We start from the raw sequence: 72,089 nt of genomic DNA, 5'->3' as shown, positions 1-72,089 counted from the left end.
AGTAGCAGTGGCACCACCATGCCCAGGGTCAGATGTGGTGCTAGTCACTGATGGTGACTGGTGCCTGCAGGGCCCATCTCCTCACAGGACCACCCAGAAACACATGTCCATGGCCTGCCACATCATGGTGTGTACAGCATCCTCCCTTTTGTAGTGCTGGATGTACTGCTGGTACAGAAACATGAGTGTGCATGGCCACATGGACTCTCAGCGGATGTTGTGCTGACCTACGTCCACATGTCTGACTCCCTACTCCCACCAGATATTCCAGCACAGAAAATGTGCGGTCAAGGACTGACAATGTCTCACCCCACTGTATGTCCCTTACATCAATGAAACGATCCATGGCATCACCAATGTGATGGAAGGAGTCATAGATGTCAGACTGTGAGCATCCATCTGATGTTGCATTTGGAATGTGCCTTTGCCTCCATGACAAATAAAAACATGCATTGAGTGACTCATGATGTGACACCTGTGACAGGTGGTGGATGGACAGCAATCCTCCTTTGAGCACCCCTGTCAATCTGCCTGTGTGGGACCACACCAGCTCTCTGGCTATAGCTAGTGTCTACACTCACTGATGCCATTTTTGCCACACTCTCCTGTTTGATACCATCACACTCTGACTGCCCGATATCTGTGGCCACAGGGGGACTGAGTATGTGTGGGCATACTGAATGTGCACGGGGACAATGGGGAGAGGAAATGGAATGTCAACCCATGGGACATATTCAGCCCCTAACAACCCCACCTGTGCCTCAATATGGCCATTATCATCATCAGAGTCTGATGAGATACTGACAGCAGGTTGTGAGGGGGACACACTCCAACCCTCATGATCACCTGTGAGGAGGAAGACAAAATAAGTACATTACTACCTACACTATTATGTATTGTGATTCACACACAGACATACAGGTGAGGAGCCACAACTGCATTACACATACCACATTGTATTTCTGATCCCATGCACAACACACAAGCAGACGGCAACATCCACAGACATGACAGGTCCTTTATAACATGCACTGCAGCTATGTCTGGTTAATGTTGTCACTACTATACACCTGTGAGATAAGCAATATGTCAGTGTATGGGATAGACTTACACCTAAAACACAGTGCACCTGTCTTCAGCATACTGTTACTGCCTGTATAGCAAACTGCATACACCTTCTCAAAAATAAGTGCAAATGTGTTACTGCTCTTGCAAATACACAACTGTGATTACCATCAATACACTTCAGTTAACCCCTCCTAAACTGAACATACAAGTATTGCACTCTGGCTAAGCATATCAGTTGTGTCTACAGCAAAATGGCAGCCGTTAACATTCTTAGGGTATATATGATCCATAAAACAACAGTATCACACTCACCAGGTACAGAACCTTAGACTCCCACCACACCTAATGTATCTATGGAAGTGTGAGGGAGAGGTATTGTCAGCAATGCCAAATGTGGCATTGTTACAGGATAATATGTGCGTATATCAACATGTACAGTAGATAAGTGATGCTGCCTACATTGCTGACATTCTGTTCTGCGTATGTGTGCACAACTGTGTGTTAAATCCAAACCCCCCCATGCAGATAGACCTGACACCCATGTACTGCTATGCAGAGGCTGCCACAATGACTGATACAGTATTACAGTGATGAACACAGGAGGCTTAACTGGATTCTCCCCTGCTATGTATGCTGTGGCACCCACCTGCATGATGTATGGGGTGATGGATACTTGGGAGCTGGTGGTTCATAGTTTCATAGGTTCATAGGTTGGTACTAGGCTATCAGCCCTAGGGCCTATACAAGCCTAGCCATAACAATTCCCTGGCTATTCGCAGGTTGATCCCGGGTTAGTCAGGAATTCCTCTGTGGCCAAGAGTGGTTGTTCTGCAGCAGGCCTTCCACTGGTGGCAGCATGGTCCCTGGCCACAGCAGCAGCCCTTTGTCATGCAGCATTGACCATACCTGTTGACTGGTGCTGGACCTGCTCATAGGTTCTGTCCTGTAGCCTTACTTGGTTGACTGCTGTGATGAGATCAGCCCACAGTGTTACACATTGTTCATGATGCTGGCAACTCCTAGACAGCAAAATGTTGTGATGCAGTCTGAGACCATCCAGGATGGTATTATTTTCAGCAGCTGAAAACAGCTGGTGCCTCCATCTATACATCCTTTCTGAAAGACAAGAAGAGGGGAAACACATCACAGGACCAGATACATTGCTATCCACTATGTACAGACCCTGCACATCCACATTGGCCTGCACTGCTCCACTGTTACCTCCCACTTCATACCCCACACTCTATCAACACACTATGTATGTGGCTAGCAGCAACATAGTAACAATAATGGTTATGTCCCTGTGTGCCATGACAGAGCATGCTATATGTCTTCACACCCATCAATGCCATCTACTGTGGTGTGTCCCCTATGGGTAACATCCCAGTACCATACCATGCAGCCACTGTCAGAAAAATAAGTGTGTGTTATTACAAGTATATGGGGACAGTCCAGCAACATCAGTGTGCCACAATGAAAGACAGCAATGCAAATGTGCTGCAGGGTATCTTCTCTGTAGGCGTCCTACTTCTCCAATACACAGATGTTTATGGAATGTGTATGTGTGCCTGATATATGTGGTCCTTTTGCCACAAATATGTGGATGTCTGGCAAAGGGTTGGACAATAATTGATGGTTGTTCTCAGAAAGTAGAGAATCTGGCTGTCACACTCTAGAACCCTCAGAAAACAGTTATGCTATAGTAATATCTGTTACTGTATTTATACCCTTACTTTGTATGACCAATATGTACACCCTGTCACTGAGGTTGGGCCTGTGTCCCCCCACTAATAATGGCTATGACTTGAATTCTTGCTGTAGGGGTTTACCAGTTATGCTAGCCATAGCTCTCAAGTGATGAGGTACAAATGCTGACAAAACAGTGACCAAGCCAGAGTACATCAGGGACAGTCAAGGACACCTTTACAACGCCTGAACTATTCCTGTGTGACATTCACAGACTGAGAGGAGCTGAATGATAGTTCATCATGTCATATGACAGCTGTGTCCACCCTTACTTACTGTCAATATGTCTAACACATAATCCAGTAGCATTTGTACAGGAGCCAACCATTGTAGGAGGGAATGACAGGGCCACAGCTGTGATTTAAGTCACAACAGGCACAGTTGAGAGGCATGCTTGTAGCTGTTGGACAGCACAGTATCACCAACATGTCATTCCCAGAGATGTACTACAAGCCTACCGTTGTCACCCCTATTCCCCATAACTGCATATTCCCATTTGTGTCCCATTATATGGGGACTTGTATTACATACCTGGTAGAGTGATGTCATCCTTTTGTGAACAAATCCTCAAAATAATGCTTCCTTAATTGCAGTCTGTGTTGGTAAAGCAAGTTACAGACCTGTTTTCCACAGGCAGCTGGTTGCCTTTTGTAGGTAATGCTCATTAACAGGTAATTGCCTGTGCACCAATCTGTGACTCAGACTTGCTAATTGCATCTGGAACAGCTGGGTTGCATTTTCATTAGCCAATGACATGGCACAACAGTGCAATATTTAAGGCCTTCATGTAGGCTTCGGCCCCTTTCTTAGTCTGTGAGATGGACATTAGTGAGGTGTGGAGACTACAGCATCACAGAGAGTAGGTTTAAATACTGTCCACTGTTGAGATTTATGAGGTATGTCCACAGTTTTGCATGCTATGTTTGGCCATTGTCAAATGACTTTGTGATTATCTGACAGTTAAACATTGTGGGTTGAGGTCAGTAAGGGGGAAGAGACATGTGAGTGTCAGATGTCAAACTCATCAGAATATGCATGATGCTCCAGTACCTGCTGATCTATCAGCTCTGTATGTTTGTAGGGGCAGACTGTGACACATGTCCCTGTCACTTGACCTTTGCCCCCACCCCTTTATACATGGGTGTTGTGTGGATCCCTTGTTCTAGGGGGTTATGAGGTATGATAGGTCTGTAGCAGGGGGTTAACATACAGCTGCATATGTTGCAGGCTGCAGCTGCTGCTTTTTAAATAGGGCTCATAGTGGAGAGTGTGGATACAGCGGAGGACAGCAAGATGCATGTGTCACTGAGGGAGCAGTGTCAGCTCTGTCATTACAGCAGAGGCAGGGTGAAGGTACCCATAACAGTCCAGTCGAGGCATGTGCTTAGGGTACATCTGTTATGTAACAGTACCAATCAGAGAGTAGTAGGCGACACACAGGTAGGCTATATGAATATGTGCAGTGTGTCCCTACCTACATACCTTTGACTTGCTAACATGGGTAGCAGTTATTTCAGTAGCAGCAACCTGTTTTGGTTAAAACTGCATGACTCAGTCATTATTTGCTGTATTCACAAGAATGTAATTGAAGTGCAACACATTGGATTCAAACCCAGGATTTTAGGTGGCAAAATGTACTGTACGCATGGCATTTAACAGACTGTACTACTGAGTCATGGCTGCAGTAAGTGTATTAGCAAGATATATGTGCATGCATACAGTCTGTGACACAGGAATTGCATTACCATGTGTTTTCTGATGGATATGAGGTGTGACACTCAGATGGCTGTCATGATTTTCTAACCTCAGTCTTTAATGACTTGCTAGAACTTTAGCAGACAGATATATTTTTGTGAAAAACCCTGCCAAAACTAGGGGACACAACTGTGGACATCCTGCAACAATCTGTACAGTTGACAGCTATACTTGCTATCCCAGACATCACATACATCCATTATTATTTATTTGGCTGTGTACTGGTATAGTGCCTGCATCACATTGCCAAGTACACTGCCAATTTCCCCATTATATGTACTTGCAGTGTGTCAGTCGCAATCAGAATATGTTGGTGAAAACACCTGCATTACCTCAGAGCTGAGTGGCCTAGTGGAATAATGCACTGTGCTGTAGTTGACGGGAACCCGGGTTTGAGATGTGACAGGGTTGATTATTTTGCAGATGTGCCTAACACTGTGAGAAACACATAAGATGATTAAGGCACTTTTAAGCAGGTTTAAGCAGGTTTGTGTGTCGCACTGCTCAGCTCTGTACAAACCCATGCTAAAAAGAAAAATAGAAAAGAAAATGGGGGTGATAGGAAAGTGGTGAAACAGGGGCAAGCAGGGGGAAAATATACTGAAAGCAATGGCAGTTGGTGACTTCAAATTAAAGGGGGACTACAGGAGACAGCTAAATGGGTGGGGCCAATGGGAACGGGTGTGGTCAACTAGAAAGGGGTGGGTCTATGCTCAAAACCACAACAACTGGAACTTTAATTAAATACGCTGCCCTGGGTGCCAAATCATCATGATAAGAGTCCAATCAAGACAAAATGAAGTGTAGAAAAAAAATATTTCAATGCATTGTCTACATGACAGCTTACTTAATATCTAGATGGAAACGCAAAGGTTGCAAGGCATGAAAAAATAAATTACTTTTTAAATACATTACTGGAATGCCAGTCAAAATCAATAAAAAAAACAAGCAGCATGCAACTCAAACCACTTCTCCTTGCACTGCAGTTCTAATTATAATTTATATTCGGCTTTATAAAATTACCAAGTAACATGCTGAAAATAGCAATCTCTGTGATACCCCCACTTGTAAAAATGTTTCTTATCCAAAAAAGACCTGCTGCCTGACAACAACTATCTACTTGTTTCATGGGGAAGACATGATCAAAGTAAAAAATGAACAGCAAACAAGAAACAAGCTCAAGATAAATTGCTTAAAGGATTACTGCACAAGTTATGGACCACACATGATAGATTCATAGGTTCATAGGTAGGTACTAGGCTATCAGCCCAAGGGCCTAAGCCTAGCCAACAAGGCTCCCTGGCTTATGCCACCCAAAAAAGTTAATTTCCTGTGCCCCTGATGAACAGAGCCACAGAATCGATCCCCGGGGTGTATTTCCTGTTTCCCATCCACTCATCAAGATTTTTCTTGAAGAGAGCTAATGAGGAACTTTGCTTGACATAGATGGGTAGCTTGTTTCAGAGTATAGGAAGTCTCTGGGACAGGAATCTATCCCTCCAGCATGTCCTGTTTATTGTGATGACAAGGTTTAGGTCCATAGAGCATGTAGCTCGGAGGAATTCGAATTTCTTTAGGTGTAGCATGTCCAACAGCTCTGGGTTTAACATAGCTTTATATGTTAGGCAGAGATCTCCTCAGAGTAGGCGATATGCTACAGAGTAAAGCTGGAGTTTTTTGAGACGGTCAGTGTAGGGCATCTTTTTGAGGCCAGTAATCCTCTTTCTGAGGTACTTCTGTGGCCTTCCCAGCTGCTGCAGATGTCTTGTGAGGTACATCCCAAAAGGGGCGTTGCACTCTATAATGGGTCTAATGAGTGCCAAGTAGAGGGGAACAATGACCTCTTTTTTTCTGGATGAGAACCCTTTTGTGATGAGGTGTGCCACATAGAAGGATTTCCTGACTACTGTGGTGATGTGATTACCAAAGGAGAGACTACTGTCCACTTGGGTCTCAAGGTCTCTTATCACACATTTGGCATTAAGTAGACTGCTGTTTATGTGGTAGTTCATGGGTACAGAGTTTTTGCCAAAGGGGATGACAATGCACTTTTTGGCATTGAGCTTGAGGCCATGCCTCTGACACCAGGCATCTGTCTCATTGAGGCCCTTCTGTAGGATGTCCACATCATTTTGGGACTCAACTATGGCTCCTAGTTTGCAGTCATCTGTGAACTTCATTAGCCAGAGGCCTTCTGTGTTAGCCTGTACTTCAGAGAAGTAGATACCAAACAGGAAAGGTCCCAGGACTGAACCCTGTGGTACTCCACTTGCCACTGGTTTGAAGTCAGATTTGGAGTCTGCAACTTTTACAGTGTGGATTCTGTCAGTGAGCCAGTTGGCAACCCATCTTGTGACATAGGGATTTATACCTAGTTTAGTGAGTTTAGCTATAATTCCAGAATGGGAGATGGTGTCGAAAGCCTTGGTGAGGTCAAGATAAGCTGTGTGAACCACCTTACCCTCGTCTAAGGCTTTGGTGATTGCCTCAAAGAAGTTGATCAGGTTCAGAAGGCATGATCTGCCTTTCACAAACCTGAATTGGGTGGGGTCCAGAGTTTGCAGGCTACCAATGTCTTTGCTTATGAGTTCCATGATGATACATTCCATGGCCTTGCAGACCAAGGCTCGTCAGGTTAATAGGATGATAGTTCCCAGGATCAGTGGTGGCTCCCCCTTTGTGGAGTGGGATAACTGTTGCTGTGTGCCATTCAGTGGGCACAAAGCCTGATGTGAGACTATAATTGAACATGATTCGTTCTGAAGTTCATGTAAAATGCAGCCTGGGATATTGTCTGGTCACATGGATGCTGTGTTTTTGGTTTTAGAGAGTGCAGCTTTTACCTGCATAGATGTGATTACAGGGACTCTGCATTCTTCCTGTATAGACATGGGCCCTTTAGGGGGTGGGGGGCTAAAGTTAGCATTGAACCTATCTGCCAGGATGTTGGCAATATCAGTTGGGTCTGTAATTTTCATGCCGTTGTGCTGTAACTCAGAGCAGATCTGGGTGTTGCCATTGAGATTCTTGACATAGCTATAGAATGCTTTGTGGTTGCCTTTAGAATCAGTGGTGATTTTGTTTTCATAGCTAGCTTTGAAGAATCTTATAAGAGATCTCAGCTTCTTACTGAGGCTGACCAGGGAGCTCCTCCACTCATGGGATTTTACTCTCTTTTGCAACAGTTTCTTCCTTCTGTTGTAGAGTTTGTTTATGACAGGGGGACCACCAGATTGGCTTCCTTTTTTGGAGGATAGCATCTTGGTTCTATTAGGGATAGCACGATCCATGCACTTGTGTAAGTGCTTATAAAGTGCATTTGTGTAGGATTCAGCAGTCGTAATTGTATTGTCCATCTGCATGGTGTCATGAAGTTCACCACTTCTGTCTTAAGAAGCATGAAGTTAGCTTTGGAGAATTTTTTTACCATGGTTTCCTTAATGGTGGGTGGAGGTGGGATGCGGATATCTAGGGTGATTAGCTTATGGTCGCATCTGACCAACGAGGAGTTGATTTCAGGTGTGGAACACCAGTCACTCATGTTGGTAATGACTAGGTCTAGGATATTGTTGCCCCTGGTGGGGGTTTGGATAAGTTGATCCAGGGCATTGGAATTTATAAATTCCAGAAAGCTCAGAGTGAACGAGTTTGTACATGAGTAGTTTTCCCAGTTAATGGTGGGGTAGTTGAAATCCACCATTATTAGGGTGTTTGGTTGAACCCTAATATTTTCCAGTATATCAAGAAAAGAGGAGTGGGAATCCTGGGTCATGGTGGGGGATCTGTAGCAAGCTACAATTTGGATTGCAGTTTTACCCAGAGTTAGTTGCACTTGAATAACCTCAGATGCATTATGCTGTGGAACTAGCCTGGAGGTGTGGATATCCTTGATGAATATGGACACACCTCCACCTTTTGTGTTCTGGTTGAGGTTAGATGGCTGAAAAGTGTGGTATAAGTTATAGCCTGGTAATGCAGGGGTGCTCTCTAGAGCCTTGAACTAGGTCTCAGTCACTGCACAGACATTGATGTTCTCCATTTTAAGGAGTGCCCGAGTGAGTGCATTTTGAGATTTAGACTTCTAGCATTGAGTAGCATTACCCTCAGTTTTTGCTTTCCTGTTCCTGTTACGGTGGTGAATTTGTCATTTGAACCTTGCCTAAAAAGGCACTATAGGGGCGGCAAGAGCCTTAGCCAGTATCCAGAATCCCAGGGACAATAGGTGCAGGCCATCTCTGGCAAAGCATCGTGGTCTGTCGACCATGTCACCCAGGCAGACAGATACTGGATCCCTTAGAATGACACCAGAAGCTTAGCCAATTGTTGAAGTCAATAATTTTGTCCTTGTGCTGCGGTATCATTCTGGACAATGGCAGGATGCTACTCAGGGCTAGGGTCATACCTGCCTGGGCTACGAGATCAGAGAGCTCTTCCATGTCTCTTTTCATGTAGTCCAGGGAGGTGCATCTCAGGTCATTCACACCAACATGGACAATGACAGAGTCATATTTGTATGTGTTGTGGAGTGACCTGAGTGCATGGGTTATGTGGCGGATCCTGACACCCGGCAGACAGCTGACAGTAACCTTCTCCTTGTTTTGTCTGGTGAGTGGGACATCAGTGTGCTTGTCTATAGAGTCACCTATGACTAGTGTGTTGGGTACATTGGTTTGCCTTATGGGCTGTGGTTTATTGGCACACTGAGTCTGTGGGCTATGTGTCATTTGGGTTGTGTTGGGGAGTGGAGGTTGCTTGTGTTTCTGTTTGGGAGGTCTCTGTTGCTTGAGCAGATTATTATTGAGAGCCTCTGCAAATGTTTTTGTGTTTCTATTTGTGTATTTTGGTGGTGTAGGTTTAGTAGGACTATGTGATGACTGTGGTGTGGTGCAAGTGTTTACCTTCTCCTCTTGACTGTCAAGTTCAGTCTTGGTTGGAGAGAGCTTTACCTCCAGTTTGGCAAGATAAGTGCATCTCTCACAGGTTGTGGTGTTGGGTGGTAGGAGGAGAGGGTTGTCTGTGTACATGAGACAATTGCTACTTTGCCTCAAGATGTGCATATTTATCAGATAGACAGGAAAGAACACTGGGAGCTGACCCCTGGACATGCCTGAATAAAAAACTACTTTCCTCTAGACAAGTGAGGAAAGTGAGTATAAGAGTTGTTTTTCTCTAAGCAAGTGAGGAAAGTAAGTACAAAAACTGTTTTCCACTAGGTAGAGAGGAAGGTTGAGTGCTGTAGTAATTTGTAGCTTATTTAGTGCTAACAACAAGTTCTGAACAAGTTCTGAGCATGAATAAGCAAATTCAAGTGCTAAAACTAAACATTTGTACCTGGATCTTGTGGTAGATAGGCTACCTAGTGCTTACCACTCCCATTGATAATCTAGAAGGCTTCCTTCCAACACAGAAAGGCTTGGGGGGGGCTCAGAAGCTTACAAAAAGTCCTGGATACAGCAAATCTGTATCTGGACTACACTAGTTACAGGAAAGATGGGAAGCAAGTGCAAATGCGGGCTTTTAAACCAGTAAGTTGAAAGAGATGAAAAACTGCCAAACGGCCAATAAACTACAATTTCTGGGCCAAAAACCATTCTTATGGTAGATAGGTTACCTAGTGCTTACTACTCCCACTGATAAGCTAGAAGGCTTCCCTCCAACACAGAAAGGCTTGGGGAGCTCAGAAGCTTACAAACAGTCCTGGATACAGCAAATCTGTATCTGGACTAGACTTGTTACAGGGAAGATGGGAAGCAAGTGCAAACATGGGCTTTTGAACCAGTAAGTTGAAAGAGATGGAAAACTGCCAAATGGCCAATAAACTACAATTTTTGGGCCATAAACCACTCTTGTGGTAGATAGGCTACCTAGTGCTTACCACTCCCACTGATAAGGTATAAGGCTTCCCTCCAACACAGAAAAGCTTGGGGGGGTTCAGAAGCTTACAAACAGTCCTGGATACAGTAAATCTGTATCTGGACTAGACTAGTTACAGGAAAGTTGGGAAACAAGTGCAAACACAGGCTTTTAAAACAGAAAATTGAAAGAGATGGAAAAACTGCCCAAACGGCCAATAAACTACAATTTCTGGGCCAGAAACCACTCTTGTGGTAGATAGGCTACCTAGTGCTTACCACTCCCACTGATAAGCTAGAAGGCTTCCCTCCAACACAGAAAGGCTTGGTGGGCTCAGAAGCTTACAAGCAGTCCTGGATACAGCAAATCTGTATCTGGACTAGACTAGTTACAGGAAAGATGGGAAGCAAGTGCAAATGCTGGCTTTTAAACAAGTAAGTTGAAAGAGATAGAAAAACTGCCAAATGGCCAATAAACTACAATTTCTGGACCAGAAACCACTCTTGTGGTAGATAGGCTACCTAGTGCTTACCACTCCCACTGATAAGCTAGAAGGCTTCCCTCCAGCACAGAAAGGCTTGGGGGCTCAGAAGCTTACAAACAGTCCTGAATACAGCAAATCTGCATCTGGACTAGACTAGTTACAGGAAAGATGGGAAACAAGTACAAATGCAGGCTTTTAAATCAGAAAGTTGAAAGAGATTAAAAAACTGCCCAAAATGGCCAATAAACTACAAGTTCTGTGCCAGAAACCACTCTTGTGATAGATAGGCTACCTAGTGCTTACCATTCCCACTGATAAGCTAGAAGGCTTTCCTCCAACACAGAAAGGCTTTGGGGGCTCAGAAACTTACAAACAGTCCTGACTACAGCAAATCTGCATCTGGACTAGACTAGTTACAGGAAAGATGGGAAACAAGCACAAATGCAGGCTTTTAAATCAGAAAGTTGAAAGAGATTAAAAAACTGCCCAAAACGGCCAATAAACTACAAGTTCTGGGCCAGAAACCACTCTTGTGATAGATAGGCTACCTAGTGCTTACCATTCCCACTGATAAGCTAGAAGGCTTCCCTCCAACACAGAAAGGCTTTGGCGGCTCAGAAACTTACAAACAGTCCTGGTTACAGCAAATCTGTATCTGGACTAAACTAGTTACAGGAAAGGCAGGAAACAAGCTTAGAAAAAACTTTTTTTTGGAAAGTGGAAAGGGAGAAAGGAGAACAGAAGATAATTGAAAATTAAGGACCTAAGTGGCTTGCCCTTCACAAATGATCTCTCTGTATTAGGTAGAATGAGCTAGTGACACTAGAATGGAATAGAGCAGGGATAGAGCTGAACAGATGGGACTGGTAGGAGTGTCTGAAGTCAAAATATGATCTCACTGTACTTGGTTGAGTGAGCAAATGAGACCCAGGAGGAGTGTTCAAACACAAATTTACAGGAGGGGCAGGCAATTCCAAAGCCACCAAGATTAATACCAAAACAAGAACATGGAGGGCGGGTGGGAAACTAATTGCAGAGACAGAGAGACCACAGTATTCTATGAAACAATTAAACAGAAAAATAAATAACTACAGAGAAACACAGACCAATGAAACAATTAAATACACATAAAAATAAAATAAAATGCAGTACAATCTTTAACATTGCAAGTTTATATTTAACTCAGCTAGTAATCCAGTTGATTGTAGGTATGTAGCAGAAGCCAAACAACTCAGATATTGAGCTGTAATAAATTTAAAGATATGTGACTAACACTTATAATACAGAGAAACCCTCTAGGCTAAGAGTTTAACACTGAATATCAATGAAGTGAAGCACAATAGCTCCCACTAACTGCAGAGACAGAGACAGACCACAACTATAAAACAATTAAATAGAAAAATAAATAACTACAGAGAGACACAGACCAATGAATCAATTAAATACACAGAAAAATAAAATGCAGTACAATCTTTAACACTGCAAGTTTGCACTTAACTCAGCTAGTAATGCAGTTTATTGTAGGTATGTAGCAAAAGTAAAACAACTTAGATATTGAGCAGTAATAAATTCAAAGATATGAGACTAACACTTATAATACAGAGAAACCCTCTAGGCTAAGAGTTTAACACTGAATATCAAAGAAGTGAAACACAATAGCTCCCACTAACTGCAGAGACAGAGAGAGACCACAGTATTCTATGAAACAATTGAATAGAAAAATAAATAACTATGGAGTGACACAGACCAATGAAACAAGTAAATGCACATAAAAATAAAATGCAGTACAATCTTTAACACTGCAAGTTTGTACTTAACTCAGCTAGTAATTCAGTCGATTGTAGGTATGTAGCCAAAGCCAAACAACTCAGATATTGAGCAGTAATAAATTCAAAGATATGTGACTAACACTTATAATACAGAGAAACCCTCTAGGCTAAGAGGCTAACACTGAATATCAATGAAGTGAAACACAATAGCCCCCACTAACTGCTTTAGTATGCATTTTTCTGAAGGTTATGATGTCTGAAACTCAATGTCTGTCATTATTTAGTGACTTTATTCCTAAATAATTTGCCAGAAAACCACAAATATTATGAGGAACAAGCCAAAAATAAGAAGCAAAAATATAGTCATTCTGCAAAAGTCTAGACAGTTGAGAGGTATAGTTCAGTCAGGGTTGTCTTTGAGTTTGCTGCCCTTCCCCCCTCACAAAATCATGGTCAAATGGAGCCTCCCCCCCCCTACAGCCATTCCAATGTCCCATTCCTTGGTTATTTCACCCCATTTACCATAAACACTGTAATGTGTATACTGCTTTACTTCTGCAATGATTTGGATTTCATTTGAAAGTTTTATTTTGCATTTTACAGCACAAACACTAATAGATATATGCTAAACAAAGCAATGCAGTCTCACAATGAAAATAGACAGCATTAAAACTTCTCTGCCCTTGAAACTCACATTCATTGAAACAGTATCGAAACTCACATTAAAAAAAACACATTTCGCCAGTGGCAGATAAAGATTAACTTTGAGCTGTTTTCAAATCATAGGCCCCTTGCACATGAAACATACACATGCTCTTTGATACACTTTCCTGGTTGTATTAAATTATATTCCTTGTACAATACAGTACAGTTGTGAGAGGGTGTTTTACATTTATTGTTTTGAACATTTTTCCAGTAAATAATGAAACAAAATGCATGCACCAATAATGACAAAACTGCCCAATTCAGAACATTTCCATCATAAAAGTCTACTTCAATTTCTACAGTCCACCAGTATCAGTAAATATGCACAATCTCTGAAGAAGTAAAAGTCATCTAAATAATTCCACATTAAAGAGATCTGTAACCAATGAAGAGGCTGCTGCTAGCAAACAACTTTATATTTAATTGTTTCATCTACAAGTAAAGTGCTGGTTGCCCTTGAGGAATACATTGCTTGTAATATTGCAATAGGGAATGGATGGCAAACTGATAACAGGTTCATAGCTACTAGGTATCTTCTCCAAAAAGGACTGCAGCATCCAACCCCCTTTACAACACAGTACAGTGTCAGCAATGCATCTACCTGCTGTGGGAGTAGAACCCACAGCCTTCTGCATCAAAAGCAAGCACACTACCTGTTGTGCTATTAACAACACAAGCTGACTCAGCATAAGCAGCACTAAACTTTTGTTCCCCTGCAGCTCTCAGCTCCTTGTAAAATCTACTCAACACTCAGCTGTATCTCTGAACTTTGCAGTGCAAGAAATCTGGAAAAAGCCAAAATTTATTGGGGGGGGGGGGCAAAAGCCCCAAACCCAAGGACATATTTTAAACATTGCTTGTATAATGTTGGAAAGTTGCTAGAATAAAATGCTACATTACCACCATACATTTTACTGCCAAGACTTGAACCTAGGACCCTGTGCAAAACAGTCAGAGTAACATACAACTATGCCAGATCAGCTGCTTTATGAAGGCGAGGAAGACTGTAGCTTAAATGGCTACCATTTATTGAATTCAGTTCTCACCATAGCTGTCAACCTCTTAGCAAAAAACTGAACAAAGCTAATGATGGGGGAATACAGCCCCCAAACATATTCAGTGAATTCAGTTATCACCATAGCTCTCAACCTTAGCACAAAAAACCTGGATGAAGCCAGTAATTGGGGAATACAGCCCCCAAACATATTCAGTGAGTTCAGCTCTCACCATAGCTCTCAATCTTAGCACAAAAAAACCTGGACAAAGCCAATAACGGGGGAATACAATCCCAAAAATAGGGACAGATTTCAAATATCCATCTTATAAGCTTAGACAATTGCTAGAATAAAAGGTTTTGTATTACCATGTACTTTCTGAAGAATATGAAGTCTGAAATTCAAATGCCTGTCATTTTTATTTATTTAACATTTGTTAACCAGGAAAGTCTGACTTGGAACAATAGTAAATTTTTAGCAGAGGCCCAGGGAGAAACACTCCAGATGCATGTCTTTGTAAGATGGGAGGACACCAGAGCAAACCCACACAAACACAGGAAGAACATGCAGACTCCACACAGAAGGTACCCCAGCCAAGAATCAAACCAGAGAATCTGTAGCTGTCAGGCAACAATGCTACCACTGCACTACTAACTGTGTAAAAAAAACAATACACAAACCACAGATTTTATTTTTATTTATTTAACATTTGTTAGCCAGGAAAGTCTAACTTGGAACAAAAGACAATTTTTAGCAGAGGCCCAGGGAGAAACACTCCAGACACATGTCTTTGTAAGATGGGAGGATACCAGAGCACCCAGAGGAAACTCCCACACAAACACAGGGAGGACATGCAGACTCCACACAGAAGGCACGCCAGCCAAGAATCAAACTAGAGAATCTATTGCTGTTAGGCAACAATGCTACCACTGCACTACTGACTGTGTAAGGAAAAAAATGCAGAAACCACAGATTTTATTTTTATTTATTTAACATTTATTAACCAGGAAAGTCTAACTTGGAACAAAAGCCAATTTTCAGCAGAGGTCCAGGGAAAAACACTCCAGGCACATGTCTTTGTAAGATGGGAAGACACCAGAGCACCCAGAGGAAACACACACACAGAAGGCACCCCAGCCAAGCATCAAACCAGAGAACCTATAGCTGTCAGGCAACAATGCTACCACTGCACTACTAACTGTGTAAGGAAAAGAAACCACAGATTTTATGAGGAACAAAACAGAATAAATATGAGGCAAAAATGTGCAGATGTTTTACAAATGGTGGTGGGTAGGGAATTCAAGCATTTGCCACCTGCACATAAGGTAGAGGGTTCAAGCCCACCACCATGTATCTAGCCACCAGTATATAGCAACTGGGGCATTTCACACACACACACACACACACACACACACACACACACACACACACACACACACACACACACACACATTCTTCTGCAGTATCAGTTACCTGAGACGTCCTGCGCAAGCTAATGGCTGGTTCCCTGTGAGAGTGCTGACACAGTAGTCTAGAGTTCTGTGATTTCCAGGAACTCCAAGCATGGAGTTCCTAGTGAATTATTTTTTGTTGTTTTTTTCTTCTTTCTACAGCTTGTGGGGCTGCAGTCCTATAGCATGAGTGGTGCTACCTTTACTTTGGCCCTGCAGTTTTTGTCCGGGTGAGGAGTTTTGTTTACAGCATGAGCCGCCCCTGATTGAAAGGCAGGTAGGGTTGTGTAGGAAGGGTGAGGGAAAATACCATAGTTTTCCATTTCTATTACAGCAACAGCTGTGCATGTTTTACAGAATTTGGAATTTACAGCCTCACATCCCAGAGAAAGGGGTGAGGGCAACATAAATGTGTTCATTAATTAATGTAATAATTACTTGTGTCCAGTGGACACATGTGCAAAATAGAGCACTATGTATGGGGCAATATTTTTTTTTGTGAGACAAGAGCCCTTTTTTTTAACGAGACAGTGGAATATTGGGGAAGGGATATAGGTACATGTAGAGAAGTAGGTTGGGTAGGAGAAGTTTCATTTGCAGACAGACAAGAAAGACAAGACAGCATATAGGGGTGATGTGTGACACAAGTGGGTAAACATCTTGGACAAGGAGGGTGTTGTGGAATCAGAGGTACATGTGCCCCCAGGTTGCAGCAGTGTGACTGAGTTCCCCACCATGGGCAGTCAACACTTCTTAACTGCCCCAAAAGTGGCTTTGTTGGAGGATGACCACCAGGGCTACCAGGCCCCTCCAGGTTGGTGAGTCTGCTATCAGTCCAGCTCAGGCATTGCTCTTACCCACCATGAACTATCCTAAGCACCATCATTGGTAGCTGATCATGGGTAACAACCCCCCCTCAACCCCAGCTCCCAGTGGGGGGACGGGCCCCATCCCCTGAAGTGGTTTCACCAGTAGGTGGTGCAGGGCCAGCAGAGGGGACACCACCAGCTTGGGTCCCAGATGTGCTTGGAAAGGCAGATCGCTAGGAACCAGCCTACCCAGTCGAGCTGTGGTGTTGAGGTATTTCAATGTATATAGGTTAGTAATGAACAAACCCTTTAGTTAGTTATAACAGCACCCCAGAACATTGCAAATAACCCAGTAACATAACATTGCATAGTATATGGAACACAACAAGTAAGATAACAGTCAGTATAGTAACAGAATGCCAGTAACAGTTACAGCATAAGGCCAACAACATACGTAATTCAACAAGATATGTTAGTATGCAACCATGGTAATACATAAGAATAATAAAATACAAGGCCCAACATAATGTTTAGAGAACAACATTTGTTAACAGTAAACCATAACCAATGTATAGCAATAATAAATTATGATGAAGATAAGGGGTTGGAGAGAGAGAGAGAGAGAGAGAGAGAGACATACAGTCCATTAATACCAGTATAACCTATATAGTTTGCAACAGTAATGTTATATACTCTACCGGTCTGCCCTTCCTTTATGTATAACAGTGCCCTATAACTGCTGTAGCACATACATACCTCTCAAGGTATCCACATGGGACAGTATGGGCCTTGCAGTAACACCTACAGGTACACAACTACAGAGGGCTATTGCATATCAGGTGGACCTATATTACTACCAGGGTGTACTGTGGACTGATGTAGTGTGACTGCGCTATTGACATAATCATGTCAATGAGATATCTGTGACAGAGGGATTAGGTAACAGTGATTACAGTCCAGGACAGTGTTATACTTGAGAGACATGTATCGTGCACAGTACTGAGAGTAAATAACTATCATGCTGTCCTTGGCAGGTACGGGGTTAGACCATCAGCAAACATTCACAATCACACCAGGCATGCAGCCATACCAAGATTACACATTTTATTTATTATATTATCTTTTATTAGTATTGTACTAGTTGCCTTTGTTTTATGACGTCTTACCACATTCCTGATCAATGCTAACAGACTTTTTCATCTCAACACACAAACTATTAATGCATAATAAGGGCTACTGCACCCATTTACCTATAATTCCTGTGAAGTGAACATCTGTTACAATATATAACTAATTCAGTAATATTTATTAGTACTTGTCACTGGATCGAACCCTGGTCTGTGTGTGACAAAATGTACATCAGCCACAGAATTTAACAAACTGAGCTACTGAGCCACTGCTGACTACTGACTGACTGATATTTGCCTAGAGCTCACTTTAAACAAAATAGGACCTGGTTATAGCAGTACAGTTTTATACAAGACTGCAGTGACAGTTGACCAAACATGCATGAGATTCATGCATGACAGAGATACTAGGTAAACTGTACATTAATACATAGAATGCAGGTGCACACAATAAACTCTTAGTGGGTGGAAAGATCTGTGATGTGTACAAACCATATCAGAGTATTGGGTTGGCTACCTCACCCATATACAGTTGCAGATAGTATATTTGCAGTCTACAGCTATTATAGTTTCACACTTGCCTGCAGCATTGTACCTTACAGCAGGAATACATATAGCTGAAATGCAATGGTTAACACAAGACTATCCTGATATACACAATATACCTTGGGTGTTCCTGGTATTGCTTCAGATGTTAGTGCAGAAAAAAATGTTATAATGCATATATCTTGTAGTACAGCTGTAAATATACTGTTTAGCATAACACTCTTTCTTAGCTAACCTTGAGTCAGTTAGTTGCATTCCTTGTGTTTTTATTTCAGAGCAGATGTCATACTCGATTTTATGAACAACAGCCCTATTTATACACATATTGCACAACACAGCTTTATTAAGTGTACCTTCATGCAGCTATTGTTATATTTTCGAGTCTTTCTTAAACAACAGTTGATATAATGCAGGTATTAGAATACAGCTGTAGTTCCACAATTATTGCAGTAGAAATTTTATTTCACTAACATGATCAGGTTTCATGCTTTAATCATTATTGTAATATACTTGGCAGTAGTCCATTATTGCAGTACATGCCAATGTCCACACTCATTGCAATACACAAATCTGTACTGTATGTACCTACTGGCAGTGAATGAATTACTCTATCTTGTGTATTGGACTATGAATTGCAAATTAATCTGTACTCACCACAGCGACTGTGCAACCTGGCCAGGTGCCCTGAATGGGCCTCTAGGTTGCAAGCTCTCTCCTTTGTAGCTGCAGGAGAGAAGCACATCATTATGCGTACCTGTCTTTTACACATTCAGATTACGTACTGGTAAAATAATGCTAACAGTACTTACAAACTTGAGGAGCATTCCCGTCCCAAGCATCCTGTACCCAGGTATCCAGAAGTCCCCTCCTACAATGCTTCAGATCATCATAATTTATTTATTTATTTTACATTTGTTGACCGGGCTAGTCTAACTGGATACATGTCCATTTTCAGTAGAGGCCCGGGGAGATAAGCTCCAAGATAGAACAATGAAATTAACACAATAACAAATAAGAAAACACTGAACAAAATAAAAAGAAAAAAAATCCTATTTACAATACTTATTGCAGGTTATCATAGTAAATTTAGCAGTGCAGAATACAGGCATAACATAGCATCCTAGTACAATCAAGATATTCTAGAAGTAGATAGTATAATGGTTAATAAGGAAGGACTTACAGTTGATGAGTAGAAGGGTTAGGAAGAGAAAAGTATTAAGAGACACATAAACTAGTCAGGCTTAGTACAGGGGCATAACCAGTGAGTTCTGAGGAACACTTTCAATTTGTTTTTGAAGCAGGATAGTGAGGGAAGTGAGGAGAGTTCACTGGGGAGGAGATTCCAGGCTTTTCCAACAATATTAGAAAAAAGGGAGTCTCCAGCCTTGTTGTTTGGTTTAGTGGTATGTACTAGAAGTCTCTGAGAAGACCTTAAGGATTTCAGGTTTTTATAGGGAGTGATGAGTGTGGATAGAATAGGAGTTTTGGAAGGTTTGTAAAGAGTGTTGTGGGCTATAGATAGTTGATGGAATTTAATCAGATTTTGTAGTTCAAGCCATCCCAGCTGCTTTAAATTAATGCAATGATGGGTTCTAAATGGGTTGCCTGTAGCAAATCTGGCAATGTTATTGTAGGACATTTCCAATTTGCTAAGATAATTTTTAGATAGGTTAGTAAAAATGGGTGAGGCATAAAGAAGAGAAGAGATTAGATGAGTGTGTGCTATAGTGGTTTTAGCTGAAGGTAAGAGGGAGGATTTTATCCTATAGAGAGAGCCTAGTTTTTTGTTGACAGTTTTTATAGTATTGTTGATATGGATATCAAAGTTGAGATTGTTGTCAATGGTGATACCCAATAGTTTGGTGGATGGTTCTGGTGATATAATAGTTTTATTGGTAGAGTTAACTGAGAAATCCAGAGGGGAGGACTTCTTAGTAGGAGAGAAGAGGAGGAGTTTAGTCTTTTTGGGGTTTAGGAGAAGGCATCTATGTGTGAACCATTGCTCAACTGTGTTAAATACTTGTTGGGTAAGAGAGAGAGAAGTTCAGAAGAGGAGTGGGCTGAGCATATCAGTGTGGAGTCATCAGCATATTGTATGCATGTGGCTTGGGGGATGGAGAGGTGAAGGTCATTAATAAATATGCAAAAAAGTAGAGGTCCTAGGATGGACCCTTGAGGGACACCAAGGTTGACGGGCAGGTGAGTTGAGAGAGACTTGTGCCATAGTACGGCCTGTTGTCTTTTATCAAAGTAGGACTGGAACCACTTTATAGAAGATTTATCTAGTGACAGGGATTTCAGTATTTTGATGAGAATTTGGTGATTTACCATGTCAAAAGCTTTAGACAGGTCAATAAATAGTGCTGAAGACAGCTTGTTTAGATTGCGGTTTTTGTTGATACAATCTGTAAAGGAAAGATGGGCAGTAGCAGTGCTATGTGACGGTCTGAAACCATGTTGAGAGTTGGATAGTAAGTTATTTTGTGTTAGGTGGTCAAGTAATTGTCTGTGAATACATTTCTCCATGATTTTTGCCAAAGGAGAGAGGAGGGCAATGAGGTGGTAGTTGGAGAGTTCAGTGGATTGTCCTCCTTTATAGAGGGGGATAATATGGGAAATTTTCCATAAACTGGGGATATGACTTTCGGTAATAGTTCTACTGATCAGGACAGAAATGGGATAAGCAATAGCTTTGGCGGATTGTTGTAGGAATTCAGCAGGTAGTTGGTCTGCTGAGGGTGAGCATGGTTTTAGTTTCTGTAGAAGGGTTAGGATATATGTTGTTGGGACAGGTTGAATATGAAAAGTAGGGGGTGAGGTTGATTTATAGGAAGATAGAGTAAAGTTGTTTGGTGATAGTTGACTAGCTAGTGTTTGTATAGCATCAGTAAAAAAGGTATTAAAAGCATTAGCTGTATTCATTGTTTTTTTGTGGTCAGTGTTTTGAGGGTTTGGAGTAGTGGATTGCCCTGGGTGGAGTAGTTGGTTAATGCTAGTCCAAACTTTTTGCGGCTTGTTTTGATTAGCTTGTTGGGATTGCAGGTAGTAGTTTCTTTTATCAGATATTATAGCTTTCTTGGTTTCATTTCTTAGCTGTCTAAATGTTAGTTGGTCTATAGGGTTTTTTGTCTTCCTCCATTTTGCCCAAAGTTTGTTTCTAAGATTTATTTTATGTTTGGTTTCTTTTGAAAGCCATGGAGCAGATTTGGTTTTAATTCTAATTAATCTGGTTGGGGCATGGTGATTGAGAATGGCAAGGAAGTTGGAGTTAAAGTAACTAACGGCTTCATCTAAAGGTAGGTTTTGTAAGGGGGACCAGTTGCACTCTCTTAGTTCCATCTGGAAAAGTTCAGGGTTAAAGTACTTTTTAGATCTGATGTTTTTGACAGATATTGGAATGGGAAAGTTGATTTTATGTCTGATGATATAGGTAAGAGAGTGGTCACTTAAATCATCAGGGAGGGTTCCTGAGTCATAAATGTGAGGATGATGGTTTATGAGGATCCAGTCTAATAAGCTTGATTTCTTGTTAAATTTATTTATCCTGGTAGGGGAGGTAATGGTTTGGGAATACCCATATAGGTTAATATGGTTTGTGGGGAGACTGCTGCAGAAGCAGGTCCAGTCAATGTTTGTGTTGCCTAGGATTATGGTTTCTTGAGGCAGATTTTGGGAAAGCCAGCAAAGTATATTTTTCATGATGGCAATGTTGTTACCAGGAGGTAGATATATACAGATAATATAGATGGATTTGGAATTGTTAAGATGCAGTTTGGAGATAAGAATTTCTGCATTGGAGTCTAAAGGTGGTTTACAGTTATGAGTGGTTAATTGTAAGCTAGATTTATATAGGATAGCAACCCCTCCACCTTTCTTGGATATTCGGTCTAGTCTCAGGATATTATATCCAGGTGAGATGATTTCATTGTCTTTGGTTACAGGTTTTAACCAAGTTTCTGTTAAGCAGAGAATATCAAAGGAATAGATTTCAGTTAGAGCTTGGAGTTGAGTTACTTTATTGTTTATGCTACGTATATTAAGATGAGAAATTAAAAGTGAGTTTGATGGTTTAGAGAGGGCTTGAGTAGGTGATTCTTTGAGGCTGAGGAGAAAGATAAGAGTTGTTGGGTTAGGGTGGATGTCACCATCCTTTAAAGAGAGTAGTAGACTTAGATAGTTTGGGTTGAGGAATCTGCTGTATAGAGATAGACCTTTCCTGGGGTTTAGATTGTTGTATATTCTGTGTAGTGTTCTATGGTTTTTAGGAAGTATGTAGTTAGAAGAGGATGTTATATTAGCATGAATAAAATGGAAAGGGGAGTTTGGAGAGTTGGTTTCTTTCTTGGGGTAGTTTAGGTATGGGCCTAGTGGGTTTTCAAAGGAGGTGAATAGATGGGTGAGGATTAAAGAAGGTAATAGTGAGAGTGGGAATAAGAGTGCGATAAAAGATGGAATGTGTTGTTTATTCATTATATGAATAGATATGGATTCTATGTAGGTAGAAGAAAGAATTTTACTGGGTGGAGATGAAAGAAGGGAGTAGGGTGTGGTGTGATAAGAAGAGAGTAGTGAGAGGTTGTTATTAGTGCAGTTGAGTAACTGGAGAGTGTTTAGAGAGCAAAGGTAGTGGGAAGAGTGTGTTTGAAGATAAATGGTAAGAGTGCAAGGTATGTTTAGAGAGTAATGGGAAGAGGAAGAGGTGTGGTTAGAGAGTAATGGGAAGATAAAGGGGTGTGGTTAGAGAGTCTAAAGGTAGGATCCCTGGGGTGGGTGGGAATTGGGGGTAGGGATGGGAGCAGAGTGAGCCCGCAGAGCAGGTAGAAACAGATACTGAAGCAGTTAACGAAAAACAATCAGCTAGGCTAAGTCTGGTGGTAGGTTGGAATAGAACAGGGGCTAGAAAGGTGTCTGTAGTCTGAAGATATGGATGGGGAAAGAAAAAAAAGAGAGAGAGGACTAGAAATGTGTCTGTGGACAGTAGAAATGAAGGAAAAAACAAAAGAGAGAGCTAAATAGCACTTTGGGGATTACTGAAGTTTAAGAAATTGAGGTAAGTAGTTGATCATGAGAAGAGGGGTAAGAGGAGATTATGCCTGGAATTAGGGTGCCATCTAGTGGACAGTTCAAGTATTGCAGGTTTGTTTGAGAGGGAGTAAAACTGGTAGACTGTAGTAGTAAAGTGAGAAAAAACAAGGGGGCTATCTATGCAGGTAGGAGGAGTGAGATAGTGAAGTTAAAGAAGAAGGGGGAGCAGAGGCTGTGGCTGTCCTAGCTCAGGACTGGCTGTAACATTTAAGTTAGTGGTACAGTCAATAGAAATTCTTTTTTGTTGGAAATTATTCAGCAGACATACTTTACTTGTTTCTTTGAAAGAGGGATTGTAGGAGTGTTATGCAATGAGGTGACCCGCCGATATTTGGAGAGGGTTCTTTAATAATGGTGACAGACCTGCTCACCTCTGCAGGGGATACCTGTAATACTGGTGAGATTAAGTGCCAGCTGATCCCAGGCCACTGCCTTGTATTCTGATCCCTGTAACTGCCACTGCAGCAGCTGGTGTTCAGGATCTTTCACTAGGAGTCTAACCATGACTTTGGACTACGGAATGCCCCACCTCTGCACCTGGAAGCAAGCAACCTCAACAACACCTGCCATGGTTCCTGCACAGTTCAAACTCCAACAGATTATGCTGTATCATACATGTTGAACTTAATATAGCCTGTTTTCCCACCCTTACACACCACTGAGCCATTTTAAAAAATGTAGTGCATCACCTGGCACTGCGCAAACCAGCTTAGCTGAGCTGAGTGGTGCTTAAACTGCCAATGCTTAGCAGTGCACAGACCAGCTAAGCACAACCAAGTGGTCCTTAAACAGAGAATGTTTTAGCAGTGCTTATCATGGCTTAACAAGGCTTAGCAGGCTTAGCTGAGTGCAGCAGATCATAATGTAAAAATAATTGTCATAATTTATCTTACTTAATTTCCATTCCATGTATTCAAATCCCACATCTATTGCACAAGAGGGTGTAAATCCAACGACGTGGCTACGTCAATATGTAAAATGCTGCTATACTTTTAAATATATCTCTCAGCTATGTTTGAGTGGGTTCATATTACGTTGTTGAATGACAACAATTTTGAACACTCAGAAGAGCGAAACTTCCAAATATTGAAACTTTTATTATGGGGGGCTGCACCCCCCACACCCCCTACTAAATATACACCAACTCCGAGATCATACTACAGTGAGGAAAGGGCAAATATTCCAATCTTCACTGTACTGCGATCCCACGATCTGAACTTTGATATGCAGCAGTTTCGCGCTTCTGAGCATTCGACATTGTTGTCATTCAACAATGTAATAGGAACCCTGTTTGAGCAGTGCTAAACACTGTGCCATGGCTAACCTGCTCACCTATGCTTAAAATTGACCTTTGACTCATAAATTAAATGCATCCAGTTTATACTTTTAGATGTCTGGCATGTATCAATCGCTGTGTGCCATGCCATGCAAACTTAAAAAAAAATTATAAAATTGAATATATTGCTATCAGGCACTTGGACACTGCAGGGGGTGTGTTACTCATCTATGGACATAATTAGTGACACACTTCCTACACTGATTCAATACCACCTACCCTGGCTCTCTCTCAGCAATACATCTTCATTAATATGCATGGCACACTACCGAGGGGGTTCTGTATACACGGACATGGTACCTTCTGTGTAGGCTCTACATTTTGCCTACATGTATTTTATTAAATCTAGGGGTTAGCCTTCAATGCATGTAAAACTCATACTTGAAGCACCTACACATAACAACAAATTTTAGAAACCACAGTGTCTAGCATGAGTTAACCCATATACTTCTATCATAGGACATAGTAAGCAGTAGTGGTCTTGGGTCTAAAAACAAATAACTTTGGCACCGTAATTTGAAAAACAATTTCCATGTTTATCACACAAAGTTGTATAATCTTCTACTGGCCCATCAAAACCCACTGCCTTAAAAATCCTCCTTTCATAAACATTATTCCTTTAAAATGCTCCTCTACACCTATTCATAGTTTAATAGTTTAGTACTAGGCTATCTGCCCTGGGGCATTTGTAAGCCTAGCCATAGTGATGTGGCTTTTGCCACCCCATGAAATGGTACAAAAATGTACAGAATAAATTTAGAATACTGTGCCTCTGTCTAGTAGTGACACAATGAAGGTCCCCTTATATATAGTTTCATAGTTTAGTACCAGGCTTACCCTATTCTTACCCTGCCTTGTTCCATATCCTGTTAGAAATGAAGTGTAATTCGTAAATAGCCATTATTTTTGTTACATCCATTAAAAGTGTCATGCTTGAAATTAATTTTTAAAGATGTGGATTTTGAAAGGTTCAGTCTGTACTAGAGGAGCATGAATACTTTTCCGTAAAACTTGAGAAGCATTTTGTTTTCTAAAGAACAAGGAACTACATAGGTCTGTGTCCTCCTCCAAATCATTATGAAATGTATTTGTTAGTCTTTTATCTTGAGACACTAAAATAACAAATTACTTGTTTTCTAAAATAGAACACCACAAGCAAAATACACCAAACAAGGCAACGTAGAAGTTCATTCATAAGCTTTGCTGCATTCCATGAACACTATATTTCAAGGAGAGTGAAAGAGTATACCCAGATACCAATAGCCCCTCTCTGAGAAGTTAACTTTCAGAATGAGCTATTCTTCATCCAGCTGAATAAAAAAAGATCTGGGAGCCCCGACATTGGCAAGTGGGAGATGTTGTCTTCCTATTCTTATCTATTCTACTGCTTTCTACCGACACGGACAAAGGGGAGAATCAAGTTAGAATTGTAGAAGTATTGTATCACTTTAATAACACACAAATCACTCAATAGCTCATCTGAGGATATGAAGAGGTGCACATCTGGCAGAATGATATAAAGTTCCCTTGCATGAGTGGAATGCTAATACGAGGGAGGAGAGGTCTGTGGCAGACACATATTGAGGTCTGCAACTAAAAAACAGATAATGTGGGTTTTCATTTTTACTCTTAAATGTTTTCTCAAAGGTTTATTAGCTCCTTAAAGATTCTTGGATAAGGGCAAACCTTTCTCCACAAAAAATAAAAAAGTTTTGGGGCTGCAAAGGTAGACATTTATAAATAAAATAGCCCTCTCTTCCTACCACCCAACACTACAACCTGTGAGAGATGCACTTATCTAGCCAAACTGGAGGTAAAGCTCTCTCCAACCAAGACTGAACTTGACAGTCAAGGGGAGAAGGTAAACACTTGCACCACACCACACTCATCACATAGTCTCACTAAATCTACACCATCAAAATCCACACATAGAAAAATAAAAACATTCACAGAGACTCTCAATAATAATCTGCTCAAGCAACAGAGTCCTCCAAAGCAGAAATGCAAGCAACCTCCACCCCGCAACACAGCCCAAATGACACATAGCCTGCAGACTCTGTGTGCCACTCAACCACAGCCAATAAGGCAAAACAACCTAACCAACATACTAGTCATAGGTGACTCTATAATCAGGCACACTGATGTCCCACTCACCAGGCTAAACAAGGGGAAGGCTACTGTCAGCTGCCTGTTGGGTGCCAGGATCCGCCACATAACCCACGCACTCAGGTCACTCCACAACAAGTACAACTATGACTGTCATTGTCCATGTTGGTATGAACGACCTGAGACGTACCTCCCTGGACTACATGAAAAGAGACATGGAAGAGCTCTCTGATCTTGTAGCCCAGGCAGGTATGACCCTAGCCCTGAGTAGCATTCTGCCATCACCCAGAATGATATCGCAGTACAAGGGCAAAATGATTGACTTCAACAATTGGCTAAGCTTCTGGTGTCATTCTAAAAGGATCCAGTATCTGTCTTCCTGGGATGACATGGTCAACAGACTAAGATGCTTTGCCAGAGATGGCCTGCACCTGTCACCCTTGGGATTCCGGATACTGGCTAAGGTTCTTGCCACCCCTATAGTGCCTTTTTTAGGCAAGGTTCAAATGGCAAATTCACCACCGTAACAGGAACAGGCAAGCAAAAACTGAGGGTGATGCTACTCAATGCTAGAAGTTTAAATCTCAAAATGCACTCACTCGAGGCACTCCTTAAAATGGAGAATATCGATATCTGTGCAGTGACTGAGACTTGGTTCAAAGCTCCAGAGAGCACCCCTGCACTAACAGGCTATAACTCATACCACACTTTTCGGCCATGTAACCTGGACTGGAACACCAAAGACAGAGGTGTGTCCATATTCATTAATGATAGTCACACCTCCAGTCTAGTTGCTCAGCATAATGCAGCCGAGGTTATCCAAGTGCAACTAACTCTGGGAAAAACTGCAATTCAAATTGTTGCTTGCTACAGATCTCCCACCATGCCCCAGGATTCCCACTCCTCTTTTCTTGATGTACTGGAAAATATTAGGGTTCAACCAAACACCCCAACCACTACCCCACCATTTACTGGGAAAATTACTCATGTACCAACTCCTTTGCTCAACGCTTTCTGGAATTCATAAACTCCAATGCCCTGGATCAACTTATCCACACCCCCACCAGGGGCAACAATATCCTAGATCTAGTCATTACCAACATGAGTGACCGCTGTTCCACAACTGAAGTCAACGCCTCATTGGTCTGATCCGACCATAAGCTAATTACTCTAGATATCCACATCCTGCCCCCACCCCCCCATTAAGGAAACCATGGTAAAAAAATTCTCCAAGGCCAACGTCATGCTTCTTAAGACAGAAGTGTTGAACTTCATGACACCCATGCAGATGGACAATACAGTTACTACTACTGAATCCTACACAAGTGCACTTTATAAGCACTTACACGAGCGCATGGATCATGCTATCCCAAACAGAACCAAGACGCTATCCTCCAAAAAAAGGAAGCCAATCTGGTGGTCCCCTGCCATAAACAAACTGTACAACAGAAGGAAAAAACTGTTGAAAAAGAGAGTATAATCCCATGAGTGGAGGAGCTCCCTGGTCAGCCTCAGTAAGAAACTGCAATCCATGATAAAATCCTCCAAAGCTAGTTATGAAAAGAAAAATTTCCACTGATTCTAAAGACAATCACAAAGCATTCTATAGCTATGACAAGAATCTAAATGGCAACACTCAGATCTGCTCTGAGTTACAGCACAATGGCACTAAATGTACAGACCCAACTGATATTGCCAATATCCTGGCAGATAGGTTCAGTGCTAACTTTACCCCCCTCTCACCCCCTAAAGAGCCCATGTCTATACCGGAAGAATGCAAAGTTCCTGTAATCATGGCTGCAGAGGTAAAAAACACACTCTCCAAAGCCAAGAACACAGCATCCATGGGACCAGACAACATCCCAGGCTGCGTTCTACATGAACTACAGAATGAAATGGCACCGCACCTAAGTACCATGTTCAATCATAGCTTCACCTCAGGCTTTGTGCCCGCTGAATGGTGCACAGCGACAGTTATCCCACTCCACGGGGGGGAGCCACCACGGACCCCGTAAACTACCACCCCATTAGCCTGATGAGCCTGGTTTGCAAGGCCATGGAATGTATTATCATGGAATTTATAAATAAAGACATTGGTAATCTCCAAACTCTGGACCCCACCCATTTCGGGTTTGTAAAAGGCAGATCATGTCTCCTAAACCTGATAGACTTCTTTGAAGCAGTCACCAAAGCCGTAGACAAGGCTAAAGTGGTTCACACAGCCTATCTAGATCTTGCCAAGGCTTTCAACACAATCCCCCACTCTGGAATTATAGATAAACTCACTAAACCTGGTATAAATCCCTATGTCACAAGATGGGTTGCCAACTGGCTCACTGATAGAACCCACACTGTGAAAGTAGCAGACTCCAAATCTAACTTCAGACCGGTGACAAATGGAGTGCCACAGGATTCAGTCCTGAGTCCTCTCCTGTTTGGTATCTACTTCTCTGAAGTACAGGTTAACACAAAAGATCTTTGGCTAATGAAGTTCGCAGATGACTGCAAACTAGGAGCCATAACTGAAACTCCTAACAATGTGGACATCCTACAAAAGGGCCTCACTGAGACAGATGCCTGGTGTCAAAGCCATGGCCTCAAGCTCAATGCCAAAAAGTGCATTGTCATCCCCTTTGGTAAAAACTCTGTACCCATGAACTACAACATAGGCGGTAGTATACTCAATGCCGAAAGTGTGATAAGAGACCTTGGGACACAGGTGGACAGTAGTCCCTCCTTTGATAATCACATCACCACAGTAGTCAGGAAATCCTTCTACGTGGCACAAATGTTTCTCATCCAGAAAAAAAGAGGTCATTGTTCCCCTCTACTCATCACTCATTAGACCCATTATAGAGTACAACGCCCTTTTTGGTATGTACCTCACAAGACATCAACAACAACTGGAAAGGCTGCAGAAATACCTCACAAAGAGGATTACTGGCCTCAAAAAGATACCCTACGCAGACCGTTTAAAAAAACTCCAGCTTTACTCCATCGCATATCGCCTACTCAGAGGTGATCTCTGCTTAACATACAAAGCTATGTCAAACCCAGAGCTGTTGGACATGCTCCACTTAAAGAAATCCCAATCCCTCCAAGCTAGGGACCTAAACCTTGTCACCACAATAAACAGAACATGTCAAACATGCCAGAGGTAGAGTTTCCTGTCCCAGAGACTTCCCATACTCTGGAATAAACTACCTATCTATATCAAACAAAGCTCCTCATTAGCACTCTTCAAGAAAAATCTTGATGATTGGATGGGAAATAGGAAATTCACCCCAGGGATCACTTCTGTGGCTCTGCTCGACAGTGGCACAGGAAAATAATTTTCTTGGGTGGCAAAAGCCAGGGTACCTTGTTGGCTGGTCTTGTATAGGCCCTAGGGCAGATAGCCTAGTACCTACCTATGAACCTATGAAAATAGCATGACACAACCCTACTGTTTTGTCACAATGCATATCTTGGTGACCTTCTTCACACAGAAATTCCTGCCAAATCTTTGGGAAAATAAGAGACATAACAAAACAGGTAGATTAACGTAATGGAAGTCACTGTAATTCGGTCAGGTATACCTCAAAGGTACAACTCTGGCAGTACATACTTCCAATTCAGTAAGCATTGAGATGATGAATATACAACACACAGCAGAGTGCTAACTGCATAAAGACCCCCATCAAGCTTTCAGGAGATTGCTCAAGCAGCAGGCTGATTAGCACAGCCACTAGAGCATGAGACTCTTAATCTCAGGGGTATGGTTTTGAGCACCACATTGGGTGTGTCCCTTTTGAGGGGGAACCATCCACACTAAGCAAAACTCAGAATTCTCTCTTTCATACATTAAAAAAGTGAAAAAAAAAAACATTGCATTTGAATCATTAACAGTATTTCACATTCCAGTGTCACTTACAGTCTTTATCTGTCTTTACTATGCACACCTCACAGATTTGCCACTGTGATACCAAGCATGTCATTTATAAATACAGTAAAAATTGAAACCCTCATCTGTGTTGCTCTCTTCCCTTGCGTAGTTATTTGTTTTTCACTTTCAAATTCATGTCAAACCATTGAAAAATAAGACACATAACAAAAGCATTAGATAAATGTAGTGGAAACCACCCTGAAGACAATTAAGGAGATAACTGTATATAAACTCAGTATTTGCAAACATAGCTTGAGTATATAGGTTCATAGGTTCATACTAGGCTATCTGCCCTAGGGCATTTATAAGCCTAGCCAGAGTGTGTTTGGCTTTCGCCACCCATTTTAAATTAATTTTGCTATGCCCTTTTTCGAGGTTAGTATACTGTGCCTCTGTCTAACAGTGACACAGAAGTGATACATGGGGTAAACCTACGATCCCCCATCCACTCATCAAGATTCCTCTTGAAGAGAGTCAATGAGGGACTCTGCCTAACCTGGACTGGGATTTTATTCCAGAGTGAAGGGAGCCTCTGGGTTATGAATCTGTCCCTCCAGCATGTCCTATTTATTTCAGTGCTGAGGTTCAAGTCTCTCGAGCGTGAGCTCGATGGGATTTGGATTTTCTGAGGTGCAGCATGTCCATTAATTCCGGGTTGGACATGGCTTTATACATCAGGCACAGATTGCCTCTGAGCAGGCGGTATGCCACTGAGTAGAGCTGCAGTTTCTTTAACCGGGCAGCATATGGCATCTGTTTGAGCCCTTTGATCCTCTTGGTGAGGTACTTTTGGGGTCTTTCCAGTTGCTGCAGGTATCTGGTAAGGTACATCCCAAAAGGGGCATTGTACTCAATTATGAGCCTGATGAGGGATGAGTAAAGAGGCACGATGACCTCCCCTGATCTAGATGTGAATCCCTTCATGATTAGGTGGGCTATATAAAATGTTTTTCTAACCACTTTGGCCACGTGGTTGTCAAATGAGAGATTGCTATCAACTTGGGTCCCCAGGTCCCTAATTACTTCTTCTGTACTTAATGGATTACCACCTATGTGGTAATTTGTGGGCACTTTGTTTTTGCCAAAGGGAATGACTATACACTTTTTGGTGTTTAGCTTGAGGCCATGGCTCTGGCACCAGTTGTCTGTTTCTATGAGGCCCTTTTGGAGGATGCCTGTGTCGGCTGGAGAGTCGATTATAGCACCCAGTTTGCAGTCATCTGCGAACTTGGTCAGCCACAGTCCTTCCATGTTGGCCTGTACCTCCAAGAAATATATACCCAACAGGAAAGGTCCCAGGACTGAGCCTTGTGGGATGCCACTTGTAACTGGTTTGGAGTCTGACATGGCTACAGCAATTCTAACCATGTGGGTTCTGTCCTTGAACCAGTTTGCAACCCATCTAGTGACATAGGGGTTTATATTTAAGCTGGTGAGCTTATCTATAATGCCCGAGTGGGGTATTGTATCGAAGGCTTTTGTGAGGTCCAGGTAGGCTGTGTGGACCACCTTCCCCTCGTCAATGGCCTTGGTGACTGTTTCAAAGAAATCGACCAGGTTTAAGAGGCAGGATCTGCCCTTAACAAAGCCGAACTGGGTAGGATCCAGTGTCTGTAGGTCCCCAATATCTTTTTTTATGAGGTCCATGATGATCCTTTCCATAGCTTTGCAGACCAAGCTAGTCAGGCTTATGGGGCGATAGTTTCCAGGATCCATTGAGACACCACCTTTGTGGAGAGGGACCACTGTTGCTGTATGCCACTCTTTGGGTACATATCCTGATTAAGGCTGAGATTGAACAGTAGTTTTATGTTTGGGTTTAGCTCTTCTTGGAGTTCATGTAGGATGCAGCCCGGGACACCGTCTGGTCCCATTGATGCTGTGTTTTTTGCTTTGGAGAGGGCGGCTCTTACCTGAGCATCTGAGATGTCAGGGGGTCAGCACTCTGCTGGGATAGATATTTGCCCTTTTGGTGGGGGGGGGAGTTTGCGCTGAACCTGTCAGCTAGGATGTTGGCAATGTCTGTGGGTTCGGTGTATTTTTTGCCATTTTGGACTAATTCTGAGCATATCTGGGAATTCCCACCCAGGTTCCTAACATAACTAAAAAAAGCCTTGTGATTATCCTTAGTGTCCTGTGCAATTTTTCTCTCGAAGCTGGCCTTAGACGATTTTATGAGTGCCCGTAGTTTTTTGCTAACACTGATCAGAGATGCCTTCCCTTTTTGGGATTTTGCTCTATCATGTAGTATCTTCCTCCTTCTATTGTATAGTTTGTTTATGGCTGGGGTCCACCAGACAGGACATCTGCCTTTGGAGGATTGGGTCTTGGTTTTATTTGGGATTGCATGATCCATGCATTCCTAAGGTGTTCATAGAATGCATTTATAAAGGATTCTGCGGTCTGGGCCATATTTTCCACAGGCCCGGGGGCTTTGAAGGATTCCACCTCGGTTATGAGGAGTGTGAAATTTGCTTTAGAGAAGTTTTTCACTGTGGTTTTCTGGGCAGGGGGTGGGGTCGGTATGTGAATATCCAGTGAGATTAGTTTATGGTCTGATCTTACCAGTGAAGGATACACTTCTGGTCTGGAGCATAGAGTCCCCATGTTGGTGATGATCAGGTCCAGTATGTTTTCCCCTCTTGTGGGAGTGGTAACAAGTTGTTCCATAGCATTTGAGTTTATAAATTCTAGGAACCCTTGAGCTAGGGTGTTGGAGCTAGAGTAATGCTCCCAGTCTATGTTTGGGTAGTTGAAGTCGCCCAATATAATGGTGTTTGGAGAGACCTTCATATTTTCCAGTGTTCTTAGGAAGGCCGAGTGGGGTTCCTCGGTTTGGGAGGGTGGTCTGTAGCAGGCTATAAACTGGAAGGCAGTTTTACCCACTGTTAGTTGCACATGGATATTCTCTGATGCTTCGTGCTGTGCCACCAACCTGGAGGTGTGGGTATCTTTGACAAATATTGATACTCCCCCTCCTTTTCTGGTTCGGTCCACATTTTGGGGCTGAAAAGCATGGTATGAGGTATAACCTGGTAGTGCTGGGGTGCTCTCAGGAGCCTTGAACCAGGTTTCTTTTACTGCACAGATATCGATGTTCTCTATGCTAAGGAGAGTTTCGAGTGCATGCATCTTGAGGTTTAGACTTCTGGCGTTGAGTAGCATTACTCTTAGTTTCTTATCCCTTGTGATACCTATGGAGGTGGGTTTGTCTTTTGAGCCTTGCCTAAAAAAGGCACTATGGGCGTAGCAAGAGCCTTTGCCAATATCCAAAAGCCCAGGGGTGACAGGTGCAAGCCGTCCCTAGAGAAGCATTGTGGCTTGTCGAGCATGTCATCCCAGGTTGACAGGCATTGGATCCCCTTTGAATGACACCAATACTTAAGCCAATTGTTGAAATTGATCACCTTGTCTTCATATTGTGGCATCATTCTTGGTGAGGGTAAGATTCTACTCAAGGTCAGGGTCATACCGGCCTGGGCCACATGCTCAGAGAGCTCCTCTATGTCTCTTTTCATGTAGTCCAGGGAGGTACGTCTCAGGTCATTCACACCAGCATGGACAATGACTGAGTCATATTTGTACTTGCCTTGGAGTGACCTGAGTGCTTGTGTTATGTGGCGGATCCTAGTGCCCGACAGGCAGCTCACCGTGACCTTCTCCTTGTTCAGCCTGGTGAGCGGGATGCCAGTGTGCCTGATGATAGAGTCACCTATTACAAGTGTATCAGGTGTGTTGTTTAGCCTGAAGGGCTGTGACTGTTCGGCACACTGGCTTTGTGAGCTATGTGTTGCATGTGTTTTGTTTTGGGGTAGCGGTTGCTTGGGTGTCTGCTTTGGAGGTCTCTGCTGCTTAGGCAGATTTTTATTTAGAGCCTCCAGTATGTTTTGTGTGTTTATGTGTTTGGTTTGCTGTCGTGGTAGGTCTATGTGAGACTGGAATTGTAGTGAGTGTGGTTTCCTTCTCCTCCTGACAGGTTTTGCCAGTACTGAGTTGAGAGAGCTTAGCCTCCAGTTTGGCTATATGGTTGCATCTCTCACATGTGTTGGAATTTGTTGGGAGGAGGAGAGAGTTGTCTGTGTACATGAGGCAGTTGTAACATTGCCTCAAGATTCCCAGATTCACCAGCTGGACCGGAGAGGAGATTGACAACTGACCTTTGGACATGCTAGAATAGTATTGGGAATTCCTTTATAAAAGGGCCAATGGGGAACAAGGTACTCAAGGGGAGTTTGTGAGGGTGTAGTGCTTTTAATTTTTTAGTGCTGACTTATATAATTGCTTTAGTGAGCAAGTGCCAGGTAACTTAAATGCAATGTTTACAGGTAACTTAAATGCAAAAATGACAAACAGTAACTTTCTTTCAAGTGAAACAAGGAAATAAGTACAGTAAGCAATGCAGATGTCACTAGGGATCCACAGAAGCGCTGAAAAGCCGTGTTTTAGGTGGAATTAGCATTTCAGGGAAATAACAAGCAAACAAGCATACAAACAAAGCTAGATTCAGCAGGCCTGTATCTAGTCTATGCTACAGCAAACAAGGTGTACCAATTTCAGTAAGAAACAGTTCAAATATGCAGGCACTATAAGCCTTTAACCAGAAATTCCCAGCTCAGAAGGGCAGAGTCCAGCCTCTCCTCTCACAAGAGTGCAGACCACGAACCTTCTTAATGTAAAATAACTGGCCTGAAGCCCAAGTGCTTAAACCAGAACTAATACACTTTTAGAATAACAGACACTGAGCCCTCAATCAGCAGTTCCCAACTTAGAAGGATGTAAGCTACCTGTCCTGCCACCACAGTGCAGGCCACAAACCTTCCTAATGTAAAACAACTGGTCTGAGCCCAAATGCTTAACCCAAAAGACTTAGAATGATAGCTACACTTTAATCAAGTTACTACCAAGCAGTAATAAATATAATTGAATACTTTAAAGAATGCCTGGATTAGTGCTCAAGTTATACAAACAAAGCTAGATTCAGCAGGCCTGGATCTAGTCTATGCTACAGCAAACAAGGTGTACCAATTTAGTAAGAAACAGTTCAAATATGCAGGCACTATAAGCCTTTAACCAGAAATTCCCAGCTCAGAAGGGCAGAGTCCAGCCTCTCCTCCCACAAGAGTGCAGACCACGAACCTTCTTAATGTAAAATAACTGGCCTGAAGCCCAAGTGCTTAAACCAGAACTAATACACTTTTAGAATAACAGACACTGAGCCCTCAATCAGCAGTTCCCAACTTAGAAAGATGTAAGCTACCTGTCCTGCCACCACAGTGCAGGCCACAAACCTTCCTAATGTAAAACAACTGGTCTGAGCCCAAGTGCTTAATCCAAAAGACTTAGAATGATAGCTACACTTTAATCAAGTAACTACCAAGCAGTAATAAATACAATTGAATACTTTAAAGAATGCCTGAATTAGTGCTCAAGTTATACAAACAAAGCTAGATTCAGCAGGCCTGGATCTAGTCTATGCTACAGCAAACAAGGTGTACCAATTTAGTAAGAAGCAGTTCAAATATGCAGGCACTATAAGCCTTTAACCAGAAATTCCCAGCACAGAAGGGCAGAGTCCAGCCTCTCCTCCTACAAGAGTGCAGACCACAAACCCTCTTAATGTAAAATAACTGGCCTGAAGCCCACATGCTTAAACCAGAATTAATACACTTTTAGAATAACAAACACTGAGCCCTCAATCAGCAGTTCCCAACTTAGAAGGATGTAAGCTACCTGTCTTGCCACTACAGTGCAGAGCACAAACCTTCTTAATGTAAAACAACTGGTTTGAAGCCCAAGTGCTTAAACTAAAAGGCTTAGAGTGAGTTACACCAAGCAGTAATAAATACAATTGAGTACTTTTAAGATGACGCAAAAGCAAAATAAAGTAGGAAGAAACACAAATACAGTAAAAGCAGATACTTTTTTTTTTTTTTTTTTGAGTGAGCAAATGAGATGGGCCCAGGAGGAGTATCCAAGTGCAAATTTACAAGTGGGGCAGGCAGTTTCAAAGCCAAACACCAACACAAAAACATGGAGGGTGGGCGGGAACCTACTGAAAAACAGAGTCACAGCTTCCAGCTAGATATTCCTCAATGCAACACAAACAAATTACTTTAAAAATTGCAGATAAAAGTTACTTAGCTTCTCTTATGCATTCAAGTTGATAGCATGCAGGTCTTAACCGGCCAAAGCTCACAGTTTAAACAGAAGATAATTCACTGTACCACTTGTATAAGACAGAAACTGAATAACAATGAAGGAAACTACCCCCACCTATCACTGGCTATGCAGGTTTTTAACAAGCCTTAACTGAAAATACCACATGTACTACTGAAAAACAGAGTCACAGCTTCCAGCTAGATATTCCTCAATGCAACACAAACAAATTACTTTAAAAAGTGCAGATAAAAGTTACTTAGCTTCTCTTATGCGTTCAAGTTGATAGCATGCAGGTCTTAACCGGTCAAAGCTCACTGTGGATTTTGCACAATTACTTTCCTTACACTACATGCCCAAAATTAAAAACCCAAAAAACAGTCTATAAGTTGACATCTACTGGAGAGTGAACAGCACATTATAATCATGAATTTTAAGCTGATTCCAGAGCCAGCAGCTGCTGTTCCTACTGCATGATGGAAGCATTCTTGGTTTCACCCTTAATGGGAACGAACAGAAGAGAGCTCTCAATGGCTTAACTGCTGCAACTCTTCTCATATACAGAGCAAGTGCACAGCATTTAGCGAATACTTCCTTCCACTTGGCATTTAGATGAAAGTGAACAGTACAGAGCAGCATCGGTAGTTACCAGTTTCTGCAATTTTGATATTTGGTGACTTTTATGAATTATATTTCACTCACCAGAAGTGTAAATGTAAAAGATGTAACACTGCTGAGGAATGATGAGAGTGTGCATCAGTGTGTTGACTTTTCTGAGCGGAAGTTATTTTGCCAAGCTGTTGATGTTAAAAATGACATGTGCAAGTCTGAATAGATAAACAAGAAATGTTTCAATTCTAGGATACAACCATATTCTTCATTACAAATTGCAATGACAAAAAGAAAAGAAAAAAGAAAACTAAAACCTGGAGAGCATAATACAGAGCAGAGCTGAAATCCTAAAGGCATCCCTCAAAATACTTTGCCTGTTTTCAACCAGCAGTCTGGCTAGTTCAGTCAGTGGAGCATGACTTTCTTGCACTGAGGATGGTGAGTAGGAGCCCCACACTGAGCAATCACTTTTTTATGAGAAACCATAAAGTTTGAAATTAACTCATTTAGAGATTAGGACTCCAAAAAATAACAGTTTATGCTATTTCTCTGTGCCAATAGCAATATTTCTGATTCAATGTACCATATCATCCAGCAGGTCACATCATTTCCAGTCCTTATAAATCTTCTGTGTTCTCAGCTTGAAGACTTTCTTATTTGACACAAAGGGGAAATATTGAAACTTTAGAACTGAATCCCAAAATGTACCTAGAGATGGAAGTCTGTTTGGGAATGCATTTGGCATTCTGTATGAGTGTTTGATACTTTTTCCTCATTACACTGACTTCATCTGGCCTCAGAAATTAGTCTTAGAGGTGTGAAGAAAATAGTCTTTGAAACATACAGTCTTGAAGTTGAACATACAGCAAGTCTTTGAAGTGTCAGACATAATGATCTTAATGAAAAGATAACAAAAGCAAGTCTGACTGAAGTGTCAGTATAGCTGCAGATGAGTGCGTCAGACTGTAGCCGAAATGGTCACAGTTTAAAAAGGCACTCTAGTGATCTCAAGTCTCTTTGAAACGTAGGAGGCAGAGGAGTGGTTCAGTTCTGCTATTTAAAGAAATACGATCATATCCTTAAAGGAGTATGTGATTCTTGAAGTAAACAAGAGTGAGACAAAATAAACTAGAAGAGATGAAAAAGGGTTATGGCATGAGCAAGCAGGAATCTAGGCCTGTCATGATGTGTCTTAGATACATGATAAAGGGACACAAATTATCTACCAGGAACGATGTGATATGTCGCATCTGAGGAACATTTCAAAAGGGCAATAACTGAGTTAAGGGAGTTACAAAACTCACATTTATAAGAGACACTATAAAGACCCAACCGATACAGTAGCCTCGGATACTGATTTTTCTAAGTAAAACAAGTACTCAGAGCATGACTGGTGTGTATAACATCCAGCTTTCCACATAGCAGAAGATGGTTCTAATGCAGCATCTTTGCAATTTCAGCCAGCCCACTACAGAACATGATGTTGTTTCTATGGATTCTCCTGTACATTTCATGATTTGGATGGAGAACATGTTCCAGAAAACTTTTAATCAGATTCTTACTAAGCACACCTAAACTCAGGAAAGTGGAGTCTAACTGCTAGTGCATAAAATGAGATTCAAACCCACACTGCAAAGAGGGTCTATAACCCAATAACAGCCAATATTACCCCTCAGCCAACCTTAATAACACTCATCCAGCTTTCTTCTTTCAGCTCATACAGCCCTTCATTCTTGCCAGATGCAGAAGGTCAGTTATTGCTTTGCTGCTTCAATACAAGCAATTTTCAGTACGTGCCCATAACTATAACAGAATATCTTTCTTTAATGATTATCAAAAGAATGTGTCCTCTAACTGGACAAGAACTCTTGCATTGCCTGCTCTGTCTAATAACTGCCATGCCTCTAATTCTCTTCTTCTACAGCAAGAAAATGTTGCTTTCATCCAAGTACTTCTGTTGTTCCCATCTCAATATTCATGCCATGTCTTTCCTGCATCCAGTGTATTCAATTAAATGAAATGCTGAGGAAATTTCATCCAGAACTTCTTCGCTCACTAACAAAGGCCATATGTGTTGGAGCTCTCTAGCTGTCTTTGAAAAGGAGGCACTTTTCAGAAGGTTTCAACCTGTGCCCAGCAGAAGATCTATATGCACTAGAAAGAAATCAGTTCACTTATCTATTTCACTATCTCACTGATACAAGAAACCTCCTCTGGTAACAGAGAATCATAGCAGGTGCACTTAGAAATTGTCTCTATTTTTATACCAGTGGTGTGCTGACCTCCTTCTTTCTCACCTGCTTCTCAGTTTGCCAACTACGCAAAGATCAGAAATTGAAATTCCAATGGAAAAATGAACTTACAAACACGTATGCACTTTTTTACAGGTTTTCAAAGAAAAATCCACTTTTTGCAGTTTAATCTATAAATTCAATTATTGACAACATTAGAGAGAGAGAGAGCTTTTATTTATTTATTTATTTATTTATTTATTTGCAGTTTGTTTGCCAGTATAATCCATTGGGCCACAAGGAGCTCATTTTCTATGGAGTCCTGGGGAAAAAAGCTCTAGAAAAATACAAATACATAGTACACATTGCACATATACATTACAGATTATCACGTAGGAATACAAAGTAAATATGATAAGAAAAGGTTAACAATCATAGAATGCATCAGTATAGTTCATTAAACAGCAATAAAAAACAAAAGTAGCAGCATAGGGTAACTCTTAAGTAGTTGGTCAAATAGTTCAATAGAGCTGTGGAACTATAGAAGGTAGTGATGGTGTAATTAGTTCTAGAAGAGTAGGAAGTGGTACTAGAAGGATTAGGTAGGATGGGAACAGGAGCACTTCCATTGTGAAGTTAAGTGTGAGTGCAGCAAGGTTTTAAGTGAGGAGAGACTGCTGGTGATGCGGATAGGAGATGGTAGACAATTCCACAGGCGTACAAGAGAGAAAGACAATAGGTGATTCCCAACTGGACTTGTGGGTTTGTGCAATTTAATTAGTTTTTGGGAATTAGATCTTAGAAGTCATTCTGGTTCATGCATTTCAAAGGTAGTGGCTAAGGAGAGACAAAGAGAGGGGTTGTAAATGCGTTTGTGTGCTTGGATGAGTTGGGTATAGTGAGGAGGTTAGGTAGCTCAACTCAGTTTAGTTGATGAAGAGAATTACAGTGGTGAGAAATAGCTCTGTGACCTGCCACAAATTTTGATATCTTGTTATAGCAAGAGGAGAGTTTTATTTTGAGGGAGGATTGCAGGTTGGTGAGGATAGATGCACCATATAGCAGGGATGGGATGAGATAAGTATTGGCTAGTATGAGCCTGGTAGAAAGAGAGATATAACGATTATGGCGGTATAGCATACCAAGGTTTTGTGTTTCTTTTTTTTTATATTTACTTGTAAATGTTTGTAAAATTTTAGTTGATCATCTATGAGTACTTCTAGTAGTTTAGTGTCAGAGACAATTTCTAAGGGAGTATTGTTTTTGCTGTTGATTATGAATGAGTGTTTATCTAGGGAGGAGCTTTTGGAGATGGTGAATAACATAAGGTTGGTTTTGGTTGCATTAAGACCTAGATGGTTGTCTAGCATCCACTGCTCAGCAGAGGAGAAGGCAGTTTGGGTAAGCTTATTTAGAGTGGAGATAGAAGGGGAGGAGCACATAATGGTAGAATTGTTGGCATATTGGATGAGGTTGGAGTTTGGAATGGCTTATGGAATATATTTTAAAAAATTCTGAGGAACAGTAAACATTTAATGATGATTATATTATGTGGTAAGGAGAACACTGGTAATGTCATCTTTGGAAAAGTGATCCACTATATCTTCGGTTTTGTCTCTCAAGCTGCATTACAGTTCTTGGTTAAAAAGAAAATAGCAAGTCAAAACTGAGAGTGTCAGAACTGCTTTTCATACACAGAGAATTAAACAATAGGTGTGAGAAGGGAGAGGTGTAAAGTCCTTTTTCACATTAATAAAGCAGTGACCACAAACTTTTGTTTTCTTTGACTGGGAGGGGTTCCCTACGATAAGTCTTTCATCCTGAAATGATTTTAAATTCAATAAATGAGAGCCTGAAGTAACTTGGCTTTTTAAAAAGCCGAGCATCTGCAGTCCAATAGGGGACCGTGTTTTCATACATTCTTAAGTGGTGCAGCTGTGTGCTTCAAAACATACAGAACTGCACATTACAATGCCAAAAAGGCTGGTTTCATTTAAAAAATACAGATGACTACAAAATGTACAAAACTGATGATATCCTGGTTAAGGGAAACTTTGGACATGTGCAATGTTCTTGGTACCTGTAAGATTTTTGCTGCCACCTGCAAATGACAAATTCATTGATTTATGTATTAATTTTTGCTAAAAGAGTTACAGATGATTGCTATTTATTTGTTTTCTGCAAATATTTATTCGATATTCTGCAAAACAAAATGAAAATCTGTTATGCATATGCCCCTCTGCAAACCATTGATACTTAGAGGCGTTGAAAATAAACTTAGTCTTCAGTGCATGTAAAACTCATACTCGAAGCACCTACACATGACAACAAATTTTAGTAACCACAGTGTCTAGCATGAGTTAAGCCATACACTTCTATCATAAGACTTAGTAAGGAGAAGTGGTCTTGGGTCCCAAAACAACTTTGGTGCAATAATTTAAAAAACAACGTCCATGTTTATCATACAAAGTTGTATAATTTTCTACTGGCCCACCAAAATCCACTTCCTTAAAAATCCTCCTTTCATAAACATTATTTCTTTAAAATGGTCCTCTTTACCTATTTTTACCCTGCCTTGTTACATATCCTGTTTTAAATGAGGTGCAATTCCTAAATAGCTATTATTTTTGCTACATCCATTAAAGTTATAAAAAAGATCACTTGCTGAATCAATACTGACTTACTTAGCTCACAGTCTCCAGTTTCTTGTTGCTAAAGGCACATGGATCTCAAGCTCCAACTCTGCTGACTGGAATTTTACCAGGTTAGAGCTTCCCCTAGTATACTTTGATTCTGGCAACACTCTACGTTGTCATGCTTGAAATTCATCGTTAAAGATGTGGATTTTGAAAGGTTCAGTCTGTACTAGAGGAACACAAGTACTTTTCCGTAAAACTTGAGAAGCATTTTTTTTCTAAAGAACAAGGAACTACATAGGTCTGTGTCCTCCTCCAAATCATTATGAAATGTATTTGTTAGTCTTTAATTTGTTTATTTGTTTATTTATTTATTTGCAGTTTGTTTCCCAGGATAGTCCATTGGGCCACAAGGAGCCCATTTTCAATGGAGTTCTGGGGAGAAAAACTCCAGAAAAATACAATGCAGGTTAATGCATACAAAAAGGATCAAAATACATAAAACATACAGGATGCATACAAAATGTATGCATACAGAAAAACAAAGAATACAAATAAAGTAAAAAATAGTCATTAATAGGAGCAACCTGGTGCAATGTAAAGAAGAAATTTCTTCAAAACAATCAAGTTCATAAGAGTTGTCTTAGTTACACAAGTTATATCTTCATTGATACTTTCTACAGTATCCAAAAGGTAAGCAAATTCCTACAGTTTAATGGAGGTATACAACTGTAGGAGGCTGTTTTACAGGAGCTTTGGCTTCTAGAGGGTTAAGAGAGTGTGAGAAGATTATGTAGGATGAGTGCAAGAGCATATCCATTGTGAAGTTGTGTGAGTGAAGTAAGGTTTTGAATGAAGAGAGGCTACTCATGGTACGGATGTGGGGTGGGAGTGAGTTCCAATGGCGTGCAAGAGAGAAAGACATTAAATGTTTGCCTGATGGGCAGGCAGGTTTCTATACTTCAACTAGATTTTGGGATTTACATCTGAGAAGTCTATCAAGTCAATGCCTTTTAAAGGTGGAGGCAAGGGAGGGACAAAGAGAGGGGCTAAAAATAAGTTTGCATACTTGGACAAGTTGAGTATAGATGAGGAGATTGGGCAGCTCAAGGCAGTTAAGTTGATGTAGGGCAGTACAGTGGTGGGATGTGGATCTGTGGCCAGCTGTAAATTTTGATATTTTATTGTAGCAAGAGGAGAGTTTTGTTTTGAGGGAAGATTGTAGGTTGGTGAGGATAGAGGCACCATATAGGAAGGATGTGTTAGCTAGGTTGAGCCTGGTGGAAGGAGAGATATAACAATTGTGGTGGTAGAGCATGCCAATCTTCTTATGTGTTTTTTGATGTTTACTTGTAAATGGTTATCAAACTTTAGCTGATCATCAATGGGGACACCTAGTAGTTTAGCATTAGGTACTATTTCGAGAGGAGTGTTGTTTTGACTGGTGATTGAGAATGAGTTTTTATCTAGGGTAATGGTTTTGGAAATGGTAAATATCATGAGTTTAGTTTTGGTTGCATTGAGTGCTTGATGGTTGTCTGGCACCCATTATTCAGTGGAAGAGAAGGCATCTTGGATGAATTTAGTTAAAGTGGAGATAGAGGAGGCAGAGCAGATTATAGAGGAGTCATTGGCGTATTGAATGAGGTTGGCATTAGGTATGGCTTGGTAGAAGTCTTTTATGAATATATTGACTAGTAAAGGGCCTAGAACTGAACTTTGGGGGACATCTGTGGGAGTGTCAAGGAAAGCAGAGGTGGCTTTTCTCCATCAAAACTGCTTGTTACCCTGTTTGAAATGTAACTAGTAAACCAGCTGATAGTGGAATGGGACAGGTTTAGTTTGGAGAGTTTAGTGAGAAGAAGATTATGAGAGATGGTGTTGAATGACTTAGAGAGGTCAAGGAGGAGGGTGGACATGATATGACCTGAGTCACGGGCTTTAACAGTTTCTAGGAAGGAGAGGTGAGCTGTGATGGTGCTATGGCCAAGTTTGAATCCATGTTGTGTGGGAGTAAGGAGATGATTGCTTGTAAGATAGGGTAATAGTTGCAGATGGATGCATTTTTGAAGTAGTTTTGAAATGCGGAATAAGATGGCGATAGTTCTAAAGTTAGAGATATTATTATTGTTGCCACCTTAGTGAAGTAGAATAATAAAGCCCTTTTTCCAGAGCTGGGGAACTTGGCATTCTGAAATATAATGATTTATTAGAATGCAGATAGGGAGGGCAATGGCTTCTGAGGATGCTTTTAAGAAGTAGGAGGGTATATCATCAGGGGCATTAGAACCAGGCTTCAATTTTAGAAGAAATTTTTTTTATGGTTCATAGGTTCATAGGTTGGTACTAGGCTATCGGCCATAGGGCCTATACAAGCCTAGCCATAACAATTCCCTGGCTATTTCTTCCAACACCAATTTCTTTCCTGGACCCCTGTCTAGCAGGGTGACTAACATGATCCCCGGGGTGAATTTTCTTTCTCCCATCCATTCATCAAGGTTCCTTTTGAAGAGGGCCAAAGAGGCGCTCTGCTTGACATGTATGGGCAGTCTATTCCAGAGTCTGGGGAGTCCATGGGTCAGCAACCTATCCCTCCAGCATGTTTTGTTTATTGTGATGACAAGGTTTAGATCCCTGGAGCATGTGGCTCTGAGGGATTGGGATTTCTTTAAGTGTAGCATGTCCAACAGCTCCGGGTTTGACATGGCCTTGTATGTTAAGCAGAAATCGCCTTGGAGTAGACGATATGTGACAGAGTATAGCTGGAGTTTTTTAAGGCGGTCAGCATAGGACATCTGCTTTAGGCCTGTGATTCTTTTATAGATATGGTAGATATAGGGATGGGGTCTGTGGAGAAGGGAGGAGGTTGGGGATGGGAGATGCTAGTGGCGGAAGGGATAGGTGGGGTTGAGGGTAGGAAAGATGAATTGGTGGGGAAAGATGTTGTTAATTTAGCTATGAAATGGATAAAGAAAGAGTTTACCTTCAGGCACTAAAATAACTAACAAATTACTTGTTTTTTTTTTTTTAGAATACCACAACCAAAATACACCAAACAAGGCAATGTAGAAGTACCATTCGTAACTTTTGCTGCATTCATTGAATATCACATTTCAAGGAGCGTGAAAGTATACCCAGATACCATCAGCCCCTCTCTGAGAAGTTAACTTTCAGAATGAGCTATTCTTCATCCAGCTGAATAAAAACAGATCTGGGAGCCCCGACATTGGTAAGTGGGAGATGTTGTCTTCCTATTCTTTTTATTCTACTGCTTTCTACCGACACTGACAAAGGGGAGAATCAAGTTAGAATTGTGGAAGGATTGTATCACTTTAATAACACACAAATCACTTATTAGCTCATCTGAGGATATGAAGAGGTGCACATCTGACAGAATGATATAAAGTTCCCTTGCATGAGTGGAATGCTAATGTGAGGGAGGAGAGGACTGTGGCAGACAAATGTTAAGGTCTACAACTATAAGACAAATAATGTGGGTTTCATTTTTACTGCTATATGGCTTCTCATATGTTTATTTGCTCCTTAGTGATGTGTTCTTGGGTAAGGGGACACCTTTCTCCACAAAAAAAGAAAAACGCTTTGGGGCTCCAAAGGGAGACATTTATAAATAGAATAAAAATTGCAAACCACATCCCAGCTGTTGTGTTCACAATGCTTATCCTGGTGACCTTCTTCACATGGAAATTCCTGTCATATCTTTGGGAAAATAAGAGATACAACAAAAGTGATAGATTAATGTAATAGAAGTCACCATGAGTTTAGTCAGGTATACCTCAAAGGAACAACTCTGGAAGTACATGCTTCAAATTCAGTAAGCATTGTTGGTAATGAATATATAACATAACATAACAGACAGTAGAGTGCTAACTGCATAAAGATATCCATCAAACTTTCAGGAGTATGCTTGGGCAGTAGAATGCCTAGGTCAGTTGATAGAGCATGAGACACTTAATCTCAGGGTTGTGGGATTGAGCCCCATGTTGGGTGTGTTTCCTTTTAGTGGAAACCAGCCACATTAAGCAAAACTCAGAACTCTCTCTCAGACATTAAGAAACTGAAAAAAAATGCATTTGACTAATCATCATTAACGGTATTTCACATTCCAGTGTCACTTGCAGTCTTTATCTGTCTGGTATCCACACCGCACAGATTTGCCGCTGTGATACCAAGCATGTCATTTATAAATACAGTAAAAATTGAAACCCTCATCTGTGCTACTCTCTTCCCTTGCATAGCTAGTTGTTTTTCACTTGTAAATTCATGTAAATCCTTGAACAATAAGACATATAACAAAGGCATTATATACCTTCCCTTTACAAAGCCAAACTGGAGAAGATCTAGTGTCTGTAAATTGCCAATGACCTTGTTGATTATTTCTGTGATAATTCATTCCACGGCTTTGTATATTAGACTTGTCAGTTTGATAAGCTTGTAGTTTCTGGGGGTCAGTTGATGGACCACCCTTGTGAAGAGGGATGACTGTTGCAGCCTTCCATTTACTTGATATGTGACCTTTTCTGAGGCTGTAGCTGAATAGTGCCTCAAGTGGTCATGACAGCCCCCAGACCCAGGTGTTTGTGTGTAACTTTCAAATGTCACATTGTAATAAGATTTAAAATAAAAAAATAATACATTTAAAAACTAATGGGGGTCTAAAACACAAAATCATGGATAGATTTTACATATCACTGCTACTTATTTAGAAAGTTACTAGAATAACAGAATTTATATTAAAGGGGCACTATCTCCTTTCTAAAATCAGTTGCTTGCTAGAGCATTTTGTTTACATTTTAGTGCAGTGTAAGTCACATGTTCACACAGAGGCAGGGTTTTCAGAGAAGCTTATTAGCATACTGATACTACAGGTCAGTAAGTCATGTACCAACTCCTTCGCTCAACGCTTTCTGGAATTCATAAACTCCAATGCCCTGGATCAACTTATCCACACCCCCACCAGGGGCAACAATATCCTAGATCTAGTCATTACCAACATGAGTGACCAGTATTCCACACCTGAAGTCAACGCCTCATTGGTACGATCCGACCATAAGCTAATTACCCTAGATAGCCACATCCTGCCCCCACCCCACCCCCCATTAAGGAAACCATGGTAAAAAAATTCTCCAAAGCCAATTTCATGCTTCTTAAGACAGAAGTGGTGAACTTCATGACACCCATGCAGATGGACAATACAGTTACGACTACTGAATCCTACACAATTGCACTTTATAAGCACTTACATGAGTGCATGGATCGTGCTATCCCAAACAGAATCAAGGCGCTATCCTCCAAAAAAAGGAAGCCAATCTGGTGGTCCCCTGCCATAAACAAACTGTACAACAGAAGGAAGAATCTGTTGCAAAAGAGAGTAAAATCCCATGAGTGGAGGAGCTCCCTGGTCAGCCTCAGTAAGAAGCTGCGATCCCTGATAAAATCATCCAAAGCTAGTTACGAAAACAAAATCACCACTGATTCTAAAGACAACCACAAAGCATTCTATAACTATGTCAAGAATCTCAATGGCAACACTCAGATCTGCTCTGAGTTACAGCACGATGGCACTAAATATACAGACCCAACTGATATTGCCAACATCCTGGCAGATAGGTCCAGTGCTAACTTTACCCCCCTCTCACCCCCTAAAGAGCCCATCTCTATACAGGAAGAATGCAAAGTTCCTGTAATCACGGCTGCACAGGTAAAAACCACAGTCTCCAAAGCCAAAAACACAGCATCCATGGGACCAGACAACATCCCAGGCTGCGTTCTACACAAACTACAGAATGAACTGGCACCCCACCTAAGTACCATGTTCAGTCATAGCCTCACCTCAGGCTTTGTGCCTGCTGAATGGCGCACAGTGACGGTTATCCCACTCCACAAGGGGGGAGCCACCATGGACCCCGGGAACTACCGCCACATTAGCCTGATGAGCCTGGTCTGCAAGGCCATGGAATGTATCATCATGGAACTTATAAACAAAGACATTGGTAATCTCCAAACTCTGGACCCCACCCAGTTTGGGTTTGTAAAAGGCAGATCATGTCTCCTAAACCTGATAGACTTCTTTGAAGCAGTCACCAAAGCCGTAGACAAGGGTAAGATGGTTCACACAGCCTATTTAGATCTTGCCAAGGCTTTCGACACCACCCCCACTCTAGAATTATAGATAAACTCACTAAACTAGGTATAAATCCCTGTGTCACAAGATGGGTTGCCAACTGGCTCACTGACAGAACCCACACTGTGAAAGTAGCAGACTCCAAATCCGACTTCAGACCAGTGACAAGTGGTGTACCACAGGGTTCATTTCTGGGTCCACTCCTGTTTGATATCTACTTCTCTGAAATACAGGCTAACACAGAAGGTCTTTGGCTAACAAAGTTTGCAGATGACTGCAAACTAGGAGCCATAATCGAAACTCCTAACAATGTGGACATCCTACAAAAGGGCCTCACTGAGACAGATGCCTGGTATCAAAGCCATGGCCTCAAGCTCAATGCCAAAAAGTGCATTGTCATCCCCTTTGGTAAAAACTCTGTACCCATGAACTACAACATAGGAGGTAGTATACTTAACACTGAAAGTGTGATAAGAGACCTTGGGACACAGGTGGACAGTAGTGTCTCCTTTGATAATCACATCGCCACAGTAGTCAGGAAATCCTTCTACATGGCGCTCCTCATCACAAAAGGTTTCTCATCCAGAAAAAAGAGGTCATTGTTCCCCTTTACTCATCACTCATTAGACCCATTATAGAGTACAACACCCCTTTTGATATGTACCTCACAAGGCATCTACAACAACTGGAAAGGCCGCAGAAATACCTCACAAAGAGGATTAATGGCCTCAAACAGATGCCCTATGCAGACCATCTCAAAAAACTCCAGCTTTACTCCATCGCATATCGCCTACTCAGATGTGATCTCTGCCTAACATACAAAGCTATGTCAAACCCAGAGGTGTTGGACATGCTCCACTTAAAGAAATCCCAATCCCTCTGAGCTACACACTCTAGGGACCTAAACCTTGTCACCACAATAAACAGAACATACCGGAGGGACAGATTCCTGTCCCAGAGACTTCCCATACTCTGGAATAAACTACCTATCTATAGCAAACAAAGCTCCTCGTTAGTGCTCTTCAAGAAAAATCTTGATGATTGGATGGGAAATAGGAAATTCACCCCGGGGATCACCTCTGTGGCTCTGCTCAACAGTGGCACAGGAAAATAATTTTCTTGGGTGGCAAAAGCCAGGGTACCTTTTTGGCTGGGCTTGTATAGGCCCCAGGGCCGATAGCCTAGTACCTACCTATGAACCTATGAACCTATGAAATTCAGTGGGGGAGGGAGACTTTACAGCATGTCCTTTTGTATTTTCCTTCCCACCCATAGGCTATTAGATTAGTTGAGTGACTGATTTAGCATCAGCCAGAAATGCTTTCTAGTCACACACACACTCACACTCAGATCTGTAGCCTTTGCAGCAGTGAAATGATATTTTCAGTTTGTGCTTGTTTTTTTCTAAAACTGATTATCCCAGCCTAAGCAATAGTATTTTTTTTGTTTGTTTTTGTATCATGCTTGCTGTTATATGCTTTTTCCCCTTCACTAATAATTATTTTTCATATTGTCAGCAATAGTGTTGCTTATTAGTGCATGTACTCATGCAGACATACATTTATAAGACAGTTTCCCTCATTTCACAGGACAGCATTGCTTTGGACAGTTGCATCTTGGAAACAAACCACTGAGATGCAAATGTCCTAAGATTCTACAAGAATAAAATATTTTAATGTTTCAATAAAAACATGTCAGACAACTTTGAAATTGAATTGTGTTACTGTACTAAAAGTATTTTCCCATTAGCTGACACCATTCGGGAATCACACGGTAACTGTCTGTATAATGCTGATTCCATCCAACTGAATTTATTTTCTTTTTCTTTCCTGCTTTGTGGTACAATGTTTGGATCTTTCACTCATTTCATGAACATCTGACTGCAGTAGTTACACTGGTTACCTTTTGAAAGTTGAGGCAAACGTAGTGTCTATATTTATCGATATTTTCCTATCTGTGTGCATAAGTATGTATGCAATACGTAATCTAAGTTTATATTCATGTGGTTTTAAAACCACAGCCTTGTTATGTCTTACTGACCGGCTTGCAATTCAAGGCATTCTTGAATGTCTGTTAAATGTGCATATGCTGGATATGTGATAATGTGTGTATTTTATTAAAACTCTCTATGTAGTGCACATAATTGTTTTAGTTGTGTACTTCACTGTTAATACTGGAATTCTCATAACTCTTCTCAAACTTTGCCTATTTGTGTCTCAGATGGCTGCATTGATAAGACCACTTACCCCCTTATCAAGATGGAATATACAGTGATTGTCTAATCTTATTAATATACAGTGATTAACTACACATATATATATATATATATATATATATATATATATATATATATATATATATATATATATATATATATATATACACACACATTGAAAATCTTCCACACAGAGAAGTTTCTTACACTGTTTTAATTTAAATAAATAAATACGTGTCATTATGTGTTTATCATATGTATTGCTTTGGTGGTTTAAAATGCATTTGCTACATTTTCTAAAGGATGTGAAGTCTGAACCACTAAAGTTTATTATTATTTAATGCTGTAATTCTCAATGATGTACCAGAAAATTGCCACTTTTTCAAGGAACAGATCAAAAATATTAGACAACATCAAGAACATTCTTTAAAATCACTGATAGGATTTATGTGCCCATTATAAATCAAAGTTTATTTGCTCAAGGATAATGAAGAAAGCCAAAAATAGTGTGGGGGTGCAAAGCTATGGTGAGAACACTTACTGTGATTGTATCTTTCTATGAACTTGCAATGAGCGTGCTTTGATCTTCTGCTTTTTATACTCATTTTCTTTTCATAGGTTCGTAGGTGTATTCTAGGTTAGTGACCATTAGGGCCCTTATAAGCCTAAAAGGTAAAAAATGCACAAACATAGATGAAGATAGTCCTCGTAAACCTAGCAACAATGAAAAGAAAAAGCACTGAAGAGCATGGCTAAAAATAAAAATCTTTAATGAGTCAACGCTTTCACGCCTACGAGGCATTTCTTCAGATCATGAATACAAAGTAATTATTCAAGCCTTTATATACAAATACAAAGTATCAATTAGACATCATCCACTTCATTTGGGTAATTGTTTGAATTTGATATATTTGGCTAGATGCACAGCTTGTCCATGTTTGTATGTAGGAAAGACTAACCATTCATTAAAGGAATGGATTCAGGAACACACGTATGAAATACAGACAAAACATGTTAGTATTTATGGCTCACTACACTCTTAGTTTTATGGTTTTACAATTGATGCCTAGTGATTTCTGATTAGGAGATGTTAAGAACAAAACGGAAATGAATGCGCTCAGATGGATGATTGTTTTACAAGCTGACAAAGGGTATGGTTTGAATGAGACTATACCTTTAAAACCTGTTTTAAAATTACATGATTTGTTTAAATGATGTCTAATTTATACTTTGTGTTTGTATATAAAGGCTTGAATAATTACTTTATATTCATGGTCTGAAGAAGTGCCTCATAGGCATGAAAGTGCTTACACATTAAAGATTTTTGTTTTTAGCTGTGCTGTTCAGTCCTTTTTCTTTCTCTTATAAGCTTAGCCATGCAACCCAATTGTGACCCACAAATTTTATTTATATAGGGGTGATTTACTGATTGCCTCTGTCCCTTAGAGACATAGGTGCCAGATTAGGGATGAATTTCAGATTACCCATCCATTGGTCCATGTCATGCTTAAAGAGGCTTTGGTGAAACTCCGTTTCACATGGATGGAATTCTCCGAGAAACATATCTGTCTCTCCAACATAGGTTGTCATAGTCAACAGTTAACAAAACATGATTATTCTGCTTGTATTTTACATCATTTGTCATGTCTCTTTTCTGAACTTTATAAACATGTATTTCTGTGCAGTAGTATCTTACAATTTCATTGGAAGTGGGAGGAGACATGCACTTCAGTATGTATATTTCATGCAAATAAAATATCCTGATTTTTGGCCTGATGTTCCTACTTTTCAGGTACCTTTGTCCAAACATTTAGTGTCTGCAGTTTGAGAAACAGATACTGGTTTAGAAAATTGGGCAAATTTTACTTCACACCCCAGAATATGCAGTACTAAACTCCGTCCCCACCTCCTGTCAGGCATGCCCTCCAATAGACTTCACACACCTACAATCACAAATGCAATAAATATTAAAATAAGGCAAAAGTAAATTGAGAATGAAAGCAATGTAGTGACATATGACCATAATATTCAAGCATTACTACAATCATTAAATAATTAATTAAACAGGAAGACTAAAAAATATTTTGCAAAAGGATGCACATTGTCAAAGAGTATACCCACAATATCCACTTGCTGCCCTACTGCACACTCAGTAAACCCCATTTGTGTTATTAGATCTAAACTTGCAACAATACCTTACACACAGACCCCCGGATTCCCAAAAGCTTGCACGGTGTGCAAGATCGGTGCAAGAGCTCAAGCAGGCAATATGTCTGCCGTGTGATCCAGGAACAGCCTGCAGGGGCGTGCACTAGAGCTCCTGCACTAATCCTGCATGGACAAAGCCCTTGTATGCAAATCACCCCATTTGCAGGAGAAATCCATGCAAATGAGGTGAATTTGCGATCCAGGAAGCTTGCAACCTTCCATGCAGGACAAGTGCAATCAGCAGAAATGTACTCGGTTAGTAATCGAGTACATTTCTGCAAAATCCAAAACGGAGCTATGACAGCCCCAAATAAAGGCTGCATATCATGTAGTAAGCATGCTAATGACAAAGTATAAGGCCATTGGCATTGCAAACAGTACAAGAATTAAAAAAAAATCAACTTTAATTCTTATTAGCCGATCTCGGCTGTTTAAGAGTAGGGCAGCGGCGCTCAAACGGGATCAAGATGAAAATAACAAAATGAACCTAAATTAAGCATCCTAACTAAAATCAGTATTCTGCCATGCAAGTCAATGGCAGACAGAAGACAACCTGGTCAGTGAGTAGTGGTTGCTAAGGGGGGAGGCTCAGTGTGAGACATGTAACTATGCATTAGCAAGCAATCCTATGCAAATGAGGGGAAAGATAGTGAATCCCAGTTTACCTCAGGATGTGAGTCAGGTCCCAACAGTGTAAGAGTAAAAATAGCTTGGTGCAAACCTAGGAGGTAGGTGACATCATGGGGGGGTGTCAGGCATACTGTAAGCGGACTGGACCCCTGTGGCTCGGGGTTGCTCCTAGCTCAGCACAGCTAAGCTAAGGTGTGTGTCTAAACCTGCCTAGCATTCTATACAAAGCCTAAGCAGGTGTATGCACCACGCACCGGGTTGTACAGGAAGAAAAAAGAGGTTAAATCAGGAAATAGCAGCAGTGTGCACAAGTGAGCAGTCTGTTTGCACGGCATGCCCCTGGGTTGAAACAGGAAGATAATAGGAAGGGAAAACAGCAGTAGGAAGGTAATCAAGGAGTACTAGCTTAGCTGGTAGATGAAATGTATCAGAACCAGCCAATTACACAGGCAGCAGACCAGCTCAGCCCAGAACACCACTATAAACTATGCAAACACCTACCCCTCTGGTTTTTCCCACACTCTACACCACCGGTGTAAACAAGTGGGGAACTTTTAACACTCACAACTGCAAAATGTTAGGGGCTGCAATAGCTACCATACAACAACTTGTGAAAGAGGCTGAGTGTGGTGAGGATGTGAATGCTGCCGAGCAACCCACAGTGAGGAGACGGAGAAGAGTGTCCAGACCCAGGGTAACCTACCAAGGGCTACATGAGCTGGAGATAGTGGAGCACTATATGGTGGACAGGGACCTCCTACAGCAAATTGTTGAGCTGTGCCGGCCATGCTTCACACACAGAACTAACAGAGGGGAACCCATCCCAATGGATACCAAGGTATGTGTAGGCCTAAGAATACTAGCTACAGGTACCTTCCAAAGGCCAAATGGGGATATGATGGGGATCTCACAGGCATCAGCATCCAGGGTACTCCACCAGTTCCTGGATGCCATGTCAGCACATGTTGGTGAGCACATATATTTCCCCAACGCCTATGAGACGTTGGCCAGCAATATGCAACTGTTCCACCAAATAGCAGAATAACCTGAGGTAGTGGGTGCATTAGACTGCACACACATATGCATCAAAGCACCACCTGATGAGCGGGGTAGGATCTACATCAACCGCAAGGGCTTCCCCTTCATCAACTGCCAGGTTGTGTGCAATGCCCAGGGCATAATAATGAATGTGTGTGCTGGCTGCCCTGGAAGCTATCAAGATTCCCACATCTGGTATCTGATGCAGCTGTACCAGAGATTTGCCAATGGGGACATCCCAGACGGTCACCTAGTTGGGAATGTTGGATATGCACTGGAGCCATGGCTGATGACACCCATCAGAAATGTACACACACCTGAATAAGAACTCCATAATGAGGCACATGCACAAACAAGAATCATAATAGAGCTTGTGCTTGGGATGCTCAAGTCATGGTTCTGGTGCCTGGACACATCCAGTGGAGCCTTGTGGTACTCACCAGCTACATGTACCCAAATTGTCCTTGTATGTGCCATACTACACAATATGATCCTGCAGAAACAGCTGCAGCAGGAAGAGCACGGGGCAGGGCCACACAGCCCCCACCATTGCCAAGGCATGCATGGGGACAGAGTGACTCAGAGGAGGAACAACCTGAGCCTGCTCCAGTAGGCAGAAGGAGGCGTGCCCAATATGCCCTGGCCTTGACAAAGAGGCAATGCATAGCACATACACTGACACGGGAGGGACCCTGGGAATAACACCTCTCTATGACTCTCACATACAGTAAAAGGGATGCCAAACATTACACTACCTGTGCCCAACCATGTGTAGGGAGTGTACTATGTGTATTCGACATAGGCAGCCCTGCAGCACCACCCTCAGTACTGGGACACCCACAAGATAAGTGACTCACACATGCCAGTCGGGGGGGGGGGGTCACATACCCAACAACAGTCACAGCCATCAGGACAGGTGTAGACAAACACAAACAAATGCTGTGCTATGGCCTCTGAATGAGGCCTATGGGCAACCCCTCTGGCCTACACAGACTGACTACAGCAGACCGGGTAGTGGGATGTCAGTTGTGAAGGCTAGGAAGTCAGACACTAATATGTAGGTAATTATAAGCTAAGATCTGTAGTACACTCGTATGGCTCTAGCCAGCGCGATAGGTAAGACTACAGACTGAAATGAAGTACCCGACATACCAGTACAGTCCTAGCAAATGTGTACAAGTGACAGGTGTGCCCCCCCCCAATCCTGTGTAGAAATAGTTGTGTGCCCCCCTGCTATGCAGAAATGTAGTAACAGTCAATGCCAAATGATCGATGGATACCCTGCAGAGACAGCATGGTACCTGTCAGTGTACAACACAGACATCAGCACTGCAGTACAAACTACCTGGACTTGACCCACACATGCAATACAGACGGCCATACTGGGCATGCTCATACACTTAGAGAAATGAAGGCAATGTAAGTCAACATACTGAAAGGTCACACTGGGCATGCTCACACACTTAAACACATGAAGGCCATGTCAAACACCAGTGGACCAGACATATCTGGCAGTCGCAGTTGTTAGTGCATACACTCGTCAGTATGCACCACTCATGTCTTGCACACACAGTGGATAGGAATACAGACATATATGTAAGGACAACACACTATAATAAGCCAAAGGTAGATGGACATAAATGTGTGGAAGAGGGTGACTGTGACAAGGAGCCATCCAGGCCTGGCCCTCCCAGCACACAGCCAAAGGGCCCCAAACACATGAGGTGCAGATGTCACTCACTGCAGATACTAGCCACCAGTATCTATCAGCAGTACAGACTATGTGGTGCACGTGCCAGCTGTGCAACATGACTGTACAAGGAAGTAGTTATCTAGCAACTGCATACACGTACTTGTGAAATATGACCCTGTGTGTGCCTACATGTGGTGTGTCAACCCCTAGATGAATGGGTAATGGCCCATGCACACACACTGCCCTCCCCATAGCCCTACTATGACAAGCCTGCTGAGGTCATCCAATGTGAAATACACCTTTGGGATAGTTGTGATCTAATAATCTCTGTGGCGTGTCCTGTAACTGCGTACTGCTGTAGTGTGATTAGATAAAAGTTCAAATTCCAGACTTGGCTACTGTGTGTTTGTGTGTGTGTCTGTCTGACTGTGTAGAGAGCAATGCTTTTTATGGTAGTCACACTCCCAACAATTTTAATGCACAACTTAGGCAAGGCTGCTGATGTTATCCACCTAAAAATACACCTCTGGGAAGATTGTAGCCTAGTAATCTCAATAGTGTCTCTTGTAACTGCATACTGCTGTCGTGTGATAAAGTAATTAATTAGGTGTACTAATCCCAGACATGGCAGCTATGTGTGTGGGTGCGTGTCTGTCTGACTGTGTAGAGAGCAATGCTTTTTAGGGTAGTCACACTCCCAACAATTTTAATGCACAACTTAGGCAAGGCTGCTGATGTCATTCACCTAGAAATACACCTCTGGGAAGATCACAGGCCAGTAATCTCAATAGCATGTCCTATAACTGCATACCACTGTAGTGGGATAAACTAGTTAGGTAAGAGTTATATTCCCAGACATGGCAATTGTGTGTGTGTCTGTTTCTCTGTGTAGAGAACAATGCCTTTTTAGGCTAGCCACACTCCCCACAATCCAAATGCTCAACCTTTGCAAGGCAGCTGATGTCATCCACCTAGTAATACACCTCTGGGAAGCTATAGCCCAGTAATCTCTGTAGCATGTCCTGTATCTGTGTCCTGCTGTAGTGTGATAAACTACATAGGTAGGTGTTCTATTCCCTGACATGGCAAGTGTGGGTTTATGTGTTTGTGTTCCTTTGTCAGTGTTGGGAGCAATGCTTTTGAGTCCATTCACAAACACTACAACCTCCAATGGTCTACTTTGACAAGTGTGTCAATATCATCAACTGTGAAATACACCTTTGGGGAAGTGATAGGCCAGTAATCTCCAAGGTGCGTGCCGTAATTGTGTACTGCTGTAGTGTGATAAACTAGTTAAGTAGGAGTTCTAACCCCAGCCTTAGCAACTGTGTGTCTGTCTAACTCTGTGTAAAAAGCAATGCTTTTTAGGGTAGGCACACCCCCTAAAATTTAAATGCTCTACCTTGGTAAGGCTGCTTGATGTCATCCACCCCAAAATACACTTCTGGGAAAGTTGCAGCCCAGTAATCTCCGTAGTGTGTGCCATAATTGCATACTGCTGTAGTGTGATTCAGAACTCTTGTAGAGTTCTATACCCACCCATGGCAGTTCTGGATGTTTTTTGTGTGTTCCACTGTCTGTGTAGGAAGCAATGCATTTTAGGCTAGTTACACTCAGTACATGTCAAATGCCCTAGTTTGGCAATCCAGCTGATGTCAGCCAATGTGATATACACCTTTGGGGGAGGAATACTGCAGTAATCACTGTGGCATGTACCATAACTGTGTAGTGCTGTAGTGTAATAAGCTAGGTAGGAGTTCTACTCCCAGACATGAAAGGTGTGCGTGTGTGTTTGTACCTCGTATCCTGTGTGGAGAAGGGTGTGTGTGTGTGAGACACCTGGGCCCAATGTGCAGCGGGTTTTGCAATTTTCTTATATGGTGGCCCTAGTACATATCAGAATGTCCACTATACAGGGAAAACAGCTGTGAAATAGCAGAGAGGCTGGAGTGCATATCCATACCCATATATGTGACATCAAAGCCAGGCAATCACAGTTAGCAACCCCAGTATTACCCAGAGCACACTCTCAACCCATGTCTCATACACACACACACACATATGACGAGGCAACAGCCAAGATGTGTGTAGTACACTACATATTGGCGACTGATAGTAACTATGGTGTGAATGCAGTGGCCTACAGAAGCCATGGCACCTGGTCCATCAGTACAATAGGCACATAATTGCAGACAGTGCGCCTTCAGTATGTTTCCCATTGGATACCTGCAACAACTGTGGTTCCATCAAATGTGATCCACAAATGACATACTATGCCTTACACACATGCCCTGTATGGACAGATGCCACTGACACCAGGGAATACCTGTAGCATGCTATCAATGTAGGTGCAGGGTCAGCCTGCTGTCCATTACCTGCCCCCACCTCATGAGGGCGAGACTGTCACATCTGATGATAACATTCTGTGTACACAACATGGGCCAGACAAACCAGGTACACTTCCACATGCCACTGTACATGAATGTGGGATGTGTGCACATCCCAAACACCATCCATGTCATGGCATATAGAACACATACATGCCAAGTATTGCACAGCACTGGCCACACACAATAGTAACCCAGGTGACTGGATGGTGAATACTATACCCACCTGTGTGGTCCATTCCAGACACTACACCCCTTAACCATAATGCAGATCATTCACATGTGGCCTGATGCCAAGATATACCCCTCACCTAGCCTTGTACAGCCGTCTGGCACTGTCAACCACTACACACCCGTGAAGCAATGCACACATGCATGCCAGTACTAGCACCCTGTGTCTGTGTGTGTGTGTGTGTGTGTGTGGTGTATGATGCTTCCGACCACATTCACACCCAGTACTACCCCCATTGGCATACTGAAGCATGCCTTCAAATGTCAGACACTGTCACATACCCTTTGACCATAGAACCCCAGGATAACCCCTGTGGGCCAATTGATACCTATGCATTACGTATTGTGACAAAGTAACTGGTTAGGAAGTGTATTCATTACCCTGCCAAGTGTGGCAATGTGTATGAGTCCCGTATATAGAGTGGCTGTGTTGACACTGACACCTGTTCATGTGGACAGGCTCATGTACTACACCTACTGTATCGCAACAGTGTTGCAGATGTCACTCACCAGCACATACACATCTGAACAGCTCACCAACATGTAAGCTATGTGGCTCATGCAATAACTGCATACACATGTGATAGCTATGCATAGTCAGTCAGGTGTTTGAAACCCCATACTGGTAGGTGTGTGACACAAACATGCTTAGGTTTTACTCACCCACACCTTCCCTGACATACTTTGCCTCTGTCTGTCCCGCCCACACCCTCTCTGGTGGATGTGGGATGTACATCTGCTTTGCTAGGCAGCAGTTTGTGTTTTGTAAGTGATGGTCATGATCAGCTGATGGCCTCTGCACCAATTGCAGTCCTCCAGCTGAGTGCATGTGGAACAGCTGTGGTAACAGTTCCATTGCCAGTTGCATGGAAACACACTCCAATATCTAGGAACATCATTTTGGTGTTAGCCCTTTACATCCACTGTGGGAAGGAACTAGATCTGTCGTTTGGCAAACACCATCTCAGATGAATTGAGGATTTACCTCTAACAACTTACACTGTGGAAACAGGGCAACACACAGGAGGGGGATGTGCCTGACCTTGACTACAGACTGTAAGTGCTGCTATACTGCATGTGGAGTAATGTTGGTTTAACAGTCTGTGTGTGGATATGGCTGTCCTACATGTTGTAATACCTGCCATGTCAGTACTATGTTTATGAGGAATCCGTATCTGCAGGGTCGTCTGCAGACTGGGCAGTGTGTTGTGCCCTTGGTGTCATGTGTTACCCACAGAGCACATATCTGTGAACTGCAGAAGGTAGTGTGATGATTGCAGTCTGTAGATGGTGAAAGCCATGACGGTTACTGATTTCATATCCCTCATAGGACACATGTTGCAACAAACCTGTTACGACAGTACATGTATGAGGTTATCACAGCAACATGTCAATATTGGCCCTGTGTATGTGCTTCCAGCCACAACTCTGTCAACCTCTGTACATATGTCATGCATTAAGAGGTGCATATGTGCTGTACACCATCATTAGTGTCATCATATCTGATAGCAAGCCGGGGAGATATCAGACTGCTACACATTATGTACAGTACAGGTAATATTTGTTGACATTACCAGGACATTCTGTGGACGTTTGTACAGTACTGAGGTCTGTGTAACTATGGTGAATGTCAACAGTGTGTGTATTGTGAACATGTTCTTTAGCCTGTATACAGACTGTGGTAGATGTCATTGTTATAGGTCCCGTCCGATCTGATGTTACATGCTGCTTCACTGCATGTTTCTGTATTGGTTTGCATGTTTGTAGGGCCATACACACACATGTCCCATACCACAGACAGACAGCAGACCACACCATGTAGCAGCCCAGTATATGTAGGGTTAGTCTGTGAGTGGCACATATGAGGATGGTGTTGAACAGATAGCCCATCTACTGTAATTTTATGCTAGCTTACCATATGTGGCTGTGTTCACATTGGATGTGGTTATGCACCTTCACACAGGTGTATCTTACCCTGTGGTGTGACATGCCTGCAGAGCCTGCTATATATGCAGGTACATGTGCATTCCCCATAGGAGATGTTGGCCAGTGTTGAGCCAGTCTGCCTGTAGCCTGCACAGTTCATTGTTACATGTCTAGCAGCTTAGTATACTTATCAATTGAGATGTCATGAGGAGATACTTGCCGGATGTATTGCTGCCGGGTCTCCCTTAACAGTCATGTATGTCAGACAGACCAGTGGGATGCTGTAGAGATGTATGTCACTATCTAATGGGTAGTATGTGGCCATGACATCCCTGTAACAGTGGTTATTATGTGTCAGGCCAGACAGGGGTGTGTGAATGCATAACCTATGGTGGCATATGTATACCAGTCGTTATGTGTTATACCCATCTACATGGCTGTTAACATCCATATTGTCATGCATGGTACACATGTTTAGCACTAAGGGGTTCTGTGTATACCTCCAGACTGTAAAGAGTGTTTCAGAATGTCCACATATATTAGCCAATATCTGTGCTGCAGTCCACGAGGGCATTACGTGCTAGCAGTGGTACTTTACCAGGCTTTCCTTAGGATGTCTGTCAGTAGCCAATGGCACACATGTGGAAAGCAGATGTGACCTCCCACACACACCATGTCTGTGAAGACAATCCCAATTACAATAGCAACAGTCTACCAATATACCTGCTATACATACCTGACATCCACTTGCACTAAGACGTTGGGACTATAGGTGCTGGGGTAGGTCTACACTCCATGTCCATGACATATGGTGAGAACATCTGTACATATAATCATCTATACATATATATATATATATATATATATATATATATATATATATATATAATTACATATATACATATCAACATATATAGATGGGTATGTATATGTACATAGATATATATATACACACCCAGATATATACATATACAGAGCAAATATATGTCTACACATATACAGATAGTGATACTTATGCACATAAATGTAGGGATATCTACAGATATATCGACAGTAGTAGGTATATTGGTAAAGATATGTATGCACATATAGTCATAGATATCTATATCTATATATATATATATATATATATATATATATATATATATATATATATACCAACATAACTAGGCATATCTGTACACATAGGATGTGCATACATATATAGCTATATACACATATCTATATGTACATATATGTATACCTATATATACACATATGTATAGATACATATATGTATAGATATGTACACATATGTACATACGAAGAGGTTTACCATGGCCATACATATGTAGCACTATACAGATGTGTATACAGACATATGTATGTGTATACCTGTGTATGTACATGTAGGCATCTATACACCTATATGTATACAACCATATACCTGTCTTCAGTAAACATCATGGTTGCATATACCCTCCCACGTGTTTCCCACCATATGTATCTGCTATGTTTACATTATGATAAAACAACATATGTGATGCAACAGTCATATTAATGACGAGGACTACACAATGTAGGACATGAAGGCAAGTGTTCAATACCACTCATTTTGGGTAATGACAGCTATACTGGTAACACAACAGCTGTCCCCACAGTGGTCATGGCGTAGTGGTCAAGTGCTGTGACTTCAGTGTAAAGGGCTCTGAGTTCATGACCTGTAAGGACTGCTCATTTTCTTGCTGGCCAGAACAAGGTCTGTTGGATACAAAGTGGTTAAGGCAGTGTTTGTGCAATGTAGGCCACACACGTCAGTATCTCGACATTGCTAGGTAGGGGTCTACTCCCAGTGTTGGCAAGTAACAGAGTGCATGTATGTGGATGGGTCTACATCAGGTTGCAGAGTATACTCACCTCAGCGGGCCACCTGTCGATGTGGCACAGGCAATACCCGGTATAGTAACCTGTGAAATGTGTTCGACTGTACCCCAGATACATCACTGCCATGGTGTCAGCACAGTGACATACCGTGTTGTGCAATATGACTGCAGACCATCCTCATGCTGACACATGTACACCTACAACACACTTGCATATCAGTTTAGAGACCACAACAAAGCGGTGTTACTAACAGCTAGAAGGCATCATTGCTGGATGGCTACACTACCTGCAAATTATGCCTCACACTCTATACCCTACAACATGTTGTACTGCAGGACTGTGGTACACTGAGGTACACTCACCCTGTGCCTCAGAACCATATCAGCCTGTCCCTGTATCGATGGTATGGATGTCAGGGATGGGACACAGGTATCATCATATGCACAGGGCATCCTCATGCTGGCACATGTACACCTACAACACACCTGCATAGCAGTTTAGAGACCACAACAAAACAGTGTTACTAACAGCTAGAAGGCATCATTGCTGGATGGTTACACTACCTACCAATTATGCCTCATGCTCTACACCCTACAACACGTTACACTGTAGGACTGTGGTACACTGGTGTACACTCACACTGTGCATCAAAACCATATAAGCCTGTCCCTGTATCAATGGTATGGATGACAGGGATGGGGCACAGGTATCATCATATGCACAGGGCATCCTCATGTTAACACATGTACACCTACAACACACCTGCATATCAGTTTAGAGACCATGACTAAGCAGTGTTACTAACAGCTAGAAGGCATCATTGTTGGATGGCTACACTACCTGCCAATTATGCCTCACACTCTACACCCTACAACATGTTACACTGCAAGACTGTGGTACACTGGTGCATGCTCACCCTGTGCATCAAAACCATATCAGCCTGTCCCTGTATCGATGGTATGGATGACAGGGATGGGGCACAGGTATAATATGCACAGGGCATCCTTGTGCTGACACATGCACACTGACAACATACCAGCATAGCAGTTTGGAGATCTCAACCAAGCAGTGTTACTAACAGTTAGAAAGAATCATTGCTGGACGGCTACACTACCTGCCAATTATGCCTCACACTCTACACCCTACAACATGTTACAGTGCAGGACTTTGGTACACTGGTGTACAGACACCATGTGCATCAGAACCACATCAGTCTGTCCCTGCATTGATGGTATGGATGACAGGGATGGGGCACAGGTATCGTCATATGCACAGGGTGTGGTGTTGATCTGGCAGAGGCAGAGGGTGGATCATACATTTGACACCATGTGTGTGGATGAGGGGTGTATTCTGGGGAGCTGGCTGAGCTGATGTGGTGTGTGTAGGTATGAGGTGCCCTAGGTGTGTTTGCATAATGTGTGGGTATGCATGCACACAGTTCTGCCTTGTGGCTGCCCTACATAGGTGTTTATGGAAAGCTGCAGACCATACCTGGCAGGGTGTGCAGTTCACTGCCTCTGGCCACGGACATGTGGACTGTGCCTGCCAGGGGTTCTGCGAGCATGTGCAGGTACAGGCATTGAAGTGCTTCTTTCACCTGCTGATGACATTTTTCCGCTGGTACCACATCCCTTCTGGGACTGGCCAGGACCACGTGCACGTGGCCTGCTGTGGTGTGGACAGCACACCCCCCACACTGCTGAGGCTGCTACTGCCACTACGGGTGCCCCTTGGTGTCCTAGCATGCCCTCGCTGAGTGCCAGCTGTTGGTGTTGCTGGGTCACATCCACACTGGTGTCGCCACATCCCCACCACATGTCAAAGCATGGACACACCACGGCTGATGAGGGGCATCAGCTCATCATGCCATCTATCCACTTGCTCATTAGAAGCATGGATGACCACTTCACAGAGGTTGTCACCTACAGTAGCAAGTGTAGCCCTCTGCAGCCTAAGGCCCTTTCTAGTGTAACACTCAATACGTGCCTGCTCCGCCATTACAGCCTGGAACATGTGTCTGCTGGTTGTAGCTGTGTTGCCTATGCCAGGGGCATGATGTCCAGCAGCCCTACTATGAGCACCCTGGGATATCCACCTATGTGGCAGCCTGCCAGACATCAGGCTATGCCTGCTGTGACTGAACACAGTAGGCATGGTTACCACACTTTCCCGTGCACTGCCACTGAATGCCAGCTGTCCCTCTGCTATGGCCACTGGTGCTGGGGTGTGTATAGGCACTGTAACTGTGTGCAGAGGTGGGGTGGCTAAAAGGGGGATGTCAAATGTTCGCGCAGTGTCGCCCCCTGACAACCCCACCTGTGCCTCACCATTATCATCATCATCAGCGTCTGTATGGACAGCTACATCAGATTGGGTGCAGGAGGGACCCTGCCTCACCTCACCATCTATAGGGGAAAACAATAACTGCACTTTAAAACCTGCACAGCATTGCTTAACAGTAGACACACACACACACATATATCCCCATACCACCTACGTATCCTTGCCTTTACAGACAGCCCCATGTATATGTCCATGTGTTACCCCATCCTGCATCACACTTGTTAACATGCACACATTGCTACCACTCATTAACATCACAGTCCTCTAAATGCCACACAGGCAGCCACAACACAAGGTCTGTTGTTACATTACCTGCCTGACCTGTGTGTAGTGGAGTAACATGGCCTCAATGCTGTCATTCAGAATGCACCCTCTGTATGGCTGGAAGGATGTACATGGCCCCTATATGTGTGGGCTACTATGTTGTAGTCATAATAGCTCCCACTCATGAGTCATGTGCATGTAATGCTAAAGACATGCCGGTTATGCTGCTCCGTCGGCCTATCAAGTATCAGCTGTAATATGTGGATACACTCCCTGGTGTTGACTATTACTCCCCCAATGCATCTGTAGAGTTGTATACATGGGCTGTAGGTGACCTCTCCTCTGACAGCAACATTAAGTGTGTACCTGGGGTTTACCTTCCCCCTGGATGCCTGATCCATGCTACAGGCCATATTTTACTATTTGCTGTCCTGTGAGTACATGACAGGTATTCCTGGTGTGCAATGTGGCACTCCATGTCCATGTACTGCATGGTCCCAAAGGGGGTTACAGCCATATAAACACCCCATAATCATACATGTGCATACATGGCCACACACACAAACGCACACATGCACACACGCATCATACATGCATCTACCTCCCACCACTTCACCTGAGTGACCATGCAGGTGAACTAACTAACCACTAGGACACACACACACACACACACACACACACACACACACACACACACACACACACACACACACACACACACATACAGGTGAGGTTGCACAATGATCGTACACACAGTCCTCCAATTACCCATCTGCCAACATGCAGAACATATGGTACAGAACAGCATGCAGTTCAGCTATACTCACTCCATGCTAGCAGTGGTATACATGTGTATGATGCATGTGCTGTGACTAGGTGATGCCCCTTCCCCTGGATACCACTGCACCCATGTACACATTATTGCTGTGCACCTGTTCTGCACCCTACCATGTACTGTGCACCACAACTCATAGGTGTACAACTCATTGCGGAATGTGTAGTACCATGTCAGTTATGCCATCTGTACCTCTCAGAGCCCCTATGTGTTTCAGCAGCACATACCTGGGATGATATGTGGACTGCTGTCATTGGTGAATCCAGGATGCCTAATTTACAGCTGTCAACATCAACAGACCATGTATGGCCACTACAGAAATGCTTACACTGACAACTATCAGAGCATACCGTGGCTATGGGTGGTGTACACACCTTTATTGCTCTTACATACACATCTGTGATCTGGCATGGGATCACAGCACTGCAGCTCTTAGCTGTAGACACACCCGGTATATAGCATATGTCCTGTACTTTCACATGCAGTGTCTACAGATTGTGTTAGGTGAGTGGCTGCTGACTACAATGCATACACACCATGTGGGAATATGTGTGCACACCCTTATCATGATGGTTTATCGCACCTCTTGTTGTGTGTACTACAGCAGTCACTGCTCCTGGCAGAGGTATACCAGTGTTGGCCATCTGCATTTGCCAGTGTATGTTCAGTCTGCCCTACACATGTCCCCCTATTCTGCATGATTGCAAGGTCTACTCATGTGCACATCCCATGGTGTTCACACCCTGCCGTCACTATTGCTGTGTAGGTAGGGTTACAGCTGCCACAGGTCCTGAACCTGACTATGTGCAGATAGAGCCATTCCTACCATCCTTAGAATCTCTGCTGCAGTGCACTGGTGTGTCATGCTGAGACCTCTCCCTTCAGCTTTTATACAGATGCATGACAAGTAAGCCCTACACATGTGTGTCACTTTGCAGTGTCCCTTACACTGGACACCACATGTTTCAGCCTAAACCCAGCTGATAATGCGGACTACTGTAATGCCTTATGCCATAGTGTATCTCTGCAGCTGTTGCCATTGTCCTACAGGTATATACACTGGTGTTACACTGTATTTGGGTGTTGTTCAGAACATGTCACTATTGTAGGCCATGTCTACCACCAGTATGTTACTCCCTGTGGACACATTCCACAATGACAGGATGTTAGTTATCATGCAGGTGTCTGACATACCCTTCCAATACCCCATCATGGTCACCCCTGTGAGACCGTGCATTTCACAGCAACAATACATGCACATGTATAGCATGCATTCAAGGTAGGTGTGTTAGATGTGTGCATGGACTATACCATCACCATTACATGCCCAGTGTGTTGGCAAGCATCTACATAAAACATACTCACCAGCTACAGGCTGCTGCCTTGTTGTTAACCCGGAGGGACCTACATAAGAGGGTGAGAGATGCAATGTCAGTAGCCACACCTGTGGCAGTGCTACAGGGTAGGTGCAGTATTACCATACATCAACGGTACATTCCCACGATACTACCACATCTGGACATTTGTTTATCACTACAATGCAGCAACACAATATATCTATAACATGTCAGATATGCATGATCTACGTGTACCAATGCAGATATTTACACAACAGTGGTCTACTGATGTGCCCTGTGTCCTTACCTGCATGGTCCTCGGCTGTTGTGTGGGTGACACCCACCTCCACGCAGGAGTCCAGTGGTTGTTGGCTGTCCAGATAGGTAAGTGCCACGAGGTTGGCCAGGAGGTCCTCCACTCATGTTGGGGGAGGATGGATGGCATGCCCCCCCTGTGACAAGGTGATCCCCCAGACTGCAGCAGCACGCCGACAGGCATTGCAAAGCAGGTCAGTACAATGATGCCGGACCTGCCCATAACTGCGGTTGTGCAGTCCGACATCATTGACCCTGTGGACTAGGTTGTTCCACAGGGCAGTCTGCTCCTGCTGCTCATGTGTGTGCCTGACAAACAGCAGTGGATAGTGCTGGATCATGTTTGCTATCAACACTTCATTCTCCACATGGGAATAGGTGGGCAACTGTGCATGTGCCATACTGGCTGAAAGACATAAAGATGGAAACAGGTCTGAGCAACTCATATGGCAAGGTTTCACAAAATGTAGTCCACAGCAGAAGGAAGGTAAATGAAAATCCAGTAGATGAAATTCAATGAACAAATTTATTGGATAAAAACCACACAGTAACAAATCCCTCAAGCGCTTTCGCTCATTGCAATACTGAGCTTTATCAAGATGAACACCATGTAACAACTGCTCCTATTTAAATACTAAAAAATCATGTGATCAATTAAGTTAAAAAACTAATTGATAAAATATCACTTGCAAGTGCTTGGTATTAAAAGGGCTACATGTAAAACTAGTTAAATAGCCTTGTCATAATATTTCTCATATACATAAAGGCTCGAAACATAAACTTCTTGCTAAACATTGTTCAACAACAATAAAACATTAAATGAATCATATTGCGATCAAGATAATAAATGCTAATGAATACTAAATAAGTATAAAGAAAAAAATAAATAAATAAATAAAAAATAATGAATAAATATAAAAAATCAAAATAATAAAAAATGTATGAGTCAATTCTTTGGGAGTGTATTAAGTATGTGAATATACCAATTTTATGTTGTGTTATTATAATTTGGCTCTTCTTAATTTCAAAACACTGCTCAAGTTCATGTTGTCATTAAGCCCTGGCCATCTTGGTGCAAACGTTTCTAACTTACTGGTAGAACTTATGGAAATCGTGTTAAGTAACAATTTCCTTTGTTTCAATGGTGAAATTTATAAACAAAAGATGGGTGTGGCGATGGGTGCTCCATGTGCTTCTACCTACGCGAACATTGTACTGCACAAATGGGAGCAGACTTTTATATTTGCGACGGCATAGGCGAAGCATATCAAACATTATGTTAGGTACCTGGACGACATATGCCTTTTATGGTGCGGAACAACAGAAGAGTTTTTGAATTTCATTGGTTACATCAACTCTACCACCTCATTTTTGGTTTTCAGACATTCTGTCAGTGACCAAAGTTTAAATTATTTGGACATTACCCTGTTCAAAGACACTATCAACAACAGGTTTGGTTCAAAGGTATTTAGGAAACCAACATATTCCATCTCATACCTGCACTTTGAGAGCAGCCACCCTTTTTATCAAAAGAAAGGGATTGTTAAAGGGCAGCTCATACGTGCATCCAGAATGACCAGTACTACAAAAAATTTTTTAGAAGAGGTGAACTTCTTGAAAGAGAGGTTTTACGAAAGAGGTTATCCTGTCACATTGGTCAACACTCTGGCCTTAGAAGTATGTACGCATAGGGAAGATAGATATCCACCTTTATTAGGGTCTACCACCACATTAGTAGATGAGCTGAATACCAACCCCCAAAAGTTTGAGCAAAATGTATACACACACACTTTTTCCAGTAATTCTAGGTTAATAGAGGAAGCAGTACTAAGGTTTTGGCCCGTACTTTCATTACATGAAGGATTAACAGAGATGGTTTCAAAGCAACCCAAATTTGTTAGGCGAAGGGACACTAATTTGAAAGAATTGTTTGAAAGAAAGCATACAACATAAACTGTTAACATTAGACGCAAGAAAGGAACATTTAAGTGTGGAATGTGTAAACAGTGCCCAAACATTTTCATTGGTGACACTTTACATATTCCATCAAGGAAATTTATATGTCAGGCAAGTGGGTATTTTAATTGCAACACGAAATATGTTGTTTATTTAGGTTTTTGTTTAAAATGCCAAAGTTTCTATGTAGGGAAAACAGAAAGGACATTAAAAAGAAGAATTTATGAACATTTATATGACATCACAAAGAAGAAGGAATCTAATGCTTTTTATAAGCATTCATTGTCCTGTCCCAACATGGAGCTTAGGTTTATTGTTTTAGAGCAGCTTACACCGGATGGTAGAGGGGGTGATTGGGAGAGTAAACTGGAATATAAAGAGCTTATATGGCAACTAAGGTTGGAAGCTGCAAAATGGCCAGGGCTTAATGACAACATGAACTTGAGCAGTGTTTTGAAATTAAGAAGAGCCAAATTATAATAACACAACATAAAATTGGTATATTCACATACTTAATACACTCCCAAAGAATTGATTCATACATTTTTTATTATTTTGATTTTTTATATTTATTCATTATTTTTTATTTATTTTTTTTTTCTTTATACTTATTTAGTATTCATTAGCATTTATTATCTTGATCGCAATATGATTCATTTAATGTTTTATTGTTGTTGAACAATGTTTAGAAAGAAGTTTATGTTTCGAGCCTTTATGTATATGAGAAATATTATGACAAGGCTATTTAACTAGTTTTACATGTAGCCCTTTTAATACCAAGCACTTGCAGGTGATATTTTATCAATTAGTTTTTTAACTTAATTGATCACATGATTTTTTAGTATTTAAATAGGAGCAGTTGTTACATGGTGTTCATCTTGATAAAGCTCAGTATTGCACTGAGCGAAAGCGCTTGAGGGATTTGTTACTGTGTGGTTTTTATCCAATAAATTTGTTTGTTGAATTTCATCTACTGGATTTTCATTTACCTTCCTTCTACTGTGGACTACATTTTTTGGTTTCTTGGCTTCAGTTGGTCATTTGTGTTCACTTTCATATGGCAAGGTTACCACAGTTCATAATACACATCTCTGTCACCACCCCCCCCAACCATATCAGCTTCAACAAACTGTACACACAACTCATTAGGTATGGCTACAGCTTACCTACCAGTTGGACAGATATTGTATTGTACCACACCTTCTGCTATGTGATTGTAGCCATGTCCCCTGTGTAGACATTATCATTGCTGGCCTGTTACAGACTATTCACCTGCATGCCATTGTCAGGGCCACTATGGTTGCATATATGCCAGTGGTATGGCTGCTCTGTGATTGCTGCACATCTGACATTTTGTGTTATTTGGGATATTTATGCATGCTGTTGGACATGTACCCAGGATTGTGTAGACTATTACTACCAACATATGTTCTATAACAGTGACACAATAACATGTATATGTTCTATTGGCCAGTAGATCCACCTCTCCAAACCCATCTACCCATGATACCTGGTCATATCACATTTGTGTCCCAACCTGGGGCTTCCGCATGTACTGTTCCAGCAATACCATCAGGTGGAACCACCCAAGGGATGTTGCCCCCCCCCAGGGCACACACAGACAAGTTCCTGTCCCCTGAGCTCAGGTCTAGGGTCTGTTCCATACCAGGCTCCACAGACACATGAGGGATGTGCTACATCAGTCTGAGGCACACAGTATACATTCACAGGGCAAACACGCTCCTCCTGCTCAGCCTCCAGACCAGGCACCTTCAAGATGTGGAATGCTGTTGTGAATAGCAGTGGATGGGAGGCTTGTTCCCATTGTGCCCATATCAGGGCCCATGGGGCATCCACATCACATACCACACACACCATCCACAGTGTTTACCCACCACATGTGTCACATACCACCCCTGCAGACTGTCCTCTATATCTACCAATCCTGACCACCTAAACATGTGTACCTGCCATACTTCCCCATATTCCCATTGGATACTTCACAGATGGGTGGAATGTGGTGCCAACGGACTAACATGTGACATACCTGTTCATGGTGCACACATTGCCAGCTGTTGATATCTGTGTGTATTGCCATATGTGCTGGTGCCTCACACATAGCATGCATCACTGTGGTAGCAATATAGGGGATATGTCTTTACATACATATATGTTTGTGTGTGTGTTTGTATATATGTAGACATGTGCATATAGGTATATATCTATATATGTATAGATATATGTGATGTATATATGTGCACATATATATGTCCACACATGGGTATATGCATATATATATTTTTTCTGGACA

The sequence above is a fragment of the Protopterus annectens genome, chromosome 8.part0, assembly GCF_019279795.1.
Source record: "Protopterus annectens isolate FY-2018-M chromosome 8.part0, PAN1.0, whole genome shotgun sequence".
NCBI lineage: Eukaryota > Metazoa > Chordata > Ceratodontiformes > Protopteridae > Protopterus > Protopterus annectens.
Note: the sequence above shows the minus strand (reverse complement) of the source record.